Source organism: Tripterygium wilfordii, chromosome 17 (assembly GCF_013401445.1).
Source record: "Tripterygium wilfordii isolate XIE 37 chromosome 17, ASM1340144v1, whole genome shotgun sequence".
Classification (NCBI taxonomy): Eukaryota; Viridiplantae; Streptophyta; class Magnoliopsida; order Celastrales; family Celastraceae; genus Tripterygium; species Tripterygium wilfordii.
Window position 1 is genome coordinate 5,895,761 of NC_052248.1, and position 70,020 is coordinate 5,965,780.

The window sequence follows — 70,020 nt, forward strand, 5'->3', positions numbered from 1 at the left end:
AGTTTTTGTGTTGAATAAGGATTTTGCAGGGTTCTCCTTCTCCAGCTATAGATCTCCTCCATTTGTCACGATCTTCGATCATCGACCTTTTTGGCGTGCTTCGACAACATATATTTAGTTTTATAGTGATGAGATTTTAGACATGAGGTTGATCAACCTCTCTTATTGAAGAGGAAGCCAAGATCCTTACTGTAGATCCAATTGCAATCTGTGTATGATTTTTCTGTTAAGTTTTTGTTACCCGAAGTAGTCCAGTGGAGTAGGATTCGTTCGACAGTTGTCCAGCGATGTCTGGTGTCATAAGATTTCATCCAGAAGTGTAGCAATTATCGTCTATGTTTGTGTTTCTCAGTTTTTTCTTTTCTTTTCAACCCTCTTGATTATACTCTATCTTTATAGTGGTCTAAGTACCTACAAGTCTCAATTACCTAATTTATTGGGCAGCTTACAATTAGGTTTATGATCTTTAAAAAAAAAAGAAAAAAAATATTTTGACATAAATTTAATGAAATTTTACTTTCAATGCTCTTCAAATTCCTCTTGTTATTTTTTTATAAACTATTCAAACAAAAGAATTACGGTAGTGATAGTCATCCATAGGATTACTGTACATAAGTGGCCATAATGACATTGTCATGTTGATTGTGTAGGTTATTGGACTGCTGACTGTTTAATTTCAAAAATTGAAATTTACTTTCCCAGCTACTTTTATAGTTTCCAAAACCAAAACCTTGGTAAGAGTTTCTACCAAAACGTTACCAAAATCCTCCCAAAAGCTCCAGCCTTTTGACACGACCGATTGACAGGAAATCGACACTAATGACTATCCTCCATCACAACCATCATGGATTTAAAGTGTATTTATCATTTTTTGACAAAAATCGAGCTATTTGTGGAAGTTTGCTTCATATTGTAGAACTTTGATTCTAACAACAAGGAAGCACAATCGAAGATAAAGTTATGAACTTTGAGGGTTTTATTTGTGTTAATGAACTTATTTTGGAGATGATTCTACGTTGTTTTGTTTGAGTATACAATTCATGGTAGTGTATTTAAATTTTAAATTTTTTTTTTGTATTTTATAGATTTGATCCCTAAACTGAACGTAAGAAATAGCTCGGTTACGATTGTCATGTCAAAATTGATTTGTTGTTTCAATTTATTGATTGTCCTATTGAAATTCTTTGCCTTAACCCAAAAGAAATACACTGGCATCTTGCTTAAATGTTGCAAATATAATTGAAGTTTGAGGGTATTGATTTGGCCGTTTGAAAATTCCTAGGCAAAGACCAAAATATTACACTAGTGCAGTGCATTACGTTATGGTTTAAATTATACTTAAATACACTGTCAATTTGCATAATGTAACTGGGCTGAATAGTTTGGTTTGCTTGTCTTATTTCATTTTTTGGTTGGAATCAATATTTAACTATACTACCAATATGCATAATATAACTGAGTTGCATAGTGTAATTTGGTTGTTCTGTTTCATTTTTTGGTTTGAACAAATATCTATCTACATTGCCATTTTGCATAATGTAATTGGGTTTAGTAGTTTAACTTGCTTGTTTTGGTTGGAAAAAATATCCAACTACACTGTTAGTATGCAAAATGTAATTGGGCTGTATAATGTAATAATTTTTTTTTACAGGATGGCAAAAACTATATTGACAAAGGAAAAAACTCATCCCATTACAGTACTGATCCAATTTGCAAAGGATAGCGTCGTTATTGAGAAGCGTACACTTGAAGAAAAGGCATAAAAAGTATGTGCAAATAACACCTTTTTGAAATTTGTACAAAGTGTTGAAGGAGGAAGTTCATATGGATTTAAATACAAAGAAGCATGATCTGATTGTATGCGACATTATTGGTATTTACAATGACAAGCGTGGCTCATTTGTTCTCGGAAATAAGAAAGTTTCCCTAATAGAAAACGATCTATCTTTGATTTTTGTAGTATCTAGAGAGATTATGTTGAAGATATGACGAAACAAAAGACGGATGATTAAGAATTTGTGAAGAGGAGGTTTAAAAGCATTCCGATGATGAAATCACTTAACATTAAACAAGCAATAGATGATGCTTTACTAGGGGAGCTAACCGAGGACACAGAAGATGTAGCATGATTGTTTGTGCTATGCACATGTCTGACTTTTTCTTTTCAACAAGAGCAGATGCAATATCATGAGCTTTCATCAAATTTGTTGATGTTGTGGAGGACATGAAGAAATACAATTGATCGCAAGCCATATTAGAAAACCTATTGCAATCAATTAAAAAGAACAAAAAGGAAGCAAACAAAGTGACTGGTTGTGCTACTTTGATGTTGGTAAATAATAAATACATTTGTGTGAGTATTCATTTATGTTTATTTACACTGACAGTGTAACTATATTTGCATGCAGTATTGATTTTGTAGTGTGCTCACCCCCTCTAATTCTGGTGTATTCCCAAGGTTCGTCAAGTGGGACGTAAGTGAATGGCCAAAGAATTTCAAAAAACAATATATACGGACATTAATGGGGACAAAGGTTAGTAAATGACGTCAAAACATTGTACTACATTTCAATAATATTTGTCTAGTTTACAAATTCTTAAATGCACTATATTACGCTAGTAGTTCAAGAAATGTGCGAAATATATAATTACATTGTCAACTTTATAATTTAATTATTATATGATATTATTAAATTGTTATAATGCATAGTGTAATAACTCGTTGATTTGCATTCATTAACAGGTGATTGAATGCGATGAGTTATTCCACAAAACAATGCTGCGAGTTAATGAATGCAATCCAATCACCATTTAATGAATGCAGATCAACAAATTATTACACTATGCATTATGACAATTTAATAATACCATATAATAATTACACTATAAAATTGACAATGTAATTATATATTTCGCACATTTTCTAAACTGCTAATGTAATCTCGTGCATCTAAGAATTTGTACATTAGACAAATATTACTCAAATGTAATACTGTACACTGACATCATTTACTAACCTTTGCCCCACTAATGTTCGTATATATTGTTTTTGAAATTCTTTGACCATTCACTTATATCCCATTTGACGAACCTTAGGAACACACCAGACTCGGAAGGGGTCAACACAGTAGAGTGCTCTCAAAACCAATATTACATGCAAATACAGTTACACTGTCAATATAAATAAACATAAATGAATACTCATACATAATGTATTTATTACTTACCAACATCAAAGTAGCACGACCAATCACTTTGTTTGCTTCTTTTTTGTTCTTCTTAATTGATTGCAATAGGTTTTCTGATATGGTTTGCGACCAATTGTATTTCTTCATGTCTTCCAGAACATCAACAAATTTGATGAAAACCCATGATATTATATCTGCTTATGTTGAAAAGAACAACGTCAGACGTGTATAGCACGAACAATCACGCAACATCTTCTGTGTCCTCAGTTAACTCCCCTAGCAAAGCATCATCTATTACTTGTTTAATGTCAAGTGATTTCATCGGAATGCCCTTAAACCTTCTCTTCACAAATTCTAAAACTTCCGGTCTTGTGTCGTCCTATCTTCAATGGAATCTCTTCAGATACTACTCCAAAATCAAATATACATCATTCTCTGTTAGGGAAACTTTCTTATTTCCGATAATAAAAGGGCTACACTTGTCATTGTAAGTACCAATAATGTCACGTACAATCAGATCATACTTCTTTGTATTTAAATCCATATGATCTTCCTCCTTGAACACTTTGTACAAATTCCAAAAATGTGTCATTTGCAAACACTTTTTATGTCTCTTCTTCAAGCGTACGCTTCTCAATAGTGACATTTTCCTTTGCAAATTTGATCGGTACTGTAATAGGATGAGTTTTTTCTTTGTCGATGTAGTTTTGGCCATCCTATAAAAAGAAATTTATTACATTATGCAAACTATGCAACCCAATTACATTATGCATACTGACAGTGTAGTTAGATATTTTTTCCAACCAAAACATGAAACAAAACAAACAAATTAAAATACTAAACCCAATTACATTATGCAAAAATGGCAGTGTAAATAAATATTTGTTCAAACCAAAAAATGAAACAGCACAATCAAATTAAACTATGCAACTCAGTTACATTATGCATATTGATAGTGTAATTAGACATTTATTCCAACCAAAAAATGAAACAAAACAAGCAAACTAAACTATTCAACCCAATTACATTATGCAAATTGATAGTATATTTAAGTATAATTTAAACCATAACATAATGCACTATGCCAGTGTATTATTTTGGTCTTTGCCTAATAATTTTCAAACAACCAAATCAATACCCTCAAACAGCAAACTTCCACTCAATTTACATCTATTTTCAACATTTAAACAAGATGCCAGTGTATTTCTTTTGGGTTTAGGCAAACAATTTCAACAGGACAATCAATAAAGTGAAACAACAAATTAATTTCACCATGACAATCGTAACCTAACTGTTTCTTGAGTTAGGGATCAAATCTCCAAAATACCAAAAAAAGTTTAAAACCTAAATACCATGAATTGTACGCCCAAACAAAACATCGTAGAATCATCTCCAAAGTAAGTTCATTAACACAAATAAAACCCTCAAAGTTCATAACTTTACCTTTGATTGTGCTTCATTGTTGTTTGAATCAAAGTTCTATAATATGAAGCAAAATTCCACAAATCCCGACCACAAATAGCTCGATTTTTGCCAGAAATGATAAATACACTTTTAAGTCCATGGGAATTGTAACGGAGGATAGTTGTCGAAGTCGATTTCTTGTCGTCGGTGGTGTAAAGAGTTCGGAGGTTTTGGGAGGATTTTGGGTAAGTTTTGGTAGAAACTCTTACTGAGGTTTTGGTCTTGGAAATTGTAAAATTTCAAATTTTGAAATTACACAGTCAACAGCCCAATAACCTACACAGTCAGCATGCCATGTCATTATGGCCCCTTATGTATACTAATCCTATGGATGACTATCACTACGGATAGTAAATAGCTCTAAAAAATTTCAAGAAGCAGGGGACCCCGCAATAGTTTTTCGAGCAGATCAAATTGATATTTTTTTAATATTAGCCCACCTCGATATAACTTCCTGGCTCTGCCCTTGCACGCATTGTTAGAAACCATATTGAAAGACTTCATACATACAGCATTCTGGTTACCACCCGACTAAGAAGTTAAGGTATAAAAGAAAGTCCGGGTCTATTACATAGCAACCAGCTATTGAAAGATGCGAGAATAAGAGTCTGTCAGATCACTCAAATAACAAGCATTTAAATTGCAATTAAAACCATATCTTTGCACCATGCAAAGCACAATTTAAAACACAATGTGAATGTAAGAAGTAAAATCTTATGCAATACGTTCACAACATCTGATGACTTTCACGTAATGAGACAGTGAACCAGACACTAACAGAACATCTCTACCATGAGTTCCACAAAGGGACATCATTAACTCTAAAGAAGCTTGTACTCATTGAGAGCTTATTGAAGCAATCCACAAAAAGATAAATTGAAACATGTAAAAGCTCAGTCCTTCCACCATGCCCTCATCTGCCATGTTAGCCATTTGTTAGAAATTGCAAGATAGATAGTAATGGAAACTGCCTTATTACAGTTAAAAAACGTGGTTAAAGAAGAGTATACAATCAAAATACTTTCACTATTCAGATTTCAATCATCCTAAACACTAAACAGTACTGCAGTCAAGCACATGTTCTGAAGCAAGGAATAAATTCTCAACTAAATAACCCATTAGCATTTCATTCAAGTTGGTTCAAAATAACAGGCAAATCGATTTTCAGATTGAATCACAAAAAAACTGGAATTTAAAAGATATATTGCACACCTACCTCTCCCTTCCTATCCATCTAATCCAAAAAAAAATAAACATCCTGTTTTAAGAAATGATACCTGAACCCTTCTACTGGTATGAACACACAGAGCAAACAGAGAAATCGTATCGTAGTTGAAAGAAATTCTGGAGTAGATGGAACAAAATTTTAATGTGAGAGTATATTATTACAGTGGAACTACAACACTATACGCGCCCCTCCACATAAGCTAATGGGTCCTTTGTGATTTTTTTTTTCCCCTTAGCTTTGCCTAACCAATCAACATATAGATTTTAAGGCAAGACATTAAAAAAATAGTGGTACAAGTGAATGGGGGATGCAGCTCTTGGTAAATCCCCTATAGTCAACAAACATTTGAACCTGTCTTGGTAGAAAAAAAAAAAAACTCCAAAACGCATGACTCTTGAACCCAAACCCAAAGAGGAATGCATGATGCAGGAGCAGAACTCCAAGAATGGTATAAACCATAAGGCAGTGGCGGATATTTTACAAGTTCTTTGATAGAGTTTATGGTATATTGCTAAAATTAAAATATTAGAATAAATTTTCCCTGGTTGCCCCCTAAAATTATTACAATAATTTTGTACATACATGTGTTTTTAGTAGGGCCCACCAAAAATACGATGTAACCTCCGCCACTGCCTGTGGCATAGGGAACTGCAATGGCTTCTAGGAAGCGCATAGAGGTGCAGCAACCAAGTGATTGGAAATGGAGGTAAAGAAAAAAGAAAAGAAAAAGAAAGCGGTTTTTGGAGGATACTAAGAAATGCATTCATTGTGGTATCATTTGAGAGCCTCAATATAGTGGTAATGGTAAGCTCACACAAGAATGTAGAGGAGCCACACAAATGAAGGTAAATGACCCGTTGACGTAGGATAGCTTTTGCTAACCTTGTATTAAAGGTTTCTTGAGAGTGATTTTAACCAATTACAGTTAAATCAAGGACTTTGGATGATTAGGGTTGGAAAGAACTCAAAAGCAGGATTTTAAACACTAGAATCAGATCTGAAAAATTGTAGGGAAAGTATAAGAAACGAAGAAAATAAAAGATAACCTAAGCATCACACTTAGGTTCCTCGGCATCACACCAAAGGAAGATTGCATCACACAATTAAAGAGCAAGTCACATGCTAGAAACTAATCTCAATATCATTCATTCATCATCAAAAAATGAGAGATTACACAGCTATTAATATGACTCTAACTCATAATCCCATTAGCGTTTTATTTTTTAAGGAAAGTAGTAACTTCTAAAAGTACTCATAACTAATAGGACTCCAACTTCAACTAGGATTTGACTTAATATAATAAAAGACTAAAACTCTTTTCCTAATAATTTTGAAATTCCAGCAATCCTGTAAATTCCGATAATAAGCCTAGAATGAAATTTGAAAGAAACTTAGGACCCAATAGTAAACTAACTTAAGAAAAAATAAAAATAAGAGTAAATCCTAGCTATAAAAGGATCTATAAGCTTGTGGGTAGGCTATGAATCTACGTTGTGTAGATATTTACTCTTTCGAGAGCTCTTTAGCTCCTGCATCGCCCTTACTGAAGCAAGGGGAAGCAGAAAGACTCATTTTCAGTAAAACAATATATGAACTTCCCATATTGTAGTCAATGTCCTTTAAGAAATATGAAAGACTTACCACCAGAAAGCCCCAGATGGATTCCCCACACGACGTAGGTAAGGCATCCAAGTAATATCAACAAATAAACCAGTGTTCCACACAACCCCATAAAGATCAATAACTGATAATTAGCAAATGAAACCATGTTTACATGATGTGACAGGAGAACAAGTCCCACCATGCTAATATTCAGGGAAGGCGAAAAAGATCAAGGCAATCCCAAAATCAAAGCATCAAGCATTTTAAACCATAATAAAAGCACATATCCACATATGAAGCTAAAAAAGCAAGCCCAACGCCTTAAACAATAGAGACTCAATTTCATTAAAATTCAATGAAAAGTAAACTATCATGCTGCAACATAACTCTCCTACCATCAAAAGAAGTAAAACAGCCATCAAAGCTGAAAAAGATCAAACAACTAAGACATAAAGTAAACCAGTTCCACTAGAGCCATGATATACTTGCTAATTAAAAAATACAGATCACTGGAGTGGAAAAGCAATAAGTTCCTAATTTCCCATTGAGTTGGGCTTCACCTTATGTGGATTCTAACTCAAAGTAATAAAATCGCAAGGATCAGTTCAGGATAAGCATATATTAAGACATAACAATGGATGAAATAAATACAATAACACCCATATTTTATAAAAGAGGATTGCCCATTTACCTTGTCATCTATAAAAAAATTCAGAAAATAATCCAGAGTCCTGAAAGTGCTCTAATTTATAATAAAATTAGCAGATTTACTACTGACCAAGATCACTAAGTTAATCAAAACACCGACTAGAAAACCCCAATTTCTCACAAAATGGCAATCCCGATCCACAATGCAGTAGGATTGAAGATATCGTAATATAAAGCATACACGCCACAAAAAAAAAAGAACACATTTTTTACCAAAACGAGGATATGAACACAGACCTATATCATCGAACCATATAAGTATAGACAAAATCCATTTGCAGACATAACAAACAACCCATAAAACTCAAAATCGCAATTAGGCGAAGTACCTCAAATTGAGAAGAGTGACTCGGTATCAGTGAGATTGAGATTGTGAAGGCGCAGAGGAATGGTGATGAGAAGGCGCATAGAGCTTGTTGTAGACTTGCTCGCCGACGAGATAGATGCCGAAGGCGACGAGGGCGATTCCAAGGCCAGGAGTCGCGTGCCGCAGCTGATTGCCCAGCATCGGATGCTTCCTCCACTCGTCTCTCCTCCGGAAGAACTCCCCTGTGGTTCCCAGCTGTTTCGCCATGTCTCCTCTTCACTTCCTGCTCTCTCTCAAGTCTCAAAGCCAAAGATGCGTCATGCGTGGGCCATTAGAGGTTGAGGTTCTTTTATTTTGTTTGTGTAGGCTCTAGTTGGTACGACGGGCTTGGGCTTGGGCTTGGGCTAGGGCTTGGTCTTGGGCTTTTGTATGACTTATTTGGGCTTAAGGTCAAAGCCCATTTCCTTTTTTGTCCTGTGTCGCTCTTTCTGCATGTGTGTCCGAGAGAGAGCGAGTGGGACACGGCGCTTCTTCAGTGCAACCTCACTCTCTTTCTTTCTTGCTCCTCTTACTCTTCGTCTTCTTGGTCTCAGTTGCTGCCGTCAATTTTCTGCTAAATTTTCATTGCGACACTCTCCACCAAATTCTCAAGTCTAGGCAAGCTATGGATATTGTTTGTTCCTTGAGATTATTCGAGGAAGAACAAGTAGAGAAGAAAGGACTTATGGAGTGAAAGCATGAAAAAACGAACCTTTATGTGGTTTTTCTGTCAATATCTTATTGTTTTAATCTGTTGGTGGTGGTTGTTCCGGTGATAAGATTAATTTGACAAAAAGGGACAAAATTGCTACTACTAGGATTAATTGCTTTTCAAAAGTTGAGGATGTAAGAGCAATTGCAATTAACAACATTCACTTGTTCATGGATCCTAGATTTTCTAAATTTGATGGCACATGGATTTAAATTTGGACACAACAACTTTTTAATGTCTCATTTCTGATGGGTCAAACAGCATGACATGAAATCATGCTTGTCCACATATTGGCTTCATTTGAGGCCCACCTCAACTATCACACTCACAACTATATAAAAATCTATAATTATAATTAACCCTAACAAAAAGGTGTAGTTCCTCGTGATACAAGAAAATAATAATACTACGTTAGAAAAATTCATAAAAACTCATAAAAATAAAATAAATATAAGCTCTCTCTTTCTAGATCTGTATGTGGCCATGCTCCTTTTTCTCGTTGAATATGTGACAAGACCCCTTTATATATTTCCTGAGTTTCCTTAGGTCAAAACCCTATTAGCTTTTTCCTAAATCAAGTACAATTAAACCAAAAAAATAAATCATATTCTTAACAAAACTTGGGCGCCGCAATTAAAATCCGTCCAGTTGCATTTTCGATCAAGCAACCTCTGGATCCCGCTCCTGTGCTTCTTCTCTACCAAGTTGGTGATGTTCATCTTCCGATTCTGCTCGAGCGCTAACAGTAAGTCCGAACGTGTCCTATAGTCCAAATTCAGTGAAAAAAATTTTAGGACTATTTAATGAAAAATTACCCAATTTTCTTATTGATTATTGTAGTAACTGATTTTTGTCCGGTCAAAAATAATAATAAATGAAAAAATGAAATCGGAAATATCATTAAGACAAGAAAAATAGAATCCCAATTATTTTCTTTGTTTAAAAGCCCGTGAGCCCATAAACTCAAAATTTAAGATACAATTCCAAGTAAGCCCAAATCTTGACCTAATTACCCACCCAAGTCCAAACCATATAAAGTAAAAACCCTAAAAAAATATCTAAGAAATAAAGATTTGAAAATATAGAAAAATAAATAATAAAAAGAGGAGAAGGTTGGCGCACAATAAGTAAAAAAGGGAGATTTGGAATTAAAGAAAAAGGAAATGAAAAAGAAAAGGTGAAATGTGTGCCGTGTATAAAGGAAAAAGACAAAACAAAGGTTTTGGGTTTTTGATTAAAATGAGAGACGTGAGACAGAGATAGCGTGTGGGAAAGGTGATAGAGTAGGAGAGGTTTTGGCAGAAAAAAGAGAGGAGATAATGTGAGAGGGAGAGAAAAGGTGGCAGAAAAAAGGGTAAAAAGGGGGCGCAAAAGAAAGAAACGGAGGAGAAAAGAGAGAGGTTTTTCGGGGGGAAGAGAAAAAAAAAGAAGCTAAAGGAGAAAAAGAGCAACCGGGTGAGAGGAGAAAAAAAAGGAAGAAGAAAGAAAACAGAGAGGAGATTTGGAGAGAACAATGGCAGTCGTTGCACACTAGTAGACAAATAGGTTTTGGGAAATGGATCCACTGCCACTGGAGAAGAAGAACCAGAGGAGAGGGAAATCAGAAGAGGTAAATATCGGTACAAATCTTTATCATCTTCTGTCTCTTTGCTTTGGTGACAATCTGGTTTTGTTGATTGGCTTCTATTGCATTTCTCGGATTCCATTTCTTGAACGGGAAATGATACGTTTCTATCACTCCCGGATTCTCTGTTTTCTTTGGTCTCTGTTCCTATCTATCCAATTCATAGGGCTGGTTCAAGAACTTATTCTATATATGTTCATGTTGCCAAATCTGATTCATAATGAGGGCTTGGGTTCCATTCCATCTGGTGATATATGGTGTGTGCGTGTATGCATATATGCTCAATATGTGTGTGTATATGTAGTTTGTGTACATGTGTTTGTATATATATATAGGTTTATTATGTACGGGTATATATGTTTATGTATATGTACAGGTTTATATATGTATATGTATATGCATTTGTGTATGTATACATGTCAGTTCACATGTTTATAATGTATGTGTATTTGTACTTAATTTAATCTGAATTTGATATTAGATTTGAATACCCAATTGACCCATTTTTGTGTTTGATTTGTTGGGTTTGGACCGCGCTTGATCCTACTTGGGTTGGAGGACACACTTAAAAGTCCTGGACCAGATTTAAGCAATGGATGGCCTATGGGCAATATTTGAATTGTTGTATAATATTTGTACCTTTTATTTTTCTTTTGTACATAATTGTAAAATGTAATAGTGGAGTGGAAAATAATGAAAAATACATACATAATATTACAGGATGCTAGAAGCAGCATATAGACATTAAAGATTGATTTTGTGAATGATGATCGCATTAGAATGCATGCTTAGGACTTTGATTTCTTACATTATGTCATGCCTTAGACCTATGCTAAGATTGTTTGAGTGCCATGAAAATAAATGCAACGCGTTAGTCATAGGAATAATCCAAGCCGTCTCACATTAATAAACATATCAAGATTAAATTATGGAATCCTTATGTTTTGTTTAAATACCAAGGAGCCTTCAAGATATTGGGATTCCATTGACATTCATTCAAAACATTTGGATTTCGTGGATCCGGAAAGCAAATACGTTTTTAGGGATTAGGAGAATTTATTTAAGGACTCAAATGTGAGTTTAAAGATATTTGACCCATTCAATGAGCCTTAAATGAATTCTTTTTTTTTTCTCATACAGAACATAATTGTGAGGAAGGCTTGAATTGAACATTTTTCTTTGATTGTGGGTCTTTTTGGTACATCATTCGGTCCCCAAAAATCCATTTCTCAAAAATATCGAAACCCACTCCAATGTGGGATTTTCGATCAAACCCTATCCAAAAATTCTTTTTTTCAAAAATATCAAAACCCACTCCAAGTGGAATTTTTCATCAAACATTTCGGCCAAGCCGGGAATGGCCCCAATGATCCCGTGCACATCCTTTTTCAAATTACCAAACCCACTCCAAGTGGGATTTTATCCAATCTTTGGCCAAGCCGGGAATGGCCCCAATGATCCTGTGCACACCTTTTTTAAATCATCAAGACCCGCTCCAAGTGGGATTTTTATTCATTTTTGGTCAAGCCGGGAATGGCCGCAGTGATCCCGTGCACCTTTTTCTTCAAGGGCACTCCAAGTGGATCTTTCATCACATTCCAATAAAACCCATCAAAATTGGAATTTCAAAAACAAATTAGAGCTAAATAGGAAAACATTCAAAGGTAACCATTTTCGGGAGTTGTGGGGTGCCTAACACCTTCCCCATGCTCAATAGACCCCCTTGCTCATTTTTCTCGTAGACCAGAAAGGATGTCCAATTGCATCCTAAAAATCAATTGGTGGCGACTTCATTGTTTTTCATGCCGGTTGCTTCAGTTGGCGTCTTCACTGGGGATCTTGGTTGTTGTACCAAAGGGGTCGAACCATTTTGTGTTGGTGTTTTCCTATTTTGGCTCATTTGTTTATTTTATTGTATAGATTTGTGGGATCTAATGTGTTTGTTCGTGATTGTAGGATTTTTGGTTTTTATGAAATATGAGTATTTGAGTGGTGTTAAGGATATGGTATGATCCCCCGAACACACATCACTATTCACATGCACACAAATGGCCTATAAAACCTAGGTCCTACTAGTGATTAGTGAGGGTTGATCTTTTGCTTTTGATGGATTTTGTCCTCACGTAAGCAAGGAAAAACATCCTCCTGGATTGACGTTCCTTCAAGATATTGGAGGATGGGTTCCACTTCCAGATATGGGGTGTGAACTAACCTGATCCAGTGGCCTCTCACGTAGCCACGTTATAGTTAGATATGCCACCCATATGCACATTAGATAACCCTTAGATCTTATTCGAGACCTTCAGAAATTTGTAGAAACTTGATTTTGTTTAGGAACAATGGGGGATTCTCCTATCCTTAATTCCATTTATTTCCTGTACATTTAAATACCCTGTACCTTTATTTCGCATTTACATGTTTATATGTATTCGACGTATACCTATATATATACATTCATTGAATCACACATGTATATCTTTTATACACTTGTCATATATATGTTAGCCTAGGTTATGATCATATACTCTTCATAATTACTCATACATGTCCATATATACTTGTACACTCATACATGCCTATAGATACTTGTACACTCATACATGCCATATATACTTATACGCTCGTTAATTGTCCACATATGCCTATACACTTGTTAATCACCCATACATGTTCATATATACTTGACACATTAGTTAGATTGCATGTATATATATACACATTCATTAAATCACACATGTTCATATACATCTTTTATACACTTGTCATGTATATGTTAAGCTAGGTTGTACACATGTCCATATATACTTGTACACTTGTTAAATTATCTACACATGTCCATATATAAGTGCACATTCGTTTATCATCCATACATGTCCATATATACCTATCATGTACATTATTCATTATCATTGCATATACGATAAATCAATTGTTTATGTACTATACTTCTTGTCCTTTTTCTAACATTATACTCATTCTTTTCATACCTCATGATTCACATAGGCACAGTCATTGGAATTTGGTTTGGTAATATTTTCAATACATCTTTTAATTAAAACAAGATTTGCATAAATAATAACCACATGCATACACATTTTTAATAAAAGAAAATAAATGAGAACTAATGTTGTTGTTTTCATAATATATAGAAAATCATACACATTTAAAAAAAAAAGAGAAAAAAAGGGGGAAAAATGAGAGTTATGATAGTTCTGTTTACGGAGGGATGTAGAACAAAGTGAAATTTACTGATACTGGAGCAGATTTTCATTTGAAAGCTCGACTAATATAATTGGGGCAATTTTTGCAAATTTATGTAATCAATTCAGAGAGTTCCAACTAATAAAGATTGTTGTTGTCGAAGAGGATCTAAACTTTGCTGCTAAGCCCTACCACGGCCTCCAGGTTTTGAGCTCAACAGCTATACTTGTTTTGAATTGCCAGTTTCTATCAACAGCCTTTAAGAGTAATCTCTATATGCATTATAATCTGTGGTCCAGCTCATGGTCATCGATTGGGTTTTAGTAATGAGCATGTCTTTACTTTACTTTGATAAATTTTCATAGTACGATTTTTGCATGTTCAATATTTCCATGTTCCCATGTTTCTGATGATTATGCGATGCTTATCATAAATAAAAATCTTTGTTCAAAATTCTCACATCTATTCACTTCATTTCATCCATCACTTCCAAAATTCCAAATCTCACACATTCCATTTTAACAGGATTGAAATTGATGATAATGAAGAAGATGAACCTAATGAACCAGATTTTGGGGCACCCATTAACAATGTTGAATCTGACTCCGACACTGAGGATGAATTTGAGATATCACCGAAAATGTTGAGACAAGTTAACCAAGAAGAGAAGATAATTCAGCCACACAAAGAAATAACTAAGGTTGTTAACTTGGGAACTGAAGATCAGAAAAAGGAGGCTATGATCGATGCAGCCTTTGAAGGAGAAGATAGGAAAAGATTGATAGGTTTGCTGCATGAATACCAAGATGTTTTTGCATGGTCATATCAAGATATGCCAGGACTTGATACCAACATAGTGGTCCATAGATTGCCGTTAAAACCAGATTATCTGGCAGTGAAGTGAAAGTTGAGGAGATTGAAGCCGGAGATGCTTTTAAAGATTATAGATGAATTAAAAAATAGTTTGATGCAGGATTCCTTGTTATGGCAAAATACCCCGAATGGGTTGCAAATATTGTACCAATCCAAAAAAAGGATGGTAAGGTTTGGATGTGCGTGGATTACAGGGATCTTAATCGAGCAAGTCCAAAGGATGACTTTCCGTTACCCCAAATTGACATACTGGTAGACAACACTGCACATTTCGCGTTCTCCTTCATGGATGGATTCTCAGATTATAATCAGATCAAGATGGCACCAGAAGATCAAGAGAAAACCACTTTTATCACTTTATGAGATACCTTTTGCTACAAAGTCATGCCATTTGGTTTAAAAAATGCTGGAGCTACTTATCAACGAGCCATGGTCACTTTGTTTCATGATATGATGCATAAAGAGATTGAGGTGTATGTGGTTGACATGATTGCTAAGTCAAAGGAGGATGAAGATCACGTGATTAACCTGGAGAAGTTGTTCAAGAGGTTGAGAAGGCACCAATTGAAGTTGAAACCCTCGAAATGCACATTTGGGGCAACCTCAGGGAAGTTGTTCAATTTTATTGTCAGCATGAGAGGTATTGAAGTGGATCCGGATAAAGTGAAGGCGATTATGGAGATGTCGGCCCCTCGCACTGAGAAAGAAGTCAGAGGTTTCTTGGGGAGACTCAATTATATTTCTAGGTTCATTTCACAGTTGACAACTACGTGTGAGCCAATATTTAAGTTACTTTGGAAGAATAACCTGTCAGAATGTAATGACGAGTGTAAAAGTGCTTTTAAGAGAATCAAACAGTATTTACAAAATCCGCCGGTCTTGATGCCTCCGGTTGCTTGGGAAACCGCTTATCCTCTACTTGACTATATCAGACAATTCGATGGGGTGTATGCTATGGCAACATGATTCATCTGGAAGGATAGAGCATGCAATCTACTACTTGAGCAAGAAGTTCACCAGTTGTGAGGCCAATTACTCCATGTTGGAGAAGACTTGTTGTTCGTTGGCATGGGTTGCGCATAGGCTCAGGCAATATATGTTGTATCAACTACTTGGTTGATCTCAAGGATGGACCCGATCAAGTACATTTTTGAAAAACCATCTCTTTCGGGGAGGATTGTAAAATGGCTAATGTTGTTGTCAGAATACGACATTTTGTATGTTACCCAGAAGGCGGTGAAGGGAAGTACAATAGCAGATTACTTAGCAGAATAGGCAATCGATAACTCTCAGCCTATGAATCCAGGGTTCCCAGACGAAGAAATCTTGTCCTTAGAGATGGAGAGTCAGAAAGATCCGAGTAAATAGGTTATGTTGTTTGATGGCGCTTCTAATATCATTGGTAATAGGATTGGGGCTTGCTTATTTCTCCAGAGGGTAAAGTTACCCCATTTACTGCTAAACTTTACTTCGAATGTACCAACAATGTGTCCGAGTATGAGGTTTACGCCATGGGAATTCAAGCTGCTATTGGTGTTGGGATTAAGAAGCTTCAGGTTTATGGTGACTCTCAGCTGGTGATTAGGCAGTTGTGTGATGAATGGGAAACCAGGGATGCCAAGATAGTCCCGTATTATCAGCATATCAAAGAGTTGATCTAGTTTTTTGACTGTGTGGAATTTGATCATATTCCAAGAGAAGAAAACTAGATGGCAGATGCTTTGGCCACTCTGGCAGCCATGTTTGATATGGACCCTCGAGAAGAAGCAAAGGTTACCAAGATTGAGAAGCGTGAAATTCAAGCACATTGTTTGAATGTAGTAGCAGAACTTGATGTCAAACCCTGGTATTATGATGTGAAGCAATATTTGGAGAAAGGAGAATACCCTCTAGAGACCTCAAATAATGACAAACGCACCATCCGAAGGTTCTCAAGCTCCTTTTTCTTGGATAAAAATGTGTTATATAAGAGAAGCTCGAGCTTTGTACTCCTTCGATGCGTGGATACGGACGGAGCCAAGCAGACTATGGAAGAGATTCATGAAGGAATATGTGGTACTCATTCGAGTGGATATTCAATGGCAAGGAAGATATTACGGGCATGCTATTATTGGCTTACCATGGAAAAAGATTGTATTAACTATGCAATCAGATGCCATAAGTGCCAGATCTATGTTGATAAAGCTCATGTGCCAGTGAACCCTCTGCGGGTATTAGCAGGACCCTGGCCTTTTTCTATGTGGGGTATCGATGTTATTGGCCCTATTGAGCCCAAAGCTTCCAACGGACACCGCTTTATTCTGGTTGCAATTGATTATTTTACAAAGTGGGTGGAAGCAAATTCTTACGCCAAAGTGACAAGTAACGTTATCGCCCAATTTTTTAGAAAATATATTGTATGTCGTTATGGGGTTCCTGAAAGGATCATTACTGACAATGGCACGAATTTCAATAGCAAGATAGTGAATGATTTCTGTGAGCAGTTCAAGATCAAGCATCATAATTCATCTCCTTATCGTCCCAAGATGAACGGGGCTGTTGAGGCAGCTAACAAAAATATCAAGAAGATTATTCAGAAGATGACGGAGAATTACAAAGACTGGCATTAAAAGCTTCCTTTTGCTTAATATGGGTACCGAACTTGGGTGCGTACATCCACTGGTGAAAGTCCTTTCGCTTTAGTATATGGGACAGAGGCGGTCCTTCCCATTGAAGTAGAAACTCCCTCGCTAAGAGTAGTGGTGGAGGCCAATTTGGAGGAGATAGAATGGGCCCGAACTCGATATGAACATATGAATTTTATTGAGGAGAGAAGGTTGGGGGCACTTTGTAGAGGACAACTTCATCAAAGACGAATGATAAGAGCACATCACAAGAGGGTGCATCCTCGTTGTTTCAGAGAAGGGGATTTAGTACTAAAGATGATTCAACCACCTCAAAAAGATCACCGTGGAAAATGGACTCCCACCTATGAGGGACCATATGTGGTGAAGAAAGCATTCTCTGGTGGAGTAGTAATTTTGACAAAGATGGATGGTGATGATTTGTCTCACCCAGTAAATGTCGATGTTCTCAGGCGGTATTATGCTTAAAAAAAAAGAAAAAATAAAAATTCCGCTAGAGTGAAAACCCGAAAGGGCGCTCTAGGTAAAATTTAGGGACAAAAAAAATCCCGCTAGAGTGAAAATCCGAAAGGGCGCTTTAGGCAAAAATTAGGGACAAAGAAATTTTATTGGAGTGAAAACCTTCACGGGCACTTTAATTATGGTTGCAAGTTCCGGTTTCAGATTGTTTGAAGAAGGATGGCTGAGACATGAGTATGTTGGTTGTTAATTTATCTCGCATTGACATCGGTAGAGAGTGCAGAATCGACTTCGTAGTTGCTAGAATAGAGGACAGTTATTTGGGCACACACCCAAAACTGGGGCAGTTTTTGATGCGCTTCTTATGCTATCATCTATTTCACCTCGCGAAGGTGTTAGTCTGTTAAACAGAATGAGAATTTTGTTGGCAGAAATGGAGGACTTAGAAACAACTTCATACAAGACAAATTTGATCATTGTTAAGTGGATGCACACCAAAATTGGGGCAGTTTTGGTGGAATCTTTGAACTATCACATATTTCATCTTGGAGAAGCTCAGTTTGTCCTTTCTTCCTTTGACTTCTCTACATTCTTGCACATATCTTTGTCTCAAGGTTTTTCGATTTATCACCCATCCTTTTCAATAAAATTGGTGAGGAAATTCGTTGCTTCGGTTTTGTCATTTGTGGCATCTTTTTCCATATCCCAATTCAATTCTTATTCCAAAAAGTTTATCATTTGCATTCAGTAGTTGGCATGCATGGCCGTACTATTGAAATTATCATTGACAAGGTTTTGACAGGAAATGTGAAGAGTGCATTAGGACATTACTCTTTATAGGAATTTGATTGGATTTTGGCATCTTAAACTGGAAAGGATCTGAATGAAGAACCTGTAGCCGAGGTAATCATTAGTAGGAAAGAGAAGATCGCATTCATAAGACGCGCACAACAAAATGAATAAAGAAATTCCAGATGAATTGGCAGCCTTGAACTCAAAAGTGGGCACACATGCCAATAAGCAAAGAAAAAGAAAAGAGATAGTTCAATAGTTGGGGTTCTGGAATGAGTGAAGGCCTTTACTAATCAAAATAGAGAAGATGCATTGAAAATCCGAGTCAGAAAGTTAAACCCTACAAGGAAGCAGATTTCGTCTAGCAATTGGCAACTGTACGCGTGCTTGAGGATGACAAAGCCTTGAGAGAACATGCATTCACTCATTAATGAGACATTCATATCGGAATAAAATAGGTCATTACATTCATCATTGCTGCATATTATTTGTTCTTTTTGTATTATGGCAGGTTTATGCAAAAGGTACAGCTTGAACATAGTCATTTTCCTCAAATCAAAGCATATCACTTGCTCGAAACATCTTTCTGTGAAGGTGAGATTACAAAAACTCCCGAATATCATCTGTAAAAAAATTTTTCTCTCAAAACAAAAAAAATCTTTTCCAGCCAAGCCGGGAATGGCTCCAGTGATCCCGAGCACCTTTTCTCAAAACAAACAAAACTCTTTTTCAGTCAAGTCGGAAATTGCTACAATGATTCCGAGCACTTTTTCCCAAATAAAAACATTTTTCAGCCAAGCCGGGAATGACTACAATGATCCCGAGCATTTTTTCTCAAACAAAAACATTTTTCAGCCAAGCTGGGAATGGCTACAATGATCCCAAGCACTTTTTCTCAAACAAAAATATTTTTCAGCCAAGTCGGGAATGGCTACAGTGATCCCGAGCACTTTTTCTCAAACAAAAACATTTTTCAACCAAGCCGAGAATGACTACAATGATCCCGAGCACTTTTTCTCAAAACAAAAAATCTTATTTTAGCCAAGCCAGGAATGGCTCCAAATGATCCCGAGCACCATGGCCAAGCAGGGAATGGCTCCAAATGATCCCGAGCACCATCAGCCAAGCCGAGAATGGCTCCAAATGATCCCGAGCACTATCAATCAAGCCAGAAATGGCTACAGTGATCCCGAGCACTTTTTTCAGTCAAGTTGGGAATGGATACAGTGATCCCGGGCACCTTTCCTCATCCTTCCCGCACGAAACTCAGCTAGCTACACCTTTGTCTGCCTTTTATTTCATAAAAGACATACAAAGGGGGGTAGTTGTAGTAACCGATTTTCGTCCGATCAAAAATAATAATAAAAGAAAAAATGAAAAAATGAAATCGAAAATATCATTAAGACAAGGAAAATAGAATCCCAATTATTTTCTTTGTTTAAAAGCCCGTGGGCCCATAAACTCAAATTTAAGGCCCAATTCCAAGTAAGCCCAAATCTTGACCTAATTACCCACCCAAGTCCAAACCATATAAAGTCAAAACCCTAAAAAAATATCTAAGAAATAAAGATTTGAAAATATAGAAAAATAAATAATAAAAAGAGGAGAAGGTTGGCGCACAATCAGTAAAAACGGGAGATTTGGAATTAAAGAAAAAGGAAATAAAAAAGAAAAGGTGAAATGTGTGCCGTGTATAAAGGAAAAGGACAAAACAAGGGTTTTGGTTTTTTGATTCAAACGAGAGACGTGAGACAGAGTAGGAGAGGTTTTGGCAGAAAAAAGAGAGGAGATAACGTGAGAGGGAGAGAAAAGGTCGCAGAAAAAAGGGGTAAAAAAGGGGGGCAAAAGAAAGAAACGGAGGAGAAAAGAGAGAGGCTTTTCGGGGGGAATAGAAAAAAAAGAAGCTAAAGGAGAAAAAGAGCAACCGGGTGAGAGGAGAAAAAAAGGGAAGAATAAAGAAAACAAAGAAGAGATTTGGAGAGAACAATGGCAGTGGCTGCACGCTAGTAGACAAATATGTTTTGGGAAGTGGATCCACCGTCACTGGAGAAGAAGAACCAGAGGAGAGGTAAATATCGGTACAAGTCTCTGTCATCCTCTGTCTCTTTGCTTTGGTGACAATCTGGTTTTGTTGATTGGTTTCTATTGCATTTCTTGGGTTCCATTTCTTGAAGGGGAAATGATATGTTTCTATCACTCCCGGATTCTCTGTTTTCTTTGGTCTCTGTTCCTATCTATCCGATTCATAGGCTAGTTCAAGAACTTGTTGTATATATGTTCATGTTGCCAAATCTGATTCATAATGAGGGCTTAGGTTCCATTCCATCTGGTGATATATGGTGTGTGCGTGTATGCATATATCCTCAATATGTGCGTATATATGTAGTTTGTGTACATGTATTTGTATATAGATATAGGTTTATTATGTACGGGTATATATGTTTATGTATATGTACAGGTTTATATATGTATATGTATTTGTGTATGTATACATGCCAGTTCACATGTTTATAATGTATGGGTATTTGTACTTAATTTAATATGAATTTGATATTAGATTTGAATACCCAATTGACCCATTTTTGTGTTTGATTTGTTGGGTTTGGACCGGGCTTGATCCTACTTGGGTCGGAGGACACACTTGGAAGACTTGGACCAGATTTAAGCAATGGATGGCCTATGGGCAATATTTGAATTGTTGTATAATATTTGTACTTTTTATTTTTATTTTTCTTTTGTACATAATTGTAAAATGGAATAGTGTAGTGAAAAATAATGAAAAATGCATACATAATATTACAGGGTGCTAGAAGCAGCATATAGACATTAGGGATTGATTTTGTGAATGATTATTGCATTAGAATGCATGCTTAGGACTTTGATTTCTCACATTATGTCATGCGTTAGACGTATGCTAGGATTGTTTAAATGCCATGAAAATAAATGCAACGCGTCAGTCATAGGAATAATCCAAGCCGTCTCACATTAATAAACACATCAAGATTAAATTATGGAATCCTTATGTTTTGTTTAAATACCAAGGAGCTTCAAGATATTGGGGTTCCATTGACATTCATTCAAAACATTTGGATTTCGTGGATTTGGAAAGCAAATATGTTTTTAGGGATTAGGAGAATTTATTTAAGGACTCAAAGGTGGGTTTAAAGATATTTGACACATTCAATGAGCCTTAAATGGATTCTTTATTTTCTCGTAAAGAACATAATTATGAGTAAGGCTTGAATTGAACATTTTTTCTTGATTGTGGGTCATTTTGATACATCAACCGGTCTCCAAAAATCCATTTCTCAAAAATATCAAAACCCATTCTTCAAGGACCCGCTCCAAGTGGGTTTCGGTATTTTTGAGAAATGGATTTTTGGGGACCAGTTGATGTACCAAAAGGACCCACAATCAAGGAAAAAGGTTCAATTGAAGCCTTACTCACAATTATGTTCTTTATGAGAAAAGAAAGAATCCATTTAAGGCTCATTGAATGGGCCAAATATTTTTAAACCCACCTTTGAGTTTTTAAATAAATTCTCCTAATCCCTAAAGACATATTTGCTTTCCGAATCCACGAAACCCAAATGTTTTGAATGAATGTTAATGGAACCCCAATATCTTGAAGGCTCCTTGGTATTTAAACAAAACATAAGGATTCCATAATTTAATCTTGATGTGTTTATTAATGTGAGACGGCATGGATTATTCCTATGACTAACGCGTTGCATTTATTTTCATGGCATTCAAACAATCCTAGCATATGTCTAAGGCATGACATAATGTGAGAAATCAAAGTCCCAAACATGCATTCTAATGCAATCATCATTCACAAAATCAATCCCTAATGTCTATATGTTGCTTCTAATGCATTTTTAATTATTTTTCACTACACTATTACATTTTACAATTATATACAAAAGAAAGATAAAAAGTACAAATATTATACAACAATTCAAATATTGCCCATAGGCCATCCATTGCTTAAATCTTGTCCAAGTCTTCCAAGTGTGTCCTCCGACCCAAATGGGATCAAGCCCGATCTAAACCCAACAAATCAAACAAAAAATGGGTCAATTGGGTATTCAAATCTAATATCAAATTCAGATTAAATTAAGTACAAATACCCATACATTATAAACATGTGAACTGGCATGTATACATACACAAATGCATATACATACACATATATAAACCTTTACATATACGTAAACATATATACCCGTACATAATAAACCTATATCTATATACAAACACATGTACACAAACTACATATATGCATACACGCACACACCATATATCACCAGATGGAATTGTACCTAAGCCCTCATTATGAATCAAATTTGACAACATGAACATATATAGAACAAGTTCTTGAACCAGCCTTATGAATCGGATAGATAGGAACAGAGACCAAAGAAAACAGAGATTCCGAGAGTGATAGAAACATATCATTTCCCATTCAAGAAATGAAACCCGAGAAATGCAATAGAAACTAATCAACAAAACCAGATTGTCACCAAAGCAAAGAGACAGAGGATGATAGAAACTGGTACCGATATTTACCTCTCTTGATTTCCCTCTCCTCTGGTTGTTCTTCTCCAGTGGCGGTGGATCCACTTCCCAAAACCTATTTGTCTACTAGTGTGCAGCGACTGCCATTGTTCTCTCCAAATCTCCTCTCTATTTTCTTTCTTCTTCCATTTTTTTCTCCTCTCACCCAGTTGCTCTCTTTGTCCTTTAGCTTCTTCTTTTTTTCTCTCTTCCCCCCGAAAAACCTCTCTCTTTTCTCCTCCGTTTCTTTCTTTTGCCCCACTTTCTGCCCCCTTTTCTCCCCCTCTCATGTTATCTCCTCTCTTTCTTCTGCCAAAACCTCTCCTACTCTATCACCTTTGCCACACGCTATCTCTGTCTCACGTCTCTTGTTTTAATCAAAAACCCAAAACCCTTGTTTTGTCTTTTTCCTTTATACACTCTTTCTTCTGCCAAAACCTGTCCTACTCTATCACCTTTCCCACACCCTATCTCTGTCTCACGTCTCTTGTTTTAATCAAAAACCCAAAACCCTTGTTTTGTCTTTTTCCTTTATACACGGCACACATTTCACCTTTTCTTTTTTATTTCCTTTTTCCTTAATTCCAAATCTCCCTTTTTTACTTATTGTGCGCCAACCTTCTCCTCTTTTTATTATTTATTTTTCTATATTTTCAAATCTTTATTTCTTAGATATTTTTTAGGGTTTTGACTTTATATGGTTTGGACTTGGGTGGGTAATTAGGTCAGGATTTGGGCATACTTTTCTCGTAGACCAGAACGGATGTCCAATTGCATCCTAAAAATCAATTGGTGACGACTTCATTGTTTTTCATGCCGGCTGCTTGAATTATAGCAAAATCAATGTGAAAAATAAAATATCACTAAATGCAATGAACAACGAATGAACGAAGAACAAATTCATAACATAGCGTATATAATTTAGAACAAAGAACCATATGATTTAAAAATGAATAAGACATTGAAAACAAAAATAAAATTGAATAATGAAAAACAAAGCCAATCGGATCTCTGTGAATGTCCTCCTACTAGTTCAATTTAGAGGTCAAGAAAAATTTTAAAAATAAATTCAATTGACAGCTACCGATAAACCAATCTAATCAAATCCACACACTTTACCTAGATGTTAGAGCAATCAAACTCCTCCACAACTTTCCAACGGATGAGATATCCTTACTCCTCGTTTCTTCTCTTGAATACCCTCATTTTTTTATTGTTCGACAAATAGGAATGACTTGTAGAGTAGATCTGATAGAAATACTGGATATCTCTGGGCTTGAGATAGGCCTTTGAATTGAGCTGGACCTTTGGCCTGTGGACCATTTTGGTATTATGGTATACCTTGTATTAATACAAATGACTTAATATTATATATAAAAAAAATAAGGGGGGTTGGGCCCCTAGTCCCCATTGGCTCCGTGACTAGCTGCCATTTTTGAGTAAGATAATGAGGGTTATGGAAACATTGGTAATGGGTGATCCACCAAGCTATGGGGGAAGCTGTAATGCCTCGACCCGGAATGCATTACTTTTGGTATCCTCTTAATCAATCTCCTAATTAATTCAATCATTAGATCACCCAAAAATTTTCACAGCACCTCCCCATAATACGGAGGATGCTAACCTGGAGTAACACGCAACAATTTCACAAATATATTCACAACCTAGGCAGGACCTCCGGCCATCTAACAATTCATACCACAATTTAAATTCTCAATTCTAAGTAGGGCCTCATACCACCTAACAATCCTAGCATCAATAAATTCTCACATCTAAGCAAGGCCTCAGGCCACCTAACAGTCACACATAATTTCTCCACACAACAACATATATAATCAACATCCAGCACAAATAACAATCTAGCAAACATAAGAAGTCGTTAGGACACAAAGTCCCTAAACCCGGTTCGGGAATCCCGATCACACGGAGTACCCTCCCTACCATCCATCCCCCAGTCAAGAATAGGGATATCACACAACGTCTCAACTAAGAAATAAAGATACGACCGAAATAGTAATAACATAAATCAAGTTTAGAACTATCTAGTCCTATCACTCTCCAGGGGTCCATCCATGTCACGCACCCTCCTCCTGATCCGCGACCCTGGTATCGGAACTAGACTCACCTGCGAGGAGGGAATAGGAGAAAGAAAAGGGTGAGCGAAAGGCCCAGTAGGGAATAATAAAGAGTAAGTGAATAATATAAGGCTGAAATATTAAAGAAAGGTACAAATGCAACAATATGATAGCTAACATCATGTACACCAAACACAAGTAGATAACCACACCATACGAGATCCTAACTTGGCCCACCGGTATCTCTACACATATCGGGACCCTGAACAGGCCAACGACATCATCGCATGGTGTTTCGAGCACATATGGAATCCTGATCCGGCCCATCGGCATTCCCGTAGTCATGGGAACCCTGAACGGCCCAACGGCATTCCACATTTCACATCAATCACAACTAGGAGATATACGGGTTCATACCCGACATCTTCCATGCAATTACAATGCATGTCCAACATGGTTATGCAATAGGGTATACATAAACCTAAATATATATATATACTACTACATGATGCATGTTCAAGAGTAAATCATGCTCAATGGAAGATTGAACAAGTAGGGCATGCAATGTAATTCAAATCATACAATAAGGCTATCACAAAGTGGGGTTGTTCTCCCTTAGGTGCAATTAAGGTGAGAACCAATTTTAATGAACATTGGGAAAGAGAAACATTCGTAATAGGATAACATATTCAAGAGAATAACAAAGGTGGAATTTCCCTACCTCACACTCCAAAAATTAGCTATGTAAATCAATACTCAACCTTGACTTTTCCCGGCCTCAACCAACCTATTATTCGGTAAACCCATCCTCCAATCAATATACAAACAACTTCAATTGCACGTATCTAACACAAATTAATCCAATAAATCAAGAACTCATTACCATCTCTTACCCAAAACTTCCCAAATTCTTGAACTTCACCTACTCAAGCTTGCTACTCCAATCCACAATAGAATCTAGCAATACAACCATAAACAAGTCTAAATCAACCTATTAGATCACTAATTTCATCTAATTTAAAGAATTTTCCCCAAATCTACGAAACTCATAAAACCCTAGAATCTCAAATCACCCAATTTTTAAATACTAGCTTTTAGGTTTAAGAAACTTACCAAGGTTGTAGAAACAAGTAGAAGGAAGAGATTCAAGCTTCCTTTAGGCCTCAAATGATGTAGGAACCCATGGATTTGAGTTTGGGTTCAAACCTTGAAAGATTAGAACAAAGAGAGGAATTTAAGAATATGTAAGCTAGAGAGAGAAGTTAGGAATCCAACTTGAAATAACTTGAAAGAGGGTAATCTTATCTTGGTTGATGATCTTAGATTGATGGGAGGGAGGAAATTTGAGAGAAAATGAGGTTTAGGGTTTGTTTAGGTCGGGTATTTTGAAAGAAATCGTGAAAATGGACCTCTATAGGTGTCCGGACACCTATGCCTGAAAACTCTCTGTTCCAGTTTCTTCAGTAGCTGTCCGGACGGCTTTTAAAAACTGTCCGGACGGTTAGTCAAATTTTCAGTTTTAAAACTACTCGTACACCCCCCAAATCACTCGGTATTAATTTCTAATGATTTTATATATATATACATACTCAACACGTGTTTATCATACCTAATTTCTAAAAGAAATGAAGTTCGGGGTATTACAGAAGCTAGTGCTTCAAGAGAGCTTCAAGAGCTTCAATGAATGATTCTTATGATTTTATTGCTAACAAATCACTCGGTATTAATTTCTATTGATTTTATATATATATACATACTCAACACGTGTTTGTCATACCTAATTTCTAAAAGAAATGAAGTTCGGGGTATTACAGAAGCTAGTGCTTCAAGAGAGGTTCAAGAGCTTCAATGAATGATTCTTATGATTTTATTGCTAACAATATATATTGATGTTCTTTGAAACAACATCATTAATTTTTTTTAATTTCAAGTCAATATATGCGTCATTAATGATATGTTACTTGCCGAGATAATATTGAACACAAGATCTGTAGTAGCTAAATAAGTTCCCTACCCCAACTACAGTCAGTGGCGGCCCTGGGTTGGGGTAAGCTGGGATGTCGTCCAGGGCCCCCAAATCTTAAAAAAAATTATACTAGTTATAATATTAAGAGCCCAATTAGAAACAACCCATTTTTAACTTTAAAGTTTAAAGGCAAAGTCCAGAAAGATTCAATTAGATTCCACCCATTTTAAACAAAGAAAACATAAAAATGAAGGGGCCCAATTAGAAAAACCAATCCCAACTAAATTTAAGAGTTAACTTTAAAACCCACAACGAAATAAATAAATTCTAAAAGAAATAAAACAACAAAAGGCCTCTTCCATCTTCATATCTCCATCTCCCCCTTCTCCTAATCTCCTCAACTCTGAATCTTTGATTTCTCTTTCTCCACATTCTTACGAGTCAGTCTAATAACTATGACTTTCAAGAACTATATGACATAAAAAAAATTTAAGAGGGCCCCGTGTTAAACCTGATGATGCCATTGTCAATGAATACCAGAAACAAAGACATGTTGAAGAAGATAAAAGTGACTGACTGAGATGGGCTTCTGGACCTTGGGCTTCCAGAGTTATTTCTTTGGTTATTAAGTTTTATTATGTAAGGCTTCTCAGGCCAAATACGTAGGCCCAGCCTGTCTAGGGCTTAAGCAAGCTCGTCTTCCTCAGGTGTCTTCTCAACCTGAGGCACATCGGTCACTGACATCATGACCATTGTGATGTTTCGAGCCATTGTATGGTTCTGTATATTTATCTGGGTTCTGTTCTTTGTATGGTTCATGATTTTGATGAATAAACTTTTTGTTGTTCGTCTGAATCTATCTCTTCTTCTCACCTCCTTCTTCTCTATGTTCTCACCTACTTCTCTGTGAAATCTCTTGCGATTCATTAAATTTACATGGTATCAGAGCGTTACGGTCTGGTATACAAACGCAGACAATTCAACATGAATATTTCAAAAAACACTCAAAATGCCACATCATCTTTGGGTGGAAGTGGGTTACTCCCTGGTCCTGCCACTCTTAATTTTCTCAACCCTTATAACCTCCAGCAATCCAATTTCTCAATTACCAGTTTAATTCCAGTCAAGCTCAATGGAGCAAATTATAGTTTCTAGAGCATGTGTATGAAGGATGCACTGGAGTCGAGAAACAAGATAGGATTCGTAGATGGTACAATCAAAGTGCCACCAACTTCTGATCAACAATATCAATTATGGAAGACAAACAATTTTCTAGTAAAAAGTTGGATATCAGGATGCGTGGAGGAAAAGATTATGACCTCGTTACAAGGATGTATCTATGCTCACGAGATATGGAGCAATCTGGAGAAAAGGTATTCAAAAAGGAATGCTACAAGGATACAATCATCAACATAAGGCAAGAGGATCAATCAATAATTGACTACTACAACAGGCTCAAGGCGCAGTGGGACGAACACTCTAAGTACAAGCGGAGACCAAAATGTGGTTGTGGTGGATGCTCTTGTGATTTAATGAGAGACATCCTTCAACAAGAGGAAGAAGAAGAGACTATGCAATTTGTCTCATGTCTTAATGACAAATACAAAAATCTGAGGATGCAAATCCAGCTGAAAGAGACGCTGCCTAATGTGGAAAGAGCACTAGACATGGCTACTGAGGAAGAAACAAAACAAAACATGGAGCAATCATACAACAACAGTGAGGTAACTCAAAATACAATGGCTATGAATGTAATACCCCGAACTTCTTTTTCTTTTAGGAATTAGGTAAGACCAACATGTGTTGAGTAAATATATACATTTAAAATCATTAGAAATAAAAACGAGTGAGTTGGGAGTATACAAGTGGTTTAAAAGCTGAAAATTTGATTTGCAGGTGTAACTGTAAAAAGTTGTCCGGACAGCCATAGAAAAATGGGTGCAGATCTATCAAAATAGGCAGAGGTGTCCGGACAGCCATCCAGGGTGTCCGGACACCTCCCTAAAATCTACATGCGTGAATTGTTTTAAAAACACCCATTTCGCGATTTCTGAAATACCCGACCTAAACAAACCCTAAACCCCATTTTCTCTCAAATTTCCTCCCTTCCATCAATCTAAGATCATCAACCAAGATAAGATTGTCCTCTTTCAAGTTGATTCATGATGGATTAGGAATTCTCTCTCTAGATTACATATTCCTAAATTTCTCTCTTTGTTCTAATCTTTCAAGGTTTGAACCCAAAGTCAAATCCATGAGTTCCTATATCATTTGAGCCCTAAAGGAAGCTTGAATCCCTTCCTACTACTTGTCTCTACAACCTTGGTAAGTTTTCTTAGACCTAAAAGCTAGTATCTAGAGATTGAGTGATTTGAGATTCTAGGGTTTTATGGGTTTTGTAGATTTGGGGGGAAAATCTTTAAATTAGATGAAATTAGTGATTTAATAGGTCGATTTAGACTTGTTTATGGTTGTATTTCTAGATTCTATTATTGATTGGAGTAGCAAGCTTGAGTAGGTGAAGTTCAAGAACTTGGAAAGTTTTGGGTAAGGAAGGTAATGGTTTCTTGATTTATTGGGTTAATTTGTGTTAGATATGTGAAATTAAAGTGGTTTGTATATGGATTGGAGGATGGGCTTACCGAATAATAGGTTGATTGAGGTTGAAGAATTCAAGGTTGAGATTGGTTTACATAGCTAATTTTTTGGCATACGAGGTAGGGAAATTTCACCCCTTTGCTACTTTCTTTGAATATGTCCTCCTATTAAGAACGTTTATCTTTTCTCATTGTTCATTATGATTTCATTCTCGCCATAATTGTCCTTAAGAGAGAACAACCGCATTGTGATTACTTTGTTGTATGACTTGAGTTATATTGCATACCCTACATGTTCAGTCTTTTATTGAGCATGGATTATTCTTGAACATGCATCATGTAGTAGTATATATATAGGTTGTATGTATATTTTATTCCATAACCATGTTGGACATGCATTGTAGTTGCACGATAGATGTCGGTTATGGACTCGTACATCTCCTAGGTTTGATTGATGTGAAATGTGGAATGTCGGTGGGTTGTTCAGGGTTCCTATGAGAATCGAAACGTTGGTGGGTCCAGCCAGGGTCCCGATGAGTATAGGGATACCGGTGGGCCAAGTTAGGATCCCGTATGGTGTTGTTATCTACTTGTGTTTTGGGTGTACATGATGTTAGTTATCATATTGTTGCATTTATGCTTTTTCTTAATATTTTAGCCTTATATTATTCATTCATTCTTTATTATTCCCTACTGGGCCTTTCGCTCACCCTTTTCTTTTCCTTATTCCCTTCTCGCAGGTGAGTCTAGTTCTAGTATCAGGGTTGTGGTTCAGGAGAAGCGTGCATGACATGGATAGGCCCTTGGGGAGTAATAGGACTAGATGGTTCTAGAATTTGATTATGCTATTAGTACTTTTTCGTACTTGTTTTTCCTGGTTGAGACATATTGTGTGATACCTCAATTCGATGGTTGGTTGGATGGTTGGGAGGGTGCTCCATGTGATCGGGACTCCCAGATCGGGTTCGTGGACTTCATGTCCTGACGATTGATTATACATGCAGGATTGCTCCTTGCGTTGGTTGCTTGACTATATATGTTATTGTGTGTAAGAATTTATTGATGATATGATTTGCTAGGTTGCCTGAGGCCTTGCTTAGATTTGAGAATTTATTGATGATACGATTTGTTAGGTGGCCTGAGGCCCTGCTTAGACTTGAGAACTTATCTATGATATGAATTGTTAAATGGCCTGAGGCCTTGCCTAGGTTGCGAATATATTTGTGATATTCTGCGCGTTTACTCTAGGTTGGCATCTTTCGTAATATGGGAAGGTGCTATCAAAATTTTTGGTGGTTTGATGATTGAATTAATTAGTGGTTTGATTAAGATGGTACCAAAAGTAACGCATTTCGGGTCAAGGCGTTACATTTTCGTATCAGAGCAAAATTTCAAAATATAGGATCTGTGTGGGTCCGAGAAGTGTGTATAGTATGTTAGTGAGTCTCCAGGCCATGTCACGACCTCTACTGATCACGTATGTATTCTTTCCCCTATAAACTCTGATTTAAGTTGGTTATTGAATTGCATTATTTGTGATGATGCAGATGGATACTCATAAGATGACTTGATTTTCTCATGTTCTCGAGGCCCCTAGTGTCGAGGGCAGGCGAGGGAGACCGAATGGTTGAGTTAAAGGCCGAGGTAGTAGGACGACACGTACTACTAGGCATACTTCCAGTACATAGGAGTTGATACCTGATTCTAATACAGGACCCGGGAGGAGGGGATTGTGCAAGATGAGCCACATACTGGAAGTGGTCAACAAGCAAGGACCACGGTTGTTCCACCAGGACAGGTGTAGGAGATCCCAAGAGTGCAGGTGGCCCTTCCTACTGTTGAGGAGCCACTAGCATCTATGAGCGACATTATGAAGATAGTGAGGTCACTAGCTCAGATGGTACAGGTTCAGATGGTTAGGGCACCAGTGGACCGCAGTGAAGGGCAGATTTCAGGAGCTAATATTGAGGATAGAGTTGTGTCGAGGTCGGGATGAGAGTTATATGAGATGGAGCAGCTGCGTAAGATAAATCCCCAGAGTTTTCTAGAGAGAGAGGGTTTTGAGGCTGGGGAGTGGTTGCGCCAGATGAGCAGGCGATTGGTTACCTTGGCTATATCGAACAATAGAAGGATGATACTAATCTCATATTATTTAAGGGGGACAGTTTTCAAATGGTGGGATTCCTTGGATCAAAGGAAGAACGATTTGACTTGGATGTTTTTTGAGCTACTATTCATGCAGCGATTCGTGCCACGGTCTTTCCAAGCGGATAAGGCCAAACAGTATCTTGATTTGGTGCAGACGCCTGAGATGACAGTGTCACAGTATACCAAGAAGTATGAGGAGTTCTACAAGTATGGGAAGAAGTATGCTCCAGATGATGAGAGCAAGGCTGAGAAATACCAAGACGTCTACTTTCGAGCATCTATAGGATGGTGATTGCTTCTAGGGTGCGGACTTATGATGAAACGATGGATATGACACTGGAGTTAGAGCGAGGGGAGCGCAACTCCCTCCAGTACTAGGATGTGCAGAAGGGTCGTAAAGCTTCAACAGCTAGTGGCAATGGAGGAGGTAGCCAAAAGAAATCGAGGACTGAGTTCCAGGACTTGAGGGGCCAGAAAGTTAATCAAAGCAAGGGTTCGGGGTCACGGGTTGGCAAGATTGTGTGTTTCAAGTGCGGCCGAAAGAGCCATAAGTAGAATTAGTGCACTATCAAGGGAGTAACGTGTTATTGGGTATGGTATGATCGGTCATAGGAAGCATGAGTGTCCACAGGGTGGTAGAGCTTTAGAGCAGTCACAGGCACCGGGTTTACCACCACCACCTCCTACTCCAGCTCTTCCTTATACTATTCCGTCAAGAGGGAGGGGGCATGGTGAAGCTAAGCAACAGATAGCATTGACTCATGGGAGAGCATTTTCATTAGGACACCAGGAGGCACCTGAGCATCCTAACTTCATTGGAGGTACCTTTCTCATTTCAAATTGTTGGACAAAGTTATTATTTGATTCAGGAGCTACGACATCATTCATTTCTGCGTCCCTTGCATATACATTGAGTTTGAAAATCTCTCCAATGAGGCGAATGTTTACGGTAGACACCACTTTTGGGGATTTCACCTCATTGGAGGGTATAGTTCTTGATTGTGTGTGTCAATTTGGTAGTATAGCCCTAAAGGCTGATTTATGTGTCTTGGACTTCTTCGATATAATCCTTGGAGTGGATTGGTTAACAAAGCATCATGCGTTGTTGGACTTTTGGGAGACGAATGTCACTTTTAATGTATCGAAATGAGGGGAGATACAATTACACGGATCGAAGGGGGTTCCATGTCCTCACTTCATGGACAACCCTTCATACCAAAATTGTAGGGTCACGAGTTTCAGAACATCGGCACCTAGGGGTGATGTAGCTACTTCGACACGTGTGGTAGAAGAGTATATGGATGTATTTCAAGATGAGTTACCCAGATTACCACCGAAGAGGGAGATTGACTTTGCCATTGAGTTGCATCCGAATGTTAAGCCAATTTCGATTCCATCATATCAGATGGCTCCTGTAGAATTGAAGGAGTTGATGACCCAGTTGGAAGAGTTGCTAGACTTGGGGTTTATTAGACCAAGTGTGTCCCCGTGGGGGGCACCAGTATTGTTCGTAAAGAAGAAAGATAGCTCGTTGAGCATGTGTATAGATTATCGACAATTAAACAAGGTTATGGTAAAGAACAAGTATCTGTTGCCACAGATAAATGATTTGTTTGATCAATTGAGATGTGCTAGGCATTTCTTTAAGGTTGACTTACGTTCGGGGTACCACCAATTGAGGATTAGAAATGAGGATATTTCGAAGATTGCATTTAGGACATGATATGGGCATTATGAGTTTTTAGTGATGCCATTTGGGTTGACAAATGCTCCTACAGTGTTTATGGATTTGATGCAAAGGGTCCTTCGTCCATTTTTGGATAGATTTTTGGTTGTGTTCATTAATGATATTTTTGATTTATTCTCCAATGGTATAGGAGCATAAGGAACACTTGAGGTTAGTGTTGCAAACTTTGAGGGATAATCAATTATATGCTAAGTTGAGCAAATGTGAGTTTTGGGCTACGAAAGTGAAATTCCTAGGTCATGTGATTAAGCAAGAGGGCATTGCGGTAGATAACTCTAAGGTCGAATCCGTGTTGAATTGGGGGAGACCTAAGAATGTTTTGGAGATTAGGAGTTTCTTAGGATTAGCGGGGTATTATAGGAGGTTTATCCAAGACTTTTCGCGTGTTGCCGCACCTATGATGCAACTCCCGAGGAAAGGTACACCGTTTGTGTGGTCGAATTAGTGTGAGAAAGCTTTTGAGGATTTGAAGGTAGGTTGACATCTCCACCGATATTAGTGGTTCCGGAGAGGAGTGTAGGATACCAAGTGTATTGTGATGCTTCCTGAGTAGGTTTGGGCTTTGTGTTGATGCAAAGAGATAGGGTAGTGGAGTATGGTTCTAGATTGTTGACAATACATGAGAAAAACTATCCGGTTCATGATTTGGAGTTAGCGGCAATTTTTTTGCTTTGAAGCAATGGAGGTATTATCTTTATGGAGAGAAATTTAAGATCTTTTAGGATCACAAAAGTCTTAAGTATTTATTCACCCAAAGAGAGTTGAATTTGCGACAAAGGAGGTGGATGGAGTATTTAGAGGACTATGACTTTAGTTTACAATATCACCCGGGTAAGGAAAATGTGGTTGCGGATGCATTGAGTAGGAAGCATAGAGTTGCTAGTTTGTTTATACATGAGTGGGATATTGTAGAGACAATAAGTCAATTTGGTTTAGGGTTGCAAAGTGTAGAGGAAAATGTGTATTTGGATAGTATGACTTCTAGACCGATGTTGATTCAAAAGGTGATGGATGCACAAAATGGGGACCCGATTTTTGAACATTTGAGGAGGACTTCGGATGGGTTCGGGGTGATGATGGAGGTGTGAGGTTCACGGGGAGATTGATAGTACCCGATGACAAGGAGCTACAAGAGGAGATCTTGAAAGAAGCACACCATTCTCGATTTGCTATGCATCCAGGAGGTACGAAAGTGTACCAGGACTTGAGAAGAAACTTTTGGTGGAGAGGCATGAAGGCTGATGTAGCTAGATTTGTGGCAAGATGCTTGACATGTCAACAAGTGAAGGAGGAACACCAAAGGCCGACTAGTTTACTACAATCCCTATCGGTGGCACAATGGAAATGAGAGATGATCACTATGGACTTTGTGACGGCATTGTCGATGACACCTAAGCAAAATGATATCGTTTGGGTGATAGTCAATAGATTGACCAAGTCAATTCACTTCCTACCGGTGAACAAGATGGACACCTTAGAGTCATTGAGTACATTGTACATGTAGGAGATCGTGCGCCTCCATGGAGTGTCACTATCTATTGTGTCGGATCGAGACTCGCGATTCACTGGTAGATTTTGGGGCAGTTTGCAGGACACGACTAGATTTCACTAGCCGTATCACCCATAGAGTGATGGGTAGAGTGAGAGAACTATCCAGATTTTAGAGGATATGTTACGTGCTTGTGTGGTAGATTTTAATGGTAATTGGGAGAAATACCTACGTTTGGCAGAGTTTGTGTACAACAACTCATACCAGAGTAGCTTTAGGATGACACCATTTGAAGTGCTTTATGGGAGGCCTTGTAGGTCACCATTGTGTTTGGCGGAGGTTGGAGAGAAAGTGGTATCAGGACCCAAAATGGTGAAGGAGGCGAGAGACGGAATTGAGAAGATTAGAAAAAGGTTGATCACGGCTCAAAGTTGGCAAAAGTCCTATGCGGATAAGAGGAGGAGGCCACTGAAATTTGCCGTTGGTGACAAGGTATTTTTGAAGGTTAGTCCACGACGTGGCATTCAAAGGTACAGCAAGCAAGGAAAGTTGGCACCGCGGTTTATGGGTCCTTTTGAAATCCGTGAGCTAGTTGGACCGGTAGCCTATCGTTTGGCACCTCCACCAAAATTGGCTAAAGTTCATAATGTGTTTCATGTTTCTATGCTACGAAAATATGAGCCGGATCCATCACATGTTTTAGATTGGACCACATTGGAAGTGGAGGAAGATGGAAGCTACACTTTTCAACCGATGAGGATTTTGGATCGAAAGGGCAAGGTCACAAGATCAAGTGCGATACCATTGGTTAAAGTCTTGTGGATGCATCACACGATATGGAAGAGGCGACTTGGGGAGCTTGAGTCAAAGATGAAGGAGAAATATCCACATTTATTCGCAAGTCTAGGTATATCTTTAAATTTCGAGGACGAAATTTCTTTAAGGGGGAATAGATGTAATACCCCGAACTTCTTTTCTTTTAGGAATTAGGTAGGACCAACATGTGTTGAGTAAATAAAAAATATACATTTAAAATCATTAGAAATAAAAACCGAGTGAGTTGGGAGTATACAAGTGGTTTAAAAGCTGAAATTTTGCTTTGCAGGTGTAACTGCCTGGACAGCTTTTGAAAGCTGTCAGAACAGCCATAGAAAAATGGGTGCAGATATGCCAAAATAGGCAGAGGTGTCCGGACAGCCATCCAGGGTGTCCGGACACCTCCCTAAAATCTACACGCGTGAATTGTTTTAAAAATACTCATTTCGCGATTTCTCCTCAAATACCCGACCTAAACAAACCCTAAACCCCATTTTCTCTCAAATTTCCTCCCTTTCATCAATCTAAGATCATCAACCAAGGTAAGATGTCCTCTTTCAAGTTGATTCAAGATGGATTAGGAATTCTCTCTCTAGATTACATATTCCTAAATTTCTCTCTTTGTTCTAATCTTTGAAGGTTTGAAGCTAAACTCAAATCCATGAGTTCCTACATCATTTAAGGCCTAAAGGAAGCTTGAATCCCTTCCTTCTACTTGTCTCTATAACCTTGGTAAATTTTCTTAAACCTAAAAGCTAGTATCTAGAGATTGGGTGATTTGGGATTCTAGGGTTTTATGGGTTTTGTAGATTTGAGGAAAAATCTTTAAATTAGAGGAAATTAGTGATTTAATAGGTTGATTTAGACTTGTTTATGGTTGTATTTCTAGATTCTATTGTTGATTGGAGTAGCAAGCTTGAGTAGGTGAAGTTCAAGAACTTGGAAAGTTTTGGGTAAGAGAAGGTAATGGTTTCTTGATTTATTGGGTTAATTTGTGTTAGATATGTGAAATTAAAGTTGTTTGTATATTGATTGGAGGATGTGCTTACCGAATAATAGGTTGATTGAGGCCGGAGAATTCAAGGTTGAGTATTGGTTTACATAGCTAATTTTTGGGAGTGCGAGATAGGGAAATTTCACCCCTTATGTAAGGCTTCTCAACCCAATTAGTTAGGCCCAACCTGTCTAGGACTTAAGCAAGCTCATCTTCCTCAGGTGTCTTCTCAACCTAAGGCACACAACAATCACTGACATCATGACCGTCATGATGTTTTAAGCCATTGTATTGTTCTGTATATTTATCTGGGTTGTGTTCTTTGTATGGTTCATGATTTTGATGAATAAATTTTCTGTTGTTTGTCTGAATCTATCTCTTCTTCTCACCTCCTTCTTCTCTATGTTCTCACATACTTCTCTATGAAATCTCTTGCAATTCATTAAATTTACACCCCATTTTTAGAGTTCACTCAGGCCCTCGTAGAGTCAGGTACGTCACTGACTATAGTTTTTATTTTTTGTCTAATTTGTGGTTTGCCAGGTAGCATTAGGGAGCCATTTCGGTTGTTGCTGGAGGTAGTTGAGTCGGTTAGGTGAATTGTAGTATAAATGTAATCAAAACCATGCAACAATTTGGGCGAAGGCTCATCCATAATCAAAACCATGCAATAATTTGGATGAAGACTCGGATGAGGATGATGATGATAAATTTACCATTTTGTTTCTTTTTCTTGGATGACTATGGTATAATTTTTACGGTCCAAAATGGCCATTGAATATGTCTGTTTTGAAATAGTAACATTAATCAAATAATGTTATTGTTTTAAAACAGTAACATTGGTCGGCTAACTTTATTATTTTGAAAAAAAACATCAGATCCGGCTGAGTCCGACGACGGTTCGCCACACCACTACCACCATTGGACTCCTCTTAATGAGACGCACAATGCCCAATCATATTTGGACCAAAACGACAGCTAGAAAAAGAGATGAGAGAGAGAGAGAGAAAGATGTAATAATAAGAAAGAATTGTAGTATAAATGTAATCAAAATCATGTAATAATTTGGGCGAAGGCTCAGATGAGGATGATAATTTTTGTTTCTTTTTCTTGGATGACTATGGTATAATTTTTACGGTCCAAAACGGCCATCGAATATGTCTGTTTTGAAATAGTAACATTGATCAAATAATGTTATTGTTTTAAAATAGTAACATTGGTCGGCTAACTTTATTATTTTGAAAAAAAACTTCAGATCCAGCTGAGTCCGACAACGGTTCGCCACACCACTACCACCATTGGACTCTTCTTAATAAGAAACACAATGCCCAATCATATTTGGACCAAAACGACAGCCAAAAAAAGAGATGAGAGAGAGAGAAAGATGTAATAACAAGAAAGAATTGTAGTATAAATGTAATCAAAATCATGTAATAATTTGGGAGGATGATAAATTTACCATTTTGTTTCTTTTTGTTGGATGACTATGGTATAATTTTTACAGTTGTATCATTTCTTTGTCCAAGTAAATTGTAAATAATTCTAAACAATCAGAAGTAAAGTTTCAATAGCGATGATAATGCCAGTTTATCTGACAAATTGAAGAAATTCTGACAAATCATATACCACAGAAACTTAGTTAAGTTTAGCAGCACGGGTTACTTTGTTTTCTCATTCAGATCTTAACCCTTTTTTCATGGTTTTCTGCTCAATATGCAAATGAGAGTTCTGATATCAACAGACTGAACTTGAATAACCAAACAGGATTCATGTGTCTGCAATTGTTCTTCTTTACACAAATGAACATACAAAAACGAACGAGGAGACAAGCTTTCATTACATTCGTATGCAATTACTGTGAAAATATTCAGCTTAAACTCTGCCCCACCCTTATTTTTCATTGCTTCAGAATTGGGTGGAGCTAAAGAAATAAGTGCTGAATGCCAAACCGCTAAACATTTACATAAAATATTTTTCTCCCTGCTTTTATGTCCTTGGGAAATGGCTGAATTGTCAAAAATAAATACAAGAAAAAGAATATGAAAGGAACAAACATCAACCTGAAAATCTCCAAACCAATGAACTTTTCCAATTTTATCGTCGAGACCTGCTTTCGCTATTCTTTGGCTGCCCACACTCACCAAACAAGCAAAATCGCCTACTTCCACGTGATGGATTTGTTGTCCTTTTGACCTGTTGGATATAAATATTTGACAATGCTTTATCAATTTGATACAAACGCAAGGAATTCTGTCAAAGGCATACCTTTCCTCTTATATGAGTTCTTTTGTTGGTATTCCAACAGAAGAGCCCGCTGCATCCTCCTCCACCTGCTCCTGATTCATAGCCCCTAAAGGAGAAGCAAGAATAAGCTTGAGAAGTTGACAATGTGTATATTTTTCCAATATGAATAAATTAATAAACAATCCTTCTCATAATGCACTTATCAATGTCTTTGGTCAATCATCATCATCAAAGCCTTTATCCCAAAAGTTTGGGATCGACTAAATGAGTTTTTGGTTAGTAGCAAACAAAAATTCGCATACTAAATATTCCATAACTCAGGTAAACAGAACAATCACCGAAATCCAACATTTCTAGGTTAATTAAGAAAGAAGTAATACAAGAAATGTTGTGATAAATCTCACGCAGGTCCTGACAAGACTCCTGCAGAAAGACAATCTACTAAACTGATAAGATCAGCAGAACTAATCATCAAACAATGATCATATTCATAACACAAAATGTATCAATTAGCATTGATGTACTCAGTAGGTTTAGTATATATTCTGCAGGAGAACTTTAATGTACTTTATTCCAAAAATTTGCCACGCGTTGCCCGAAAATTAAAGCCTTATAAGTTATAAGTAAGCTGACTGATATACACCAGAACCTACTGGCTACTGCAGTTTTCTCTCAGCAGGTCCGCGTAAAGTTTAAAATTTTGAATATGCAAACTGCACAAACAAATGAAAGCTTTGAATATAAAATCTTGTTAATATCACAAATTAATGGGATCAATTTTTTTTAGCAAGAACCAAATAGTTTTAGAATATATTAAATCAAAATAAAAAGTTCTTTTCCGTAACGTTATGTGAAGCTAAGCGTATGAATCTCACAAGATTTACCTAAGGTGTTTTTAGTAAGCTAAGCTCTCTGAATTTGAAGAACAATTTTTGACTACATCTAGAAGATATATTATTTGGGGTAAGATATGCGTACATCCTGCCTATCCCTGACCACGCCCACTGCGCTTGCCTTGTGCACAGGAGTTGTTTACCTTTTATCTAGAAGATAAATCTAGCCTCACTCATTACAAAGTTGAGGAACCTAATTGGCTCATCAAATTCCAGGCAACTCGAAAGCTTTGATCAGGAGAAATTCAAGTGCACAAAGGATCATGAAGAATTGTGTACAATTAAAAAAGAAGACGGCGCAATACTTACAAGTTCTCTCTGCTGAGGCTGCCAGCAAAGGCACTATGATGCAGTAAGCTTGGTGACATGGTATAATGATCAATCCTTCTGCTGGGCTGATCTTTCTGAAGTGTCCTTTTATCTTGCATCTTCAGAACTTTAAGCTCATGATTTAATTCATCTTCCCAGTGCTGAGAAGGCACTCCAATTGAAGTTGCAGATTCTAGTTGAGTTTGATTGTATGTGCTGTCCTGAGGAAGGATCTGGTTCTTTTCAGGCTTCAAACGACTCAAAGATCCAGGGGTGCCTTTATCCATGGCCTGTAACCATGCAGTTTCTAGCCTTTGCTCACGGATAATGGATTCTATTCTCTGCATTGGGATAACCTGCCTTTTCGGTTTTGTACCATTAATCTCAGAATTGGCTTCAGCAAGTGACTCTCGTGATCCAGAAGTAGATTTCATGGAACCATTTAGCAGTGGTGAAGAATTGCAATACCCTTGTTCTCCTCCATTCAGTCCTGCTTCAAAATCATGACGACTCCCTACAATAGTTGCTTCAGTTCTTTTCTGCCCAACTAGTGAATGATTTGCCAAACCCTCCGCCACTGGCAATATGATAATTCTAATTTCTACATTGCATCTCAGGACCATTTCAATGGAGTTTCTGATACTGCTTAGAAACCTTTCAACTCTAGATTTGATAGTTTCATCCCCAAAAGCAATATAAGCAACCATAACTCCTACAAAAAAAAATACAGTATCAATAAAATGGCATAATTGCTCAAATACACAAAAATACAGATGCACAAACCATTATAAAAGAGACTGCTATAGTTAGGGGCATTTAGAGCTCAACTATAAAAAGAAAACAGTACAATGCTGACATGCACTACTTACCAAGTCATTCGGCTATCCAATATCAGATTGAACAAAAGCCAATGCTTGACGAAAAAAGATAACAAGATAGTGTTTAGGAGTGCCAAGCAACCACAGTTACACTGCTTTAATTTGAACTTTTTTTTGTCTTTAATTTGAACTTAATGCCATATATAACATGTTGGCATCACAAGTTGCATCATGGCAGCAGCAAAGTTGCATACTTGCATCCTTGGAGCCAGTTAAAGACTTAAAGCCCATTTGATGAATTAACCCAAAAAAAGGGTCAATTTAAAGGTAAATAAGGAATATGGTGGACAAGATCATTCTTTCTTAGCTTTGTTGTTTTATGTGAAGTTTATGTGATGTTAGGAGATTTGTTGATGCGGTACATAATGCAATTTATCAAGGCACATTACATCTTAATGATGAAAAGACATGACATAGAAAACTGGGTGATAAAGAGGGGATCACAAATAACAAAGGAATACAGTACACACATAAGAGATGGCCAAACTGTATGACATTCCAAGCAAAATCTAAAGAATTGCAGCCAGCAGCCTAAGCCCATTATGAATAACTAGCAAGCAGATATCAATATCAATGTCTTTGATTCAGACATTTAATGCATTGTTTGCATTGTCTCCTCAAGAAATGACTAACTGTGATTGTTGAGGAGAATGAATCGTGGAGGTGTCAACTCAAATTATTAGCATTTTAAATCACACTAAAAGCCATCCCAATAGCAAGCATCAAAAGACACTTTTCAGGTGCTGGAGGGGCCAGATGCACAGAGGCTTATTTAGGAGTTTTGCTCAGGGGGCAAGCCTATGGCATATACTACTAACCAGATCACCAGTATGGTGATATTTGATCCAAAAAGCAATAAAAGTAGAAACAGAGGCATAAAATTAATGGCATATACTGAGCTAAAAAAGAAAAAAAATTTGCAAAATCTTCATTATGCATGCCTATTTCTTGAATCAGCACAAGCACTTGTGACTACCACATCTGTTGAACTACTATATATGGATGCAACATAGACAAAGTAAAAGAGAGGGAAAAAAGCTATACATTACTGCATTTCGTATCATGATTCAGAGGACTAAATGGAACGGATAGATAGCTTATGTACTGACCTTCGACTTCAGAGATAGATAAAAGCTTTCCATGAGCATGCAGTAGTTGTCTAAGTGTTTTTGAGTGGCACCTCTCAATACACTTTGCCCATATGTCATTCAACTTGTCTGAGTTTCTGAAATACATGTTTCCTATCATTATGGCATCATGTGAGGCAGAAGAGATATGACCATCCATTAATTGGTTATGTGAGGGACCAAAACCATCAGGTTGTGTTGTTAATTCCCCTTGATGGCTGGAATTCCCATTTACTGTCATATGTAAGGAAACAGGCGATGTTGACTTTCGAGGCACATATCTAGCTTCTCTTGAAGCACTTGATTGATCTTCCACAGTTGTCCTAGAACTCTGTCTCCTACTGCTGCTGGACAGAGTGAAATCTGGAGAAGCCACTGATCCAAGCTGCAAAAGAGCTGCTGTGAACCATGTTGAACGTTCACTGGAAACCCTTATCTGTTTCTCAGCCTCTGAGAGAAGCTTTAAAGCATGCTTTAGTTTCTCCAGCTCTGCTTCAGTCACTACATTCACAATGATGACATATCTTCATGATTGCAGTCATGGAAACATGAAGTATAAGAGCTCTTCATCAATAGATCATGGGAAACTACCACTGAGATGAAATCTCACTGCTGAAGTATAATATAACGCAAGATAATGACAAAAAGTAACTTTGTCTACAAAAATTTACCGAGTCATAAGAATTAACAAATGAAAGGACAAACCGATGACCTGGCCTTTTGGACAAGTATATTCAGCTGGATGCAAAGCAAAAATCACAACACCAATAACTATTATTCTAAAATTTTAGGGATATTGCAGGTATACTTACATTAATGTTTTAAGTGTATTCACTTTTTAAATTTTGTGATCACATTGTTCCACAGCGAAAAGTGAGTGATAAAATCCCTATTATTTGAAGAAAAGGAAAAAAAAAAAGAACTCGGAAATTTATTGCTCCATTTAATGAAAGAAATGGCAAAAAATTAAATCACCTATACTTAAATCAATTAGTATTCTGTACATTAAGATATATGTAACCATTTACTTTCACCATTGTATATAAAAAAAAAACATTTACTTTCACCATGTGAAAGTAATCCTCATTAGGATAAACTTTAAGATTATTAGATTTTAGTACCGAATAGTACGAGTAAAAGGGTGACACTCACAACTTCGACCTCCAAAAAAGGGATCATTGTACTTGGCATCAATGATGTTGTAAGTTCCAGCAATGATATCCATAATGAGACTAGCAAGTTGAGACATCAAAACAGTTGGATCAATCCCCGAGTCCATCAACTCCCTTGCTCTTTTCACTGTTTCTGAGGTGTTAGACGACAAAGCTAACTCCAGAAGTTCTAGTAATTTCTCATCTGAAACAACCCCCACCTGCAGAGAAGGTAAATTAAATTAAATAAGAGCAATTTACTGATTCAGTTATAGAGTACATACACCAACTTACTGCTTGACCAGTTGACCGCATTAACCAATTGCCCTTTTCCAAGGCATGAAATCATAATAGTAATAAATTTGACAGATTAAAATGGACTAAGAGAACATTGATGGCAAAAGGCTTACAAGTTCATTTACAAGAGATGTAGTGATCTTTCTTCCCAGCAAACTCAACTGGTCTAACATAGTCTCCGCATCACGAAGTGAACCATCAGCATTCAGCGCAATCAAATCCAAGGCATCTGACTCAATATCCAAATTCTCCAGGGAGGATATTTTCTTCAACCTGGATACAATATCACCATCTTTAATTTTGTTAAACAGGTACTTCTGACAACGCGATTGTACAGTTCGAGGCACATTGTCAGGATCAGTTGTAATGAATATGAACACAATTCGTTGTGGTGATTCTTCAAGAAATTTGAGAAATGCCAGCCATGTCTTAGAGAGCAGCAAGTGGCACTCATCAATAACAAAAACCTTATATCGTGAGGAGGCTGATGGAAGGCCCCCAGTAATCTTTTTCAGAAAGTATCTAACCTTGTCAATTTTCTTCTTATCTGTACCATCAACTTCCCACAGATCCCTGCTCTTTCCAGAGAATATATCAGAGCAATCCCTGCAATGCCCACATGGCTTAGTTTCTTCAGTACACTGACAATTCAGAGCAGCAGCAAAAATCCTAGCTGCTGAGGTCTTACCAGTCCCACGGGGACCCTGGAGAAGGTAAACAGGGGCAATCCGTCCCTTTAGAATAGCATTCGTAAGTGATTGGACCACGATATTCTGCCCAACCAATTCATCAAAGAATGTTGGCTTGTATTTATGGCTTAAACTCTGGATATTCTCTGGTGTACCTTCCTCCTCCCCTTCCCCATTTAAAGGTACAATCTCTAACCCAACTTGACTCCTACAGCTAGAGGACCACCTCCTTCCATCCAATCTACTTAAAGCTTCCAAATCAAGCTCCCCAAAATTGGTAGAAAGCTCATCATCACTACAGCCAGTACCCAAGGATGAGCCTCCTCTGCCATCAGCACTATTAGCTAGCAATGGGACAAGACCTGGAGCATTTCTGGGAGTGCTTCGCCACTTATTGGGAACGGATGATGCACGTCGGTGTCTATGATACATTGACTGACTACCACATAACATGCTACTTCCTTTCCTCCGTAGCGTATCTGAAAGAGATGGAGAATAACAACCACCAAACGAACCCTTATGTTTCGGAGTCCTCCTAGACCAATAGCAAGGAATCCCACATCCCTTTCGTCCTGGAAAATCCAAATTGTCATCCCCCTCATCATCCCCATCATTGAAAGATGTTGTAGTGGCATCCCAATCTCCAACATTGCTTGGGTTGCGATGATTATACCTATTAAAAGAACTAGTTGACAAAGCTGGAGTGCTATATGAATAAGAAGAGTCCTCCTTTCTACTACTTCTCAATAATTTAGACGGTGAATGTGCCCAACCCTTTTGCCTTAGCTTCAACAACAATGGTGATAAACCATAAGCTTTTCTTAAATCCTCTGAAATATTATACTCTTCAGTATCATCAGATTGCTCCACAGAATCACCCCTCACTGAACTTAAAGCCATTGGAGGATGTCCCTTAGGCAATCCTCCCACATTAACTTTCTTATCAAGATCATTATCTTTCCTTTGATATCCGGATAAAATATCCAAATGAGATTTATGTTTCCTACTCTTCTTCTTATTTCCTGCCACTCTTTTCACTGATGACATGCCTAATGCCACATTATTTGTATCTCTACACCTAAACATCTTGGAGGCAGACCTTGTCTCCCCAGTGTAAGTATCACTCTTGGAATCCCCACCATTTCTAGCATCACTCAAATTGTCATCAAGACACTCCGGAATCGAGAAAGACACATCATCTTCCTCCTTTTTGCTTAATGATTTCTGGTTCTTCCAGTTGTACAGAAACACCCTTTTCTCCTTGTCTTTCCCACTGGCATTGTTATTGTTAATAGGAAGTTGAGAAAAATCAAAATGGGTATTCAAGTGAACATCATTACCATTAACATCTTGTCTTACAAATGCACTCTCTTGTAGTTGTTGCTGCTGCTTCCAAACGGAAGCAGAGTTGGAAGCTGCTTCAACTACAGCTGCTGCAGATCTAGAAGTACTAAGAGGTGACTTCCATGACGAAGTAGTCCCTGGATCCCGCAACACCCGGGCAGCCTTTCGGATTTGTGTGAGCTCCTTCTTCAAGTGAAGCCTGCTTGGATCAGATACTCTCATTGCTGCCATTTTTCCCTCTCTGTCAGCCCAAAAAAACCCGCAATCAAAAACCCATCAAAGTAAATTTAATTAATCAACAATAAAATAGTCCTCATCATATTCCCATTTCATTGACCCCTATTCACACAACTCTAAAACAAATGAGTATATGTATAATGATTGGTACTATTGAAGCCTGAAGGAGAGATGTTGATGGGTTTTTGTGAGTTACTGCAGATCTGACAAATAGAGAGAAGCGAAATGGGACTATCCAATGAAACACAAAGCTATGATCCTCCATATAACAATTCCATAGTATCTCTACTTTCTCTCACTAGGGTTCTACTTGGCGCCCCCAAAGATCTTTAAAGTTGAATCTCTCTCTCTGTAACTTGTAAGAAAAGAGGAAGAGAGACAGAGAAGTCCTTTTCTCTCTCTATAATAAATAAAAAATAGGAAAATTTGGATATCTCCCACCAAGCCCCGCCCGGAGTATCCGGGATTATAATTTTAAATTTTTTATTTCATTTGTTGTCATATACACAGTCAGTATAATAACTCTTTTTAAAAAAGGTCGAATTTCTATATTCCTGAAATATTTATATAATTTTCTTAATTTCATATGTTTTTTTTTCTATTTTACATTTTGTGTTAGATGTTAATTTTAAAAATGATTTTAGTTTATGACTTTATGTGGTTACGATATCTAATTTACATTATGTGGCAAAAGAAAGGAAATAATAAAGAAGCAAATTTAAATTTTATATAAGGAAATAGAAATTTGTTTAGAAAAATAGTTTTATGACATTTATGTTTTTTTTTTTCTTGTTTTGTCCTAGCAAATGATGTGTTTCTACGATATGATTCAAGTACAAATTAATTGATATCATGTGATTGGTTTTGACTTTTGATATATCATTTGGAAACCTTTTTTAAAAAATATTCATGTAATTATATTGCTACCAAAATTTGCGTTATAAGCTTAATGAGCATATTAAATAATTACTTCTATCTAAAAAAATATCCTTTACTATTTTTCTAAATAATTACTAGATTTAACGTTAATTTTGCTATGATAGAATATTTTATAATAAAGACTTAAAGAGGGTGAGATTTCACTATCCAGTATCCACTAGTTATGAACCCGACCCGAATTCATTCGTATTGAGAGTATGTTCTACTTTAAGAATCGTTGATTAAGTAATATGAAATGTGCGGAAAAAATAAACACAGAGAAGTTGAGTTTGAGTTTTGTATCAAGCCATCTGAGATGAGAGAATGATATGCAAATCTTGCTTATCTTCATAGTGAATTGTTGTGAGAGATATCTTCTTAATATTTTGGAATGTAGCACTATCAAAGAGATCATCAAGTAGAGGGATATTCCATGATCAAGGATTGTCGATAATGAGATCATATACTAGTAAGTCAACATTTGGATTTCTGAACCCAGGATTATGTCTCGAGAGAAAGCCTTTCTGGTGAGGTGTCCAATGATCTAACCAAACCCGAGTGCTTAGGCCATCACCAATTTGGATGCAGCACCCATTAGTTAGGAGAAATGAAGCACAACAATAACCGTGTGAGCAATAACCACATGAGGATACAATGGGAGATAAGGTGTTTTGGAGAGATAAGGTAGTTATTCCTCACAAGGCAGTAAAATTTATCTGAGTAGCGAGTCTGGTACAAGTTTATCTCTATCAAGTACAAGAGATAGTAGAACCAAACCAGTTGGATAGATTTGTTGTTACAAAGATTAACGAGTTTAACTACTCAAGTCATTCATTGGAGGTCCACTACTCAAGTCATTCATGAGTGGTGATCTCTATCCTTTTTGGTTGATAAGATTATGTCTATCATTTTGTTAATGAGATAGTATACCATTAATTTATCTGACTTAGTAGAGTAGTTGAAAGAGAGTCTATATAAAGCTTGTGTTCACCATCATTATACGATTACCAAAAATCAATAATACGCATTGATCTTATTTTATTTAACTTAGAATTCTTAGATTCTTCTTGGTATTAGAGCAGTCTTGTGAACACAAGCTCAAACAGGTGTTACATCAAAACAGTCTATCTCCCTTTCTTCTTCAAATCGTCTTTCTTCTCCAAATCAATTCATCACTCAAACGAGTCACAACCAAACCACAATCAAACAAACACATGGCCCTACCCACTCTCAATGTAAGTAACTTCATCACTCAACATCTAGACTCATCTAACTACCCTGCATGGAGGGAACAAGTCATGGCTTTAGCAGAAAGTCAAGATGTCATTGATCACTTCACAACTGATGGACCACCATAAACCATCATTATCACGAAGAAATTAGTTGGTGATGATGGAAAAGACACTGAACCAGTGACCACCTCAGAACCAAATCTAGAGTACACTATATGGAAGAAAGTTGATCGCATATTTCGTGGTTGACTTATTGCCACTCTCACTAAGGAGGCCCTCGGATTAGTCATTGGACAAGAAACTACTCGTTATGTGTGGATGTCACGCCCCCCTCTCCTAAGATACACCGAGGTGTATCTATACCACAGGGACGTGACCGGCAGGGGACACCCCATCCCCAGAACCAGATCCCAACCAGATCCCAAATCTCCTCTAAATCCAACAGACATAATAACAATAATAATAATAATAATAATAGTAAGAACTACCCTACTATCCACCTGTGTACATATACAACAGCGGAATAATAAAACATATCTACCCGATACCAAACCGTGTAGTATATACAAATACAATACAAAAACTTCCCAGACCCACTAAGAGTCAGTCCAAGGTTACACACCAGCTCACGCGTCCCGCTGCTGACCGCCATCACCTACATCCAACTCACCTGAAAGGGGATAAAGAAGAGGGGTGAGCCACAAAGCTCAGTAGGGCGTAGAGAGGAAACGCCAATATCCATAAGTAATAATGATAAATCCAGAAATGAACTGCATAGTATGCAATACAGGAAATATACATCCATCAGTAAGTCAACCAAATAGCACAATAACCGATAAGGCTAAGCAACACTGGAACCACCCACACTGGTATCCAGAAACCCATACACCAATCCAATCAAGTGAAATGGTCGCCTATAAGGCTATCCAACACTGTAATCACCACATCAATCTCCAACAATCCACCACACCCCTGGACCCACCCTAATCCCCGTAGGGTGTCTCCCAGTCCAGGTCCACACCGAAACTGGATGAGGATCGGGTATCCCGATAGCATAGCCTACACCAGAGGGCGTCCCCTGTGATGCACCCCATCTCAGACGGTCCACCGGTATATATCCGGTCTGTATATGTATATATATCATCCATCAGAAATCCATATCTGATCATTTGGGCGCCTATATGGGCCCACAATCCACATCCAACACCACATCCACATCCACATCCAACACCTCCAATAACCACTCACAGAAACATACCAACAGTGATATATATATAACAGGGAATATAAATCAACATGCAAACAGGTCGTATTTCCACCCCCGGAAACCGACAAAACCATAATATCATCAGAGTCCGTAAAATCGGAACTCTAAAGTCACATGCAAGAGAAACGAAACCCCTACCTGGAAATCAGAGTGCTAAAACCAAGCACGCGTCCCAGATAAACCCCTAACTCCAAAAGTTAACCCGCTCCGAATCTCAACCGTGACCACCGTCTACACCGAAAGTCAACGTATAAATAGTAACTGAGTCAAAGTCAACCGTCAAATAGTAACCGGGTCAAATAGTACCGAACCGGGTCAAATAGTACCTGACCGGGTCAAATAGTACCCGGCCGAGTCAACTCGCCGGTCAACCGAGTCAACTCGGCCTGACTCGGTCAACTCGCCGGAAACCCATTTAACCCCATCGCCGGCGATCCGACCACCCAAACCTGCCAAATCTTATATCAAATTAAAGAACTCGATGAGATGAACTCATAGGTACCTGAAACAAGCTAAACCGTCACCGAAATCGGCCGGATCGACCAAAAGAAATCCGAGGAAATCGGAACTTCAAACTCCGATATTTCCCTAACCACAACTCCGATCAACGTGATTCTAGTTGGGTTAGACTCGTCTCGTCAATACGCTTCTTTTGACACCGGTGGTGTCGCTCACCGTCGCCGGACTCAGAAAATGAATAGTGACGAAAATGTACGGGAGAGAGAAAAAGAAGAAGAAAAGAAACTGCGTAAGAATTCTGTTTTTTTTTTTTTTTCTTTTCAGTTTTCTTTTATAATAATTTTGACTTATCAAAAACACCCACCTGTCAAAAATACCCCTAACTAAATTGTTACAATTTACTTCAAAAATTCATAACAAATCAAATTAAAATCCGATTTAAGTAATTTTTTCCTCCAAAAATTTTCTTTTAAATTTCCCCATTTATTAAAAATATTTTATAGGTTTATCACAATTTAATTTTTTATACTCTCCAAATACCGGTTCACCATCACAGAGGTTCACTCCACCTCAATCTACCACAATAAGATACTATGAATAGCGTAAAATTAGATCAGGATATTACATCCTTCCCCCCTTAAGAAAATTTCGTCCCCGAAATTAAATCATACGTAGGTAGTAAATAACTCCGGAAATCTCGTCTGCATATCCGACTCCAACTCCCAAGTCGTCTCCTCCACTCCATAATGTTGCCATATTACCTTAACCAAGGGTATGGTCTTCGACCGCAGTCGCCTCTCCTGTCTATCCGTAATCCTAATAGGACGTGTCTCGAAAGTAGCGTCCTCACCAATCTCCAAGGTAGACCAATCTAATATATGAGAAGGGTCCCTATGGTACCTCCGTAACATAGACACATGAAATACCCCATGTACTCCTGACAATTGTGGGGGTAATGCTAATCGATAAGCTACCGTCCCCACTCTTTCCAAAATCTCAAATGGCCCTATAAATCTAGGGGCTAACTTCCCCGCTCTCCCAAACCGCTGTACTCCTCTACGAGGACTAACCCTCAGGAAAACATGATCCCGCACCTGAAACTCTAGAGGTCTACGTCTCCTATCCGCGTAACTCTTCTGACGTGACTGAGCTGTCAGAAGCCGCTGTCGAATCACTGTCACCACCTCAGTAGTCTGCTGCACCATCTCTGGACCCAATAATGGTCTATCTCCAACCTCTGACCAACACAACGGTGATCTACAAGGTCTCCCATATAATGCCTCAAATGGTGCCATCTGAATACTACTCTGATAGCTATTGTTGTACACAAACTCCACTAAAGGAATATGAGTCTCCCAATCTCCTCGAAAGTCTATCGCACAAGCCCGAAGCATATCCTCTAGAATCTGAATAGTCCGCTCACTCTGTCCATCAGTTTGCGGATGAAAAGTTGTACCGAAGTTCAGTTTCGTCCCCAGAGTATCCTGAAAACTGCCCCAAAACCGTGAAGTAAATCTGGGATCCCGATCAGATACAATACTCAATGGTACCCCATGCAATCGGACTATCTCTCGTACATATAATCTTGTCAACGACTCAATCGAATCTGTCTGACAAATAGGCATAAAATGAGCTGTCTTTGTCAACCGATCCACAACAACCCAAACCGCATCATGTCTCCGCGGAGTCATAGGTAAACCCATCACAAAATCCATAGTGATATGCTCCCACTTCCATTCAGGTAATGGAAGCGGTTGCAATAATCCAGCAGGTCGTCAATGCTCTGCCTTTACCTGCTGACAGGTAAGACATCGAGTCACAATCTGTGCCACATCTCTCTTCATGCCACTCCACCAATACTGCCTCCGTAAATCTCGATACATCTTAGTAGCACCAGGATGCATCGCAAATCGTGAGTAATGTGCCTCCTGAAGTATCTCCTCGCGTAACTCAGTGTCCTTTGGAACCACTACTCTGCCCCTGAATCTGACTCCACCATCAGCGCCTCTAACCCATCCCTCCATATCCTCAATGTCATCAAATAATGCATCCCCTAACTGTGCATCCAACACCTTCTGTACCAGGGTCGGACGAGCAATCAAACTCCGTAAACTCAGTACATCTCTACACTCCTCCACATCTAGTCGATACTGACTAAGTGTATCCACCAATCCAAACTCTTGAATAGCCAACCGAGCTGCAATCAATCTCCTACTCAAGGCGTCAGCCACCACATTGGCCTTGCCCGGATGATACTGTAAAGTAAAATCAAAGTCCTCAAGATACTCCATCCATCTACGCTGTCTTTGATTTAAATCTCTCTGAGTAAATAAGTACCGAAGACTCCTGTGATCCGAGAATACCTCAAACCTCTCTCCATAAAGATAATATCTCCACTGCTTAAGTGCGAACACTACTGCAGCCAACTCCAAATCATGCACAGGATAATTCCTCTCGTGCGGCTTCAACAAACGTGAAGCATACTCAACCACTCCCTCCTGCTGCATCAACACACAACCCAAACCAACTCCTGAAGCATCACAATATACCTGATAACCAATACCCCTGTCGGGTATCACCAACACTGGAGGTGAAGTGAGTCGAGTCTTCAACTCCTGGAAAGCCTGCTCACACACATCTGTCCACACAAATGGAGTATCCTTCCGAGTCAACTGTGTCATCGGTGCTGCAATCCGCGAGAATCCCTCAATAAAACGCCGATAGTAACCTGCTAATCCCAGGAAGCTGCGAATCTCTCCTACATTTTTCGGTCTCCTCCATGCTACCACTGCCTCTACTTTCGCTGGATCCACCGCTATACCCTCATGAGAAATCACATGCCCTAAAAATCTCACCTGAGTCACCCAAAATTCACATTTACTCAGCTTGGCATACAATCTATGCTCTCTGAGCGTCTGCAACACAATCTCCAAGTGTCTAATGTGATCCTCCTCAGTGGCTGAATAAACCAATATATCATCAATGAACACAATCACAAACTGATCCAGATACGGTCTAAACACCCTGTGCATCAAATCCATAAACGCTGCAGGTGCATTGGTTAACCCAAATGGCATAACCAAGTACTCATAATGGCCAAACCGTGTGCGAAATGCTGTCTTTGGAATATCCTCCTCTCTAATCCTCAGCTGATGGTACCCCGATCTGAGATCAATCTTGGAGTAATAATGACTACCTCTCAACTGATCAAACAAATCATTAATCCTCGGCAATGGATATTTGTTCTTTACTGTCACCCTGTTCAGCTGTCGGTAGTCCACACACATACGCATCGTACCATCCTTCTTTTTCACAAACAAAACAGGTGCTCCCCAAGGTGAAGTGCTCGGTCTGATAAATCCCAACTTCTGTAAATCTGTCAACTGAGTGTCCAACTCCTTCAGCTCTGCTGGTGCCATCCTATACGGTGGTATAGAAATCGGATCTGTACCCGGGTACAACTCAATCACAAACTCAATCTCCCTCTGCGGTGGCAACCCCGGTAAATCATCGGGAAAAACATCCGTATAATGCTCCACAACCAGTATAGGGTTCGAAGAATCTCCCCTAGACGCTGAAGTAATCAAACCCGCTATAACACAATCGGTGTACTGAGGATTATCTAGAAAATGTGGACACGGAAGAAATCTCGTTCCACGAAATCTAACCCTCCCCGTAGGTGTGGTCAGTGTAATCCTCCTCTCAGCACACTCTATAATCGCCTCATACTCAGTCAACCAATCCAATCCAAGAATAACATCAAAATCAGTAAATGGCATCACAAACAGATCCGCTCTAAACTCATGGTCTGAGAAACTAAATACACAGTCCCTACAGACACCACTAATCACGGTACCTGGTCCTAGTGGTGAATCAACTATAAATCTCCTCGCCACTCCCATAATCTCCAAACCCAATGTCTCAGCAAATGATGCAGAAATAAATGAATGAGTAGCACCAGTGTCAAACAAAACACGTGCCCAAGAACTGAATAAGAGAAACCTACCTCCCAAGTGATCTCGCTCTGCTGGAACCACATCAGGCCTAAGTGCATACACTCCACCTCTCTGAACCTGCTGCTGCTGCCGCTGCTGCTGAACTAGTGGCCTACCCCGTCCTGCAGGACCCCTCTGTATCGGAACTGGTGCTGGAGCTGGAGCTCTCTGACCTCCAGGTACTGGCGGTGCAAATCCTCTACCCTGTGGACAATCTCTCCTGGTATGTCCTGGCAATCCACACTGGAAACATAACGGGTTGTTTGCCATAGGACAATCCCAACGCATGTGGCCTACATGACCACAAGCATAGCAATGCTGAGGCTGCTGATCCCGCCTCGGAGTCTGTCCCTGCTGGTCTGATCTCTGCCCCTGTTGACCCTGTCTCTGCCCCAGCTGAACCTGTCTAGGACCCTGCTGTCCCTGCCTGGGTCCTCGGTAACCCTGCCTCCGACTCTGAGAACCCTGTCCCTGACTCTGCTGCTGCCCCCAAGTATCAGTCCTCTGTCTGTGCTGACTACTCTCGCCAGTAGCAGATGTAGAACTCTCAAGCTTCCTCTTATGAATCTCCCAGTAATCCTTAATCTCCACTAAAGTCCTCTCCACTCCGAGTGCCTTATCAATACACTCACGATAGGTGGTGATAGTCTGAGCCGCCAAATGAGGTGAAATCTTTGGCGACAACCCTCTCCTAAATCTCAGTATCTTCTTTTCCTCTGTGCAAATATACTCCTCCCCATATCGCCCTAACTCCTCAAAACGAGCCTGATACTGTGTCACTGTCATGTCCGGAGACTGAATCAACTCGAGAAACTCCTTAGCTTTAGCAACACGCACTGTCTGTGGTACATACTGTGCCAGAAAAGCAGTCTCAAACTCTGCCCAGGGCATGCCCTCTCTGCCCCGACTAACTGTCATCACCTCCCACCAAGTGAAAGCATCTCCCTCTAGAAACTCAGCAGCTAATAAAGCCCTCCTCTCCTCAGGAATCCGTAAGGTAGTCATTTTCCTGCGTAACTGGCGAACCCACTCCTCTGCTGCCACTGGATCTATCACTCCTCTATATACTGGAGGATTCGTCTTCCGTAACTCGGCTAGCTCTTTGATCGACGTATCAATCGCCAAAGGAGCTACCTGTGCCTCCACAATCTGTCCTACACCCTCCTGTAACTCACCCAAAGTCAAAACCTGCTCTGGAACCTCAACAGGAGCCTGTAATGTAGCTGGCACTGGAGCAGTCATCTGTGTCACAAGTCCTGTAACAGTCTGCCCAAGAGCTCGAACCAATTCAGTAACATCCCGAACCTCCTGTCGTAAAGTAGTAACAACAACCTCTACCCCCTGTGGTGCTAGATATCCCTCCTGATCCTCCCCAATATCATCCACTGGATCTATATTCACTCGCCGCCTGCCCCCACCTCTCTCCCGTCTTCCGCCCCCTACCCCGTCTCGTACCCCTACCTCTCCGTCCTCGCCCCCGCTCTAATGGAGCCACCTCAGGCATACCCACCTCATCTACCCCCTGAGGCTCATCCGCCTCATGTTCTCCTCTACCCTGTCCATATCCTCGCACCCGAGTACTACGCGTGTCAACCATATCTGGAAAATGTAACACATGTATACATAAATCTAAAGCAGGAAACACCAAAAATAAAAACTCACCAGGTCAGCCGGGAAACGCATGATGTGTAGCCAACAAAATAACCTAGGTAACCTAACCACTGTAAGTTTCTAAACCTACAGCTCCGATACCAAACTGTCACGCCCCCCTCTCCTAAGATACACCGAGGTGTATCTATACCACAGGGACGTGACCGGCAGGGGACACCCCATCCCCAGAACCAGATCCCAACCAGATCCCAAATCTCCTCTAAATCCAACAGACATAATAACAATAATAATAATAATAATAATAGTAAGAACTACCCTACTATCCACCTGTGTACATATACAACAGCGGAATAATAAAACATATCTACCCGATACCAAACCGTGTAGTATATACAAATACAATACAAAAACTTCCCAGACCCACTAAGAGTCAGTCCAAGGTTACACACCAGCTCACGCGTCCCGCTGCTGACCGCCATCACCTACCCTACTATTAGAGCAGTCTTGTGAACACAAGCTCAAACAGGTGTTACATCAAAACAGTCTATCTCCCTTTCTTCTTCAAATCGTCTTTCTTCTCCAAATCAATTCATCACTCAAACCACGAGTCACAACCAAACCACAATCAAACAAACACATGGCCCTACCCACTCTCAATGTAAGTAACTTCATCACTCAACATCTAGACTCATCTAACTACCCTGCATGGAGGGAACAAGTCATGGCTTTAGCAGAAAGTCAAGATGTCATTGATCACTTCACAACTGATGGACCACCACAAACCATCATTATCACGAAGAAATTAGTTGGTGATGATGGAAAAGACATTGAACCAGTGACCACCTCAGAACCAAATCTAGAGTACACTATATGGAAGAAAGTTGATCGCACATTTCGTGGCTGACTTATTGCCACTCTCACTAAGGAGGCCCTCGGATTAGTCATTGGACAAGAAACTACTCGTTATGTGTGGATGTCACGCCCCCCTCTCCTAAGATACACCGAGGTGTATCTATACCACAGGGACGTGACCGGCAGGGGACACCCCATCCCCAGAACCAGATCCCAACCAGATCCCAAATCTCCTCTAAATCCAACAGACATAATAACAATAATAATAATAATAATAATAGTAAGAACTACCCTACTATCCACCTGTGTACATATACAACAGCGGAATAATAAAACATATCTACCCGATACCAAACCGTGTAGTATATACAAATACAATACAAAAACTTCCCAGACCCACTAAGAGTCAGTCCAAGGTTACACACCAGCTCACGCGTCCCGCTGCTGACCGCCATCACCTACATCCAACTCACCTGAAAGGGGATAAAGAAGAGGGGTGAGCCACAAAGCTCAGTAGGGCGTAGAGAGGAAACGCCAATATCCATAAGTAATAATGATAAATCCAGAAATGAACTGCATAGTATGCAATACAGGAAATATACATCCATCAGTAAGTCAACCAAATAGCACAATAACCGATAAGGCTAAGCAACACTGGAACCACCCACACTGGTATCCAGAAACCCATACACCAATCCAATCAAGTGAAATGGTCGCCTATAAGGCTATCCAACACTGTAATCACCACATCAATCTCCAACAATCCACCACACCCCTGGACCCACCCTAATCCCCGTAGGGTGTCTCCCAGTCCAGGTCCACACCGAAACTGGATGAGGATCGGGTATCCCGATAGCATAGCCTACACCAGAGGGCGTCCCCTGTGATGCACCCCATCTCAGACGGTCCACCGGTATATATCCGGTCTGTATATGTATATATATCATCCATCAGAAATCCATATCTGATCATTTGGGCGCCTATATGGGCCCACAATCCACATCCAACACCACATCCACATCCACATCCAACACCTCCAATAACCACTCACAGAAACATACCAACAGTGATATATATATAACAGGGAATATAAATCAACATGCAAACAGGTCGTATTTCCACCCCCGGAAACCGACAAAACCATAATATCATCAGAGTCCGTAAAATCGGAACTCTAAAGTCACATGCAAGAGAAACGAAACCCCTACCTGGAAATCAGAGTGCTAAAACCAAGCACGCGTCCCAGATAAACCCCTAACTCCAAAAGTTAACCCGCTCCGAATCTCAACCGTGACCACCGTCTACACCGAAAGTCAACGTATAAATAGTAACTGAGTCAAAGTCAACCGTCAAATAGTAACCGGGTCAAATAGTACCGAACCGGGTCAAATAGTACCCGACCGGGTCAAATAGTACCCGGCCGAGTCAACTCGCCGGTCAACCGAGTCAACTCGCCGGTCAACCGAGTCAACTCGGCCTGACTCGGTCAACTCGCCGGAAACCCATTTAACCCCATCGCCGGCGATCCGACCACCCAAACCTGCCAAATCTTATATCAAATTAAAGAACTCGATGAGATGAACTCATAGGTACCTGAAACAAGCTAAACCGTCACCGAAATCGGCCGGATCGACCAAAAGAAATCCGAGGAAATCGGAACTTCAAACTCCGATATCTCCCTAACCACAACTCCGATCAACGTGATTCTAGTTGGGTTAGACTCGTCTCGTCAATACGCTTCTTTTGACACCGGTGGTGTCGCTCACCGTCGCCGGACTCAGAAAATGAATAGTGACGAAAATGTACGGGAGAGAGAAAAAGAAGAAGAAAAGAAACTGCGTAAGAATTCTGTTTTTTTTTTTTTTCTTTTCAGTTTTCTTTTATAATAATTTTGACTTATCAAAAACACCCATCTGTCAAAAATACCCCTAACTAAATTGTTACAATTTACTTCAAAAATTCATAACAAATCAAATTAAAATCCGATTTAAGTAATTTTTTCCTCCAAAAATTTTCTTTTAAATTTCCCCATTTATTAAAAATATTTTATAGGTTTATCACAATTTAATTTTTTATACTCTCCAAATACCGGTTCACCATCACAGAGGTTCACTCCACCTCAATCTACCACAATAAGATACTATGAATAGCGTAAAATTAGATCAGGATATTACATCATGGCTTAGTTGGTAGCATATGGTGCCTTTGGCCCTATGTTAAAGGGTGTGTGAGATCGGGGGATCGAGTCTCACCACCAACAACCTTCCTGGAGAAAAGGAGAGGGGTTGGGCTGTCTGGTCCATGGATCTGGAGGTACCCTGGGGCCCGTGTCTGGCAGGGGAACTTTATAAAAAGGCAGTTTTTATGTAACGGCCCATCTCCAAGCCGGGCCCATGGGCCGCTACCCCCAACCCCTCACCCCTGAGGTTATCACAGCGGGTAGGTTGTTGATTGTGAGAATCGATCCCCCGACCTCACAACCCTTTAACATAGGCGCTCCAGGCAAGTGGGTTCCAAGCTCAAGGAGGACAATCCACTCGACCTTATTTTGATTCTTGACATCGTGATCACCACATACCACTAGTGGATCATGCAAGTGGTGGCCCCTCCCAGATCTAGGCGTATGCCTCCTACTAAAAGAGAGATGTATCAAAACGAGACTTGCACTCATTGTAAAGGCACAGGACATATTGCAAAAATCTGCTCGTGGCTCAAACTAGCCAAACAACGTTATTCTAAGGAACTTCCAAATGCTCTTGTCGCACTCACATTGGACAATACAGTTTCTGAAACGGAGTAGACCACTGATAGTGGTGCTTCAAATCATATGACAAATAACCTTAATTTGCTTCAGAATTTGCGTCACTACTATGGTTCCGATTCGGTGTTGGTAGGTCATCACCATTACTCATTAACGGAGTAGGTGATGCCAGCATTAAAGGAAAAAAATTTGACTTTAAACTTGCTTGATGTTTTACATGTATCTGCCTTGGAAAAAAATATATTTTCTGTAAGTCAATTACCTAATCAGTATCCCTTGAATTTTGAGTTCTCTAATGTGGTTTTTTGTGTTAAGGAATGAGAAACAAGTTAGCCCTTGAATTTTGAGTTCTCTAATGTGGTTTTTTGTGTTAAGGAATGAGAAACAAGTTAGCAAGTGATCATAGGAACGCGCAAGGATGATTTTTATGTATTACCCAACCCACCGGAGGTCTATTTTTCGACTTGATTCATATCAAGAACGACCAAATAATGGCACCAAAGATTGGGTCATTCCCAAAAGGATACCTTAGCCTTGCTTAAGAATAAAGGGTTCATTGATGTTTTAGGTTTCAAATAAATCATAATCCTTTTGTGATAACTGCCAGTTAGGAAAGCATAGCAAATTATCATTCAGTCGTTATGGACGTTCAAGTACTGCTATCTTTGATAAAACTTTATGTGATTTATGGGGATCAACTCTTGTACTCTCTCTAAGAAATTTTAAACATTATACATGCTTAGTTGATGATTATTCCCGATATACCTGACTCATTCCTCTCAAAACAAAAGCTGATTTTGTCATGTCCTTATATACCTGAGCAGTGAGGAATGGTAGAGCGCCGACATCGTATAATCAGAGAACTTAGTATGACAATGCTATTTCGTAGCGGGATGATGAATTTGAAGACAAGATAAAGGAGTTGGAGAGCATATGCATATTCCAATAGAGATTTTTGATACTTCAAAGCATTTTATGACATATTATATGGAATTGGGATTATTGATTAATTAATTGTTCAAAGATTTCCAATATCAATTTTTGTGGTTCTTGGGAATAAAATTCACAAGCAGATAATTGAGATTTTGACCTTGTTCAAAGTTTGGTATTTGTCTACTTAGTGTCCCAAACACTAAATTAAGAAAAACATGTGCCGCCAAGGAAAATAAAAATAAAAAAGCCTCTTTCAATCATGTCTCATTCACATCATTCTTATCTTAAACTAAACAATTATTTATCCTAAACTCTCTCTATCTTCCACATGATATTAATTTATTTTTTATTGAAGGGATCAACAAATGCAATTTTGATATTTTTAGATATATATCACATGCAATGCCACTCTTTTGCATGACAAGAGTGTCTACTAATATAACAATATTTTGTTTGATAGGAGAGTGCCAAACAAGTAATGCCATTAACACTATTCAAAGAATGCTTTTTTAATGATTCATCAAAGAATATTTTCACGTACAGTAATTTCTTGCCAAATAAAAAGTATATGTAATGTATTTAGGGAAAGAAAGAACACAAAAAAAATTTCAATCTTCATATTTTTCTATGATTTCGAAAGTAAATAGTTAGCCGATTTAAGCAGTTTCTGATTCAATTTTTTTCCACACCATTTGTTGTAGTATATTTAGAATTATAAATTGTCTTTTAATTCCTTCTTCATTTTTGAAAAATACACTTATAGTATCCATATAACTTATATACTATCCATATAAATTATATCCCATTTAAAAGATGTTTTCCAAATCCAAACACCTCTCTATTTCTCATGGGGAACATTTTATTCACATTTTCATTAGTTAATTTAGTGGGTTTGGGCCTTACTCATGTATATAAATATATTACAAATTATGATCCATAGACTTTACGACCCAACCTGCACATTTAATGGACCAAATTGTGCAATTACTTTGACCTATAATTAGACGAAATTAGATCATGTTTTTTGAATTATCTTGGGAATGATCACATCAAGAAAGTCAACGAACTAAAATTACGAAAGAATTCATATGAATCATGTTAAAACAAAATTTAGCAACAGCAAAAATTCCTATAAATAGCCCTAAAAATATTTCTGTTAGGCGTTGCCCCCGGATCCCCCACATAATTTTTTGCCCCCTTTATCTAAAATCATGGCCCCACCCCTGGTCAATGATGGTGCAAATAAACTTGCTAATGAAAATTCTGAATCCGGTGGGAGTTAAATAACTCAGCTACATAGAAGCATAATTTAGAAATATTTTTCCTCAGCATTTTTAGATTGAAGAAAAAAATGTTGTTTGGTATCACTCTTGTTTTTAGTTTTTTGTTTTGATTTTCTAAAAATAAAAAAGTATTTGTTTGTATTATGAAAACCTATTGTAGGTTTTCAAATTTTTTGAAACAGAAAAAAGATGTTTTCAAAAGTTTTAAAACACAATACATACGACGACCCTCTTTCTCTCTCACATGACGACTCCCTTAGAACAAAAATGATAGCCCAAGCCTAGCCAAGGCCAAGATAAATCGGGCTTATGAGACGGGCTTCGTGCCCGGGTCAGTCCTGGGCCGAGCTTTGGGTTTGGGTCATTGTTGGTCCTCAGGCCTGGGTTGGGTCTTGGCCAGGCTTTGGGCCTGGGTCATTGTTCGGGCTTCGGGTTTTGGTTGACCCTAAGCCGGGCTTTGGTCTGGTTTGGCCCATCTATAAGTATTTTTTTAAAGTGGCCCATGATCGATGTCTTTTGGGCTTGGTATGGGCCTCGGCCTACAGGTGGCCCCTACTCATATTTGAATCAAGGAACTAACTAATTCTGTGAATTAGGGGCACAACTTCACGACATCCCGCATGACGATCTCATCTTGAATCAAATTTATTTTTTTTTCTATTTTAGGTACGCAACCAAACAAGTTGTCAAATTTTTGTTCTCATTTTATGTTTTTTATTCTTTTGTTTTTGTTTTCATAATTTTTGAAAGTGATACCAAATACGACCTAAACTATTCACGAGAGAGCCGACCTTGCCTGAAAATTTATGGTCGAAACCAAGATTTGATAAACCTTCTCATCTTTGTCTCTGTCATCATCGTCGATCATGGCATCATCATCATACTCAAATATTCTCCACCACTTGTGAAGATTAGTTGGGAATAACGGTTATGCCCTAGAAGCAATTGAAGACTACGATTTGGGTATTGTGGAGTTAATCAACGGGCCATGGTCTTATGGACTTCATATATTCTATGGAATGGTGAAAGCTTCATTTATCAACTATGGGCTAGAGCAACCCATGAACTTAAATGGAATGCATATTTTCCATATTTATATATTTTATTTATTTTACATGGTCACAAAGTCCATATGAGCGTTGTATTATAACTAACTGTAACTGTTATATCTTTTTCCTATTAAAGGAGCGTCTCCCCTTCCTGTACAATTTGAATAAGCGATTGTAATAGTATGTCATTGTTCTTCATCTCTCCATCTTATTCTTCATCTTCTATACTTGCAATTGAAACAAGCAATCAATATTTCTACAAATCCATTTTATATCAGGATTGACCATTTGGGTCAAGTTGGGACAAAATGGCAGTCTTGGCCCAGATAATTTGAGCCTATAGGTTAGGCTTTGGGCTCGGGTCAATCTGGGCCTAGCTTTGGGCCTATTAATCATTTACTTGGTGACCCCTTAAAATTTACTCACTGGTTGGGGACTACGAAGAATCCATGTATGTAACAATGCAACATGATTGGTACCAAATAGTGTGTAGACTTACCTCAAGTGTAAGGTAGTTAGCAAATAATATTCTGGTGAAACCAGTATGAAAATCCATAGGGAAACAAATACAGACAACTAACTAAAGAGGTAAATGCAAAGAATAATGATAACATGCAAGAGAAGAAAACAGAACTGAATGACTTGGTAAGCATGCGATTTTTGTAACAATACTAAGATTAATTTGAGAAGAAGACTAATTAAAAACTCTAGACTCTAATCCTTTTCGATAGATGTTCCATTCTCATGCTCAAGGTAATAAGCATGCAAACACACAATCATGCACAATGAATTGTGTGATATAAAACAATCATACAAGTACAATGAAAATTGGGCATGAAGACTTCAATAAAAATATGGAGGTCATTGGGCTCATTGATCTACGATGAAAGTCTAGGGGTAGTCACATAATCTTATGCATTAATGTTCCTAACAAGGCTCGGCTTTGCTAGCACCCTAGTTCCATACTCAAAGATTAAATCACCATAACTCTACCATACTCATTCCAAATAAAATCTAATAATCAACTTGTATAATTGATGAAACATATCAAGTCATCAAATTGTCGAGTTATCGATGAAAGTTTAGAACACAACACACTAAATATTATGAATTAATATTCATAACAAGGCTTAGCTTAGTCATTGAACTAATTTAACACTCCAAACCCTTAAATCATCACTTTGACATACTCATGATATATTACTCAAATCAAATCACATAAAAGCATACTTAAATTAAGAACTACAAGACATACCTTGAACAATTGAACTTCTCATCTACCAATTAGAATTAAAGACTAGATAAAGAACTAGCCACCCATGATTGTAGTGATAAACATCAATTTGTTGTAATCTAAATCAATGTTTACACAAAATCAATGAGAAAAGCAAGAAAGAACTAAGAAATTTAGATAGAAGAAATGCCTCAACACTACACTACCACCATGAGAATGAGATAATAGATAAAGAAAAAAAAAACCTTATATTAGGCTACCATCAGCAAAAAATAAGTGAGAAATCCTTACCCTACCTCGCCCAAATGAAAATTTACAAATCACATGGTTCGCCTCTTCATTGAATAAATTATTACCAAGGCTTTAAAATAAATAACGTATAAAAGAGGTGATAGTGGACCACCCTACTGAATGCCCCGAGTAGGCTTAATTACATGTCCCTTTTTACCATTCACGAGCACCAAACAAGTCACAGTGGAAATACATTGTATCATCCAAGAAATCCATGTGTAACAGAAGCCTATTTGTTTCATTACTGCATACAAAAAATTTCATGCCTTCCTATCATAGGCTTTGCTCATATCTAGTTTCAAAGCCATATATAGCTTGACTTACCATAATTCATTATGGCCATAGAATGCAAGCACTACAATAGTAAATCTTTCACGACGCTTTTAAAGCGTCGTGAATAAACAAAAAGCATCATTGATGTTATTGACCGACGCTTTATGAAACATCGAACAAGCATCATTAATATTGGTGTCGTTATTCTCTGCAAAGTTTGCATAACCATAGTCATGTTTTCCTCCATTTTTCTTCCTCTCTCATCTGACATCCTCTTATAGTCTTCAACCTCATCTCTTGTAGCTTCAAGCTCTTTTCTCATTGCTTCAACTTCTCTTATGTACTTAATTTCTAATGTCTCTTATATAATCATATAAGATGGAAAAGAGAAGTAAATAATGATATAGGTGTTTTTTGAAATGTTAAATGATTCTCCTTTGCTAGTCCAATTAGTATATAGTTGGTACTGAGTTAGCTTGCTAATTAATTGGTAGATGAAAATAATCTCAATCAAATGACTTGGTTATGTGAAGTTTTATTCTTTCATGGGATCTTTTACAAGAACTCAATGTCTACCTGTAAATGCACAATGGACTTAGCAGCTTTCTTCTAAGTTCTCATTGTATTTTTATAAAAACAACTGTATGGTAGGCAAATAAAAAAAATTTCTGGCGAGTTTGTGTTTGAGAACAATTCCATGGTGTTTTGGACTATGCCATGATGTCAATATCAGTTGTAGCCCTATGGTGTGATCACATTTTTATATGCTCTGCCTAGCACATGACTTCTAGCAATTTAAGGTGTAAGAGCAACCACAATGGTGGTTTTTTGATGAGGCATGAGTAATGTATGGGGATTTGACGTTTTGTTGATGTGACTGTATTGGTGGATGTGTTTTGTTGATATGACTGGGCCAACAAAATGTATTGGTACAATGATGTAAATTTGCTAGCTTGATTTTTGTGTAGTAGAGGTGGACCCCGATATTGATTTTTGTGTAAAAAATGTGTGTGTATATATATTGAAGTGGGTCCCATTTTGGACAAAATGAGCCAACATGGGGGTTAGCCAAACACCTTTTCCACTTGAGTCCATGTGCCATCAATTTTGTAAAAATTAGGATCCATAGGCAAGCAAATACTATCAATTGCATTTGCTCTAAGAGGAACCACAATGGTGGTTTTTTGTTAGTGCATGAGTAATGTATGAGGATTTGTGTTTTGCTGACGTGGCTGGGGCAATAAAATATAATGATACAATGGTATGAATTTGCTGGCTTGAATTTTGTGTAATAGAGGTAGGACCCAATATTGATTTAAAGGTAAATATGTGAGTGTGTGTGAGATGTGAGTCCCATTTTGGGCCAACATGGATGCATGCAATATTTCATCCCCTCATGTTGGGGCCATTAGAAAGAGGCTAACAAATAGGCCTTATTAGAGCACAAAAGTTTTTAATGGGCCAAGAAAAAGCCACTTTTTGCCTTCCATGCCCAAGCAAATGCACACCATTGCATTTGTTCATCCTCTTTTAAGGTGTCACATGGCATGATATATTGACTATAAGGCAACCTCGTGACCTTTGGCCCAATCATCGTAAGCCTTATTGAACAAAATTAAATAAATACACCCTTAAATATTAAATATACCTTTTATTCTTACAATATTTCAAAATTAAACAATCATAACAAAAATAACATTCTAACGCCATGATCTCTAATGACACATCCTCTTTCATTTCTCTCCAAATGTCCCAATTATTTTTCTACACGATTGAAATGTGTAGGAGAGGTCAGCTCGACTATATTATCAGTTTAAAAAATTAAAAATGACATTTCCTATACTATTAATTCAAGAAAATTAATTTCCAAACATCTCAAAACTTATTGTTCATGATCGAAGAGAATTCAAGTTTGCAGAGTAAATGTTAGTCATAGACTAATCCTTTACTAGGTTTAGTTGTAACTAACCTCAATTCACATTTCAGAGTATGGGTTAGTCATAGACTAAACCCATACTAGGTCTCGCCACAACTAGTCTCTAATGGATCAATCATTTGGCTCAATCATCCCCTAAATCGGGTCAGGATTGGGGGTAGCTATGTGCACATGCTAATTATATAAATTCCACATATCATTTCATCGAATTCTCAACATAGCATCAATAGGTACATGAATAGTTTCAAAAGCATCAATAATCTAAAACGAATTTACGCTTTTAAATCAAAGGCAAATACTTCTCATGCTTCAAACTCAAAATCGTTTCTTACTTTCTTTCCATTTCTTGTTACTTGGACCATGCTTGTTCCCATTAGATAGTAGTTTCTTCGGATTTCAGTAATGGATTAGACAACAAATGTTAATTAGAAAGGTTATGAATGAGTTGAGCACCTTTAAAACTGTTTTTTTTTTATTATTATAATGGGTTGATATTTTGGATTAAGAAGTTTCAATTGTCTTCTTTCAGCTTGTGTAGATGAACCCTTCTCCTATATGATAGATCATATCAACATATGTTGATGAACGATGACTTTTCAACATAACTTAATGATAAAGCGGATTTCTTGGTGGGCCGGCCTAGCTCGTTCGTCTATGAAAGCTGGCAGGGGTCAGATCACAAATGTAGAAATATGTGGACAAGTGGGTTACCTTTTCAATGTTTTAATAAATTTCATTTATTTTTTTGAAAAACGATATAATTTCATTATTTTTTGAGTATTATAGATTGTTATTATATTATTTTAGGGAAAATGCAGTTAAGAATGACCAAGTAAAATGTATTAACATTGAGTCTTGTTGGAAAGAGTTTTATATATTGATTTCGAATATGTAATTTTTATCGAAATCTAATATGTATTTTGAGAGAGAACATTTTCAAATTTCGTTAAGAAAATAAAAGGTAAAAAATTTGTGATGTCACCAACCTTTTGGTGTGACATGTTGAATTTTGTCATGTCAATAGTTGAGTAAGCATGTCACCTAAACTTGGGAAGAAATTGGGATAACAATAGTTGGGATACTTATCGTTTTCCTTTTTCTTTATTTATTGTATGTACGCTAGAGACCCGAACTTGTTGATGTCAACAGTTCCCATGTCCTTGAAAATGGTGAATGTCCATAAGCTATATGTGCATAACGTTCCATACTACTTGTTAGTATAAATGCTTGTGGCCACCCAAACAACAATTTTGGTGCACATAATTTGAGGGATTTTTTGAGGCATTTTATACTACTTTTACAATGCTACAATAAATGACCATTTCACCAGCATTTGCATATCACTTGTTTATTTTGTCCCCATTAATTTTACATAATTCCATTTACACCCCCCACTCATTAAACATCAAAACACGCTAGGTCACCTATGATCTATGTCGTACAGTTCAATTGTGAGTTGCATTGCCGCATTTTACTGACAAAGTCCATCGCCCATCGACGACAATCGCAACTGGCCAGAAATCACTTTATTTCGACAAAGATAACGTCCTTCCATCTCTCATACTCTCCCTCACCGTGGATAGACCGATTGATATTTTAGGGTTCAGGTTCAAATGTGTTCGATTACACTTATCTAGGTTTCTTCATCGATATATCTGGGTTTATGGGCTATGTTTACGATTTATATGTTGTAATTTGTGCACTTGTTTATGGTTTACTGAAAGACATACTACCCTCTGTAGATTGGATCAATTTAACATATTCTAACCTTGGTGATTCTGGCATCAGATGTATGGAATGTTTGTGTCATTCTGGGATGAATTTAGCAGATTCTAACCTTGGTGATTCTCGTATCAAATTTTGTTTGCTTATTCTAAGAAAGTTTTCGCAATGTTGAATGAATATATGACTTGGTATCAGAATTTGGGATCATATTCTGGTATCAATTTAGCAGTTTCACGTTTATGCTATTTGAGCCTTTATATTGCTATGATATTTGATGCTGGTGTTCATGTTCCTCTGTTTCATTGCTTATTCAGTGTAAACATATATTTTATTCTGGTGAACATACTAGTTAGAAAATGCATTGTGTATTTGGTATATATTTTAGGTTTTATCTGTTATGGGTGCTTTTGATATGTAGGGTTGCTTAGGTGCTTTGGATAGGTTTTTTGGATTGCATTGGTTCTTTGGATTGCGAAGCTAATATTCTGTTGCATTTTTTTTCCTTAAAAGTTAATCTAGTGGAACTATTTGAGTAATGGTTTATATATGTTGGATTGCATACTTCAACAAGGCTCATGCGAAGCTAAGAAATGTTATCGAAAGGACATTTGGAGTCACAAAGAAGAAGTGACGAATATTGGGGTCGATGACTTCATACAAGACAAAGATACAGTCGAGGATTGTGGTTGCTTGCATGGCTCTTCACAATTTCATCAAACTAAATGCTGCAGTTGACATTGATTTTAATGAAGTTGGGTCTACGTCTGCTATAGCGGAGGACAACATGATCGATGGGATGGCAGGCAATGTGGTGGAAGAAGGTGAGGAAAATTTGGTTATTGACGACGCTAACATGGCGCAGTTTCGTGATTTTGTGGTTGATGTAATAATTCTCGCAAGTGCACAAGAGTCTACGAATTGTACAATATACGCAAGTACGAGGTCGATCCCACGGAGACTAATTAATCTAATTAATATACCTAACTTGATGAATGATTGAGAAAAGGTGATGAATGAGAATATGTATGATGTAATTAAACTAAACTAACAAAGGAGTTAAAATTCAGATTTTTGTGATATCAATATGAGAAGAACACTAGGGCAATGATTTCACCTAGTAATCCTATCACAAGCATCCAATTAACAAACACATAATTATGGTTCCAATTCAAGGGTTGATTCTTTCTAAAATATGTTGGTTCTTTCGTTTGCGGTGCCAACAAATATCATTAACTATGGATTAATCCTGTTTGATTCGCAGTTTTTAACCCAATGCTAACAACTCATTACGATCTAAAGAACTATAACAACCAATCAATCCCCTAAACCTTGTTCATGGCAGTCGACAATTGATTTCCTTAATTTCAGTTCCACTAAGACATGTGAATTCGGTTATTTCCTTAGTCCTACCTAGACGAATCTAATTGAACATTCAATTGGTGGCCAGTCAATCAAACAAACAATAGATTATAAGCATAGAAATTAAAGACAAGAATCATGAACCAAAATTATGCATTCAATTAATTGAAGTACTTGCAATAATCATACTAGGCTACATCAAGCTCTAGCAAAGAGGTTTAGCTACTCATGTTATAAGAACACAAGAAAACTACATATGGTAACGCCATGAACCAAGAACAAGAACAAGAACAAAGAGAAAAGCTAGAGACAAGAACAAAAGCTAGATAATGTGGCTCTCCAATTCGTGTCCCTTCTACTGCCATGCCTCCCCTTTTATAATGAATAATGCTTGAGACCCCAAAAAAGTGATCCCCAAAAGTCCCCCCATTTAATGTGGAGTGTTGGATGTGAATAGACCCTA

General features: G+C 38.0%; 2 protein-coding genes across 5 annotated transcripts; both read right to left on the reverse strand.

Moving 5' to 3' along the window:
- Positions 1 to 3,625: 3,625 nt before the first annotated feature.
- Positions 3,626 to 8,825, reverse strand: LOC119981773 (NADH dehydrogenase [ubiquinone] 1 beta subcomplex subunit 3-B-like). Of its 2 annotated transcripts, none has more exons than XM_038824902.1 (2): positions 8,520 to 8,825; positions 3,626 to 3,904 (listed from the first exon to the last, which is right to left on the reverse strand). In XM_038824902.1, exon 1 carries the CDS (start codon positions 8,762 to 8,764, stop codon positions 8,546 to 8,548), a length of 219 nt encoding a protein of 72 aa, XP_038680830.1. In that variant the 5' UTR covers positions 8,765 to 8,825; the 3' UTR covers positions 3,626 to 3,904; positions 8,520 to 8,545. The 2 variants fall into 2 exon arrangements, 1 of the variants encoding a protein (XP_038680830.1); XR_005464248.1 differs by lacking the exon at positions 3,626 to 3,904 and adding an exon at positions 5,267 to 5,569 and having other exon boundaries at positions 8,520 to 8,814.
- Positions 8,826 to 38,940: 30,115 nt separating this feature from the next.
- Positions 38,941 to 46,777, reverse strand: LOC119982568 (protein STICHEL-like). 3 transcript variants are annotated; one of them, XM_038826025.1, is made up of 7 exons: positions 46,531 to 46,777; positions 44,223 to 46,383; positions 43,814 to 44,033; positions 42,644 to 43,162; positions 40,657 to 41,368; positions 39,476 to 39,560; positions 38,941 to 39,403 (listed from the first exon to the last, which is right to left on the reverse strand). In XM_038826025.1, the coding sequence occupies exons 2-7, from the start codon at positions 46,371 to 46,373 to the stop codon at positions 39,305 to 39,307; spliced, it is 3,786 nt and encodes a 1,261-aa protein (XP_038681953.1). In that variant the 5' UTR covers positions 46,374 to 46,383; positions 46,531 to 46,777; the 3' UTR covers positions 38,941 to 39,304. The 3 variants fall into 3 exon arrangements, with proteins under 3 accessions (XP_038681953.1, XP_038681952.1, XP_038681951.1); XM_038826024.1 differs by having other exon boundaries at positions 46,521 to 46,777; XM_038826023.1 differs by having other exon boundaries at positions 44,223 to 46,777.
- Between the last annotated feature and the right edge of the window lie 23,243 nt (positions 46,778 to 70,020).

Bases quoted from the DNA above. Each gene is read 5' to 3' on its own strand.
- LOC119982568 (XM_038826025.1), bottom strand. From the start codon at position 46,373: ATGGCAGCAATGAGAGTATCTGATCCAAGCAGGCTTCACTTGAAGAAG. The intron at 44,034-44,222 runs GTAAGCCTTTTG...CCTTCTCTGCAG, and splicing joins CATCTCTTGTAAATGAACTT to GTGGGGGTTGTTTCAGATGA. The intron at 39,404-39,475 runs GTATGCCTTTGA...TATATCCAACAG, and splicing joins GAACTCATATAAGAGGAAAG to GTCAAAAGGACAACAAATCC.
- LOC119981773 (XM_038824902.1), bottom strand. From the start codon at position 8,764: ATGGCGAAACAGCTGGGAACCACAGGGGAGTTCTTCCGGAGGAGAGAC.